The following is a 71,007-nucleotide window of genomic DNA, read 5'->3' on the forward strand; positions in this document are numbered from 1 at the left end:
ACTGTCAAAATTAGTTACTTTAAATGTCAATAAAATGAAAATATTTGACATTGAGATTAAATAAATATTTTATTTTTTTATTTGACCTTTAGATTTTCTCATTGAAATCCGAGATTTTATTTACAAGAAAGATCTGTTTATTTTAAACAAAACAATAATAATTACAAACACATCAACAAAAGTAATTAAGAAATTATGGATAAAATGTCATAAAATTGAGAATAACTTTGTTCTCTTAGTTTTAATATTTTCATTTTCAAATAATATTTAAGCATATTTTACTATTGAATAAAATACTTTGAGAATAACATCATAATATTACTAGAATAAAGTTGAAATGATATGAGATATTTAAATATTTTTATTCTTGAATAAAACATTTATTCTCAAATAAAATGTTTTGAGAATAACGTCATATTACAAGAATAAAGTCAGAATATTATGCTTTATTCTCATAATATTATAACTTTATTTTTGTAACATTATTTTTTTGTTTTCTTAATCTGGTCCTAATACTCTGTCATAAAAAAATAACAAATAAATGATAAAGTAACAGTTTTTGCCTAGTTTTGATATTCATTTGATGTTCTATTTTTAGATTTTTATTCTGATTTTCCTTTATTTGGTAGATAATCATCTAATATTGAAATCTGAAGACCTAAACGGAGTGGGTTTATTTATTTTCTCACTGCCGTTTCCCAGCTCACGCACATCGAAGGAGAGCTGCGGGAGTCTCAGCGTTTGGACGTTGCACGGCAGCAGGAAGCTCAATTCATCCGTCAGCAGGAAAACAAACTGCTGTGGCAGAACTTGTGTTTCCTGAGTCTGAGCCAGCGTGTGGCCAAGTAATTTCAGGCACAGCACAGATGAACATGCATCAAAAATGCTTTGAATTTTTATACATTTTCATAAAAGTCACTTACATGAAGTGAGTTTCTGTTATTTCCTGCAGGCCGTGGGTGAGCAGCTACTTCAGGAAGTTTCCCATGCACATCTACTGTCTCCCGGTCCAGACTCCCTGCCACAACGGCAGGAGGCGCAGGAAGAGATGATGCAAAATCAGAAGTTAAAATACCAGATGAGGAAATAAATGTGATCTTTTCAGCTCACTTGTATCTCAATCATTTGGCTCCTTTAAGTGGATGAGAGGAAACGCCAAATATGGTTTTCCACTAGGGCTGTAGTGATACAGTAAACTTACGATACGATACGGTACATGATATTCTGTCCACGATACGATATATATTGCGATATTCATCAGACGATACAATTCAATACACTTTTGTGATTTTCTGGAAGATTTTAGAGGGACAGAGTGATTTTGGTGATATTTTGTGACTGTTATAGAGTTGGATTGAATTAATTTAACGGAAAACTGATTAAAAGCACCAACTACACAATGCCTGGCTCTGGTTGGACCTGGACACAGACTTAAAGTCGACAGCTGGACAAAAAGAATCAAAGTGGAGAGAAAACATGTTTCTTTTAATTGAAACAGTACAAACTGTAGCTTACATGGATTTATAAAGTAAATAAAGTGCACCAAGTAGCCTGCTCTGAATAGTTTGATACCTTTTTAACCTTGACACTTAACATCTGAAGGAATCACTCTAAGCCTGATGACCTAATCACTCTCCCGGCGAAGCAAGCAGTGAGTGAGCAAGATGACAGTTGGATGTTACGATACTTGCGGATGAATATCGATTTTTTTAGGAAAGAAAATATTGATATATATCGCGATATCGATATTATCCTACAGCCCTATTTTCCACCATGGAGAACTGGACTCGCTTTTGGATTTTGGCAATTTATCAGAGTTGGGTAGTAACTATTTAGATTTACTTGAGTAACTTTTTCTGAGTATTTTTTTCTACACTGTCTGTGTTTATGTAATTTTTAAATATTAAATGACTGATAATTTGATCTGGTACTCAGTACTTTTTACCAAATACATTTTACTCTTACTTGAGTAATTTATTGGACGGATACCTTGAGTAAAAATATGTTGAAGTATTACTACTCTTACTTGATTACAATTTATGGGTACTCTGCAATTTATATATGCAAAAAATGTTAATTTCTCATGGTTAGATTATCCCAAAAAGAAGATAATTGGATTCAAATTAAATTACCTCAAGGCTTTACACACTTACCACTGTTATTCATCATCTCTGCCGCTTATTTGCAGTTTCCACATTCTGGAACTGCAAGATCGGTAGTCTAATCACTCTGAGAATTTAGCTAAACACACAAGTTAATGGTAAATTTTATCAGTTTTGTTTTTGAAAAAAAGACTTGTGGATCCCAGTGAGGCTAATGTGTTTCCATAATATTAAAATGTATCTTAATTTGTAGGTTAACTCTAAGTATTTAAACAGCTTTAGAGGTATGAAGATCTTGTTAAATCTCATGTAATGTCACAAAAGGTATGTTCATTCTAATTAGCTGTACGATGGATTGTTTTCCGTTATGTACCTTGAATGCACCATCACGCAGATACGTCTTTGCGTCACGGTCACGTCCAGCCCTTCCTCGGTGTGCGTGCTTTGCTTCCACCCTTGAATTACAGACATCATGGTGAGTTTCCTTTTTATTTAAACTCCTTTAAGGCCTTAAACTGAGAGATTTTACTGCAACTGACCGCTAAGCAAATTTTGAATCGGTCCCGGAGTTGTTTTCCTTAGTTTTTGAGGTTATTGAACCGTATTTTAGTAGGATGTGCTAAACCGGTGAAACGCAGGCACATGGGGCGGTGTGGTTGCGCTAGCGGCTAAAAGCTAACGGCTTTCTTTTAGGTTTTATAGTCAACTGCGGCAAAGCTGTCTGGTTTACATCTGCGAACATGTTCCTCTAAATTCATATGTTCATATTATTTTCAGTATGGTTGGTAATGTTCTTCCCCGTTAGCCTATAGCATGCTAGTTAGCTCAGCGCTGCTCTTTTGTGGCTGTCATTCAGGAACAAATGAACGAAATAAATCTGTCAGGAATAAAGAACTGGACCTTGACTAACATGAGCTGGCAGAGAGATAAAAAAAAAAAAACCCCAGCTCAATTTATTATAGTTTATTAGTGGTGTTGTGTGTTTGTGATATTTTATGCTTTTGTGTTATATTTTTTTTGATAATGTGAAAGCTTCTAGCGGTTTCCAGAGGGGCGGGGCTAAGCTCCCGCTGCGTTCACGTGTACTCAGAAAATAAAGTTGTGGCCACGCCTCGTGTCTATAATTGTAGCCCCTAAAGAATCAAAAATTTCACTGCATTTTTCCAATTTATTTGTGTTTCGTTGATTTGATTGAATAAATATGAATAGTTTATGGAACAACTACAAGAAACCATGAATGAAAAGGAGCAGAAATGCATATAAACTTATTCAGATAGAGAAAATGTTTTTGTTGTTTTTTCAGGTTTTCTATATAGTTAAAGAAAAGATTAACAGTCTTTTTGTCTTATAGATATCTGTCACACAATTAACAATATAACCAAAAAGAAAAATTGTGATTTTGTTTTTCGAAATTTATGCACCAAAGCATATGTTAATAAACTAATTGTTTCTTTTATTGACCAATATAACCTTTTTAGTATCAGTTTAACAGAAAAGTAAAACGTAGCAGTATTTGGTGAAAATGTACCAATTTGAGTTATCAATTGATGAATTGTTTATATTAAACATTATTGCTTTCACACATTATAACATTTGATCAACTGAAGTAATTTAGATGTTAAGCGAAAGAAGATCAGCAGTGAATTTAATTCAAAGCCTCCTCCTCTTCCTCAGGCGTCCTTATCCATGGCCCCGGTCAGCATCTTCAAACAAGGAGCCGATGAAGAAAAAGCAGAAACTGCACGACTGGTGGGGTTTTTGAGCAAATGTTGATTTTTGGAGCTTCATTTTACTCTCTGGCATCTCTGGATAATTTCTTGGTTGTGTTTTGATCTGCAGTCGTCTTTCGTTGGCGCCATCGCCATTGGCGATCTGGTGAAGAGCACTCTGGGGCCAAAGGGAATGGTGAGTCGCCTAAAAACCTGGAGCTATTATTTGTAAATCTCTCATCAGTTTTCTGTGGTGAATAACGTGCAGTGATTTTTTTGCAGGATAAGATTTTGCTCAGTGGAGCAAAAGGTGGCACGGTGACGGTAACCAACGACGGAGCGACCATCTTGAAGGCCATCGGCGTCGACAACCCGGCCGCCAAAGTTCTTGTTGGTGGGTGGAAACCGAACGTTGCTCCCAGTGAAACGGGTTTCTCTGAATTCCTGATGTTCAGCAGATTCTGATTGTTTACGTGTCATGAAAATTATTTTGGTTTCCGAACTTTATTCCACTTCCTGTTGTCTGAAAGTTGTTTCCGTCCCTTTAATTAGTTCGTTCGTCTTTCCAGCCAATCACAGAGCTCGGCTTCCTGATGGATGTTTTATTACGTCTGGTTCTGTTAATGTGATTATCCATTCGTCTGTCCGTTCACTCATCCACTGATTTTCTGTCCTTCATTCTTAGTTTTTTTATTTTCACTATAAAACTTGTTTGATTTAAATGAAAACGTGAAAAATTGCTTATATTTCTGACCAGTGAAGTTGTCTCATTTGAGCAGCTGGTTACATTTTAACTTTAAATGCTGCTTGTTCATATGAGGCGGCGCCTGAAACGTCGAGCCAAACCCAAAGCAGAGGAATTGATGTAATTTCTCTGTAGACATGTCGAAGGTTCAGGACGATGAAGTTGGAGACGGGACGACCTCGGTCACCGTGCTCGCCGCCGAGCTGCTGAGGGTAAGTACAGTAACTCATACCTGGGAGCCAGCTGAGATTTTCCTTCCACTTAATCTTCCTCTTCCTGGTTTAGGAGGCGGAGCTTCTAATTGCCAGGAAACTCCACCCCCAGACCATCATCTCAGGCTGGAGGAAGGCGACTCAGGTGGCCAGGGAGGCTCTGAGGGAGGCTGCTGCCGACCACAGGTCAGAAAACATCCACAGGTGCTGGAAATCCTTGAGAATGCTTGATTATCAATCAGGTGTTTTCAAGGTTTGGAAACTGATTTTTATTTTATTTTTTTCCTTGCAGCATTTCTGTCAGGAAAAAGTTTGAGTCACATTCAGATATTTTCACATTGTTCCGTCACTCAAAACTGTTGAGGCTACCGCTAACTAGATGCTAACATACATTGGTAGCTAGCTAGCTTGCTTTTTTCTTTTGCATGAATCATGGGTCAGTGCAATATTATCACTAGTTGGTTGTCTGAGTTTGTACATTTCTCTTAAACTCCATTCATAATGGCCTAACAAATCTTAACTTCAGATTTTTTTAAAAACTTAAAAGGTCTTTAAAAGTCTTAAATTCTATTCATAACAGTCTTTAAACATTTTAAATTATCAAAATCTTAAAAAGCTTGTAAAGTGGTAAATCTTTCTTAATGGTCTTAAAAGTTCTTAAAATCTTAAATTTGATGGATAATAGCGTTTTGAATTGTACGAATCCTGAACGTTTTCCTCTCTTCAAACTTAATTTAACTCCTTTAGCTCATGAAACAAATTTCCCATCATCATCCTGTTTGGTCTCCATAGCAACGACCCAGACCGCTTCCAGGAGGACCTGCTGAACATCGCCCGCACCACGCTGTCGTCCAAGCTGCTGACGCACCACAAAGACCACTTCTCCAAGCTGGCGGTGAACGCCGTCATGAGGCTGAAAGGCTCCGGCAACCTGGAGGCGATCCACGTCATCAAGAAGCTGGGAGGAAGCCTCACCGACTCTTACCTGGACGAAGGTGAGGCTCACGTCAGGTGGATGGTGGGAGCTCTGCCGTCCGAATGGCTCGTTGTGACGTTTCGGTGAACCTGTTTAGGTTTCCTGTTGGACAAGAAAATCGGAGTGAACCAACCGAAGAGGCTGGAGAACGTCAAGATCCTGATCGCCAACACCGGCATGGACACCGACAAGATCAAGGTAGAAAACGCTCCAGATCAGAAGTACTTTACTGAGCCTAAAGGCAAATTAAATGCTGTTCCAACTCATTTTAATTCAAACTTATTAGTTATTGTAGATGGTGATGGCTGATGCAGTCTGTGTTACAGCGAATTTGAAGAAGCCTCTGACTGAAGCTGACTTTTTTTAAGACAGTCTCATTAATATCCAATAGAGATGCAAATTATCGATTTTTGAGTTAATCTAAAGTTGATTGGTTTTATGTATCAACTGACGGTTAATTGATAGTCGTTAGTCGGCCATTTTCTTAAAAATCTGCAGTTTCTCTAGAAAGCTGACTGTCCTCATAACATGAAGGGCAACATTTGTCATAATATGGTGAATTTTTAGAAAGTACATTATATCTTAACAATATTTTTGTCAGCTGTTAAATACTGGTAGGCCTGTCATGATAATAAATTATTCTGGACGATAAATTGTCCCAGAAGTTATTGCGATAAACGATAATATTGTGGTTTTGAGACCATTTTCCAGTAATACAATAATGCAGGAACACATTCTCAAAAATCTATAAATTATAAATTCTATTTAACATTTTAACACTGGGACTGAAAGACATTTTAAATATCCAAAATGAACAAAATAACAAATAAAATTAATCATAAAGTCTCTTTAAACAAAATTGTCCTTCAAAAAAAGGTTTAATTGAGACCAAAACATCAGAATGAAGATTTTTGTTATCCTATTTTTGGTAGAAAGAGAAAACGGATGAGTTTGTTTTAATTTATCATTTGACTAATTGATTTATTGCTTATTATGACAGGCATAAATACTGGTAATGTTTGTTGAGAAGTTGACGCTTCGCCTCACAACCTTAAGGAGTTTGTCAAGTGTTTAAATTTCAAAACAGAACCGCATAAAGTACGTTTCACAGCGAACTCTGTCTGCGCCGTTTCTCTGTCCCGTTCTGATAATATGGCCCCCCATCTTTGTTTTTGTATCAACTGGCTCCGCTAATGGATGACCAGTGGCGTCCTCTGCTGGATGGAGGTCAAACTACAGCAGTAAAAGTCTAAGTGGGCGTTATAAGCCGCTCTATCTATCAGAACTAATTGTAATGTTGTTCCTTGTTCTGCTCTGACGTCGGGCAGATCTTTGGCTCCAGAGTTCGCGTAGACTCCACGGCAAAGGTGGCGGAGATCGAGCTAGCTGAGAAGCAGAAGATGAAGGAGAAAGTCGACCGAATCCTGAAGCACGGCATCAACTGCTTCATCAACAGGTAAATGCTCAGGGTGGCGACAGAGGTCAAAGGTGCTGCAATCACAGCATGTTGTTTAACTTTTAAGTTGTTTTGGCTGGTTGTTGATCATGTGACTCGAAGAAACATGTTTAAATCGGAGTTTTTCAAAAGACGTTGATTTCAGTCTACAGAAAAACTAAGTCATTCTAACAAAAAATGTTTCGCTTGAAAAAATCAGCTTTTGTTATTTGTTTTTTTCTAAATTAGCCTGTTTCCATGAAGCGATTTTTCTTTCATAATTCCAGTTTGCACAATTTTCGGTGAGTAAATACTCAGCTAGTAGCTTTCCATTACAAATTTGCACATAACTTTAATATTCCGCTAATGTCGACTTGCCTGATGCAAAAAAAGCAGTTTTGTGAAAGACGCTGATTTCAATAAAGTGAAAATGACCTAATCCTGGTTCGAAATCGTTATCAAAATTGGTGTTTTACCATTACATTAATTTATTTTTTTGTAAATCCAATTGCACAATTTTATGGTCCAGCAGCCAGTGTTGCACATTTCAAATCGTAATAAAATAAACTGAAGTTTGTATTTCTAAACCACTTAAATAAGTGCCAGGGATGTAAATGCATAATGTTTCTGTTCAGGCAGCTGATCTATAACTACCCAGAGCAGCTGTTCGCTCAGGCTGGCGTCATGGCCATCGAACACGCCGACTTCGCCGGCGTCGAGCGCCTCGCTCTCGTCACAGGTACGTTTCATCCTCACGTCTGATGTCCGTCATGTCAGACGGTTCGTAAATGGATTTACCGGGCGGATTTTGAGCTCCAGTTCTGATGGATCTGTGTCCGCAGGCGGCGAGATCACCTCCACCTTTGACCACCCGGAGATGGTGAAGCTCGGCCGCTGCAAGCTGATCGAGGAGGTGATGATCGGCGAGGACACGCTCATCCACTTCTCTGGGGTTGCCATGGGTACGAACGCATAAATCCACTTCCAAAAGGAAACAATTTCTCTTTCATGGGAGAAAAAATGTTTAATTGGAAAAAGTAAATGTCTTCCAACTTCACTTGGATTCGGGTTTTGAGACTTTAGTCCAAGTAAAAATATTTTTTTCTTAAAGCATTATGTTTCTAGTAGAGTAAGTATTAAATTTTTACATATTTTTATTGTATAAATCAGATTTTTGGATTGTAAATTGAATGTAATGATAAATGCATAAAAAGTAACTGTAATAAATATTTCAGATTTAAATATAATTATGAAATGCAGTTCGTCCAGGTTTGAATCTCTGCAGTAGTTTAGGCCTCAGAGTGTGAGTCTAAAAAACCATTTAAATGCATTTAAAGCTGTGCATGTAAATGCTGCAGACTGCGGAGTGATAACAGTGCCAAAAATGTGTTTTTGTACAAAATTATAAGACTAAAAAGAAAACCATAAATACACATTTTAAAGCACAAAAGTGACTGATTAATTTCAAAGATGGTCAAAAAAATTGTCAAATTTTGTTTTTTCGTTAGTTTTGTTTTATTAATTAGTAAATTCATACATTTACCATCCAGGGAAGATTTTCATTTTACTAAATAAATTTTTTTTTAAATTCTACTAATTTATGTGGATTTTTTTGGGGATTTCTGTTGTAAAACCTTAAGTTAAAATAGTTTTCATGTTTTAGGGCGCTTTTTTTGTTCCATACAGTGAAGTTATTTGACCACCTTAATGCAGATTGAGGCTGCCATTTTGTGACACTCTCCCATCAGTGAGTGTTTAACCTTTGACCTGGCCCTCCCCCCAGGTGAGGCCTGCACCATCGTCCTGCGCGGAGCAACGCAGCAGATCCTGGACGAAGCGGAGCGCTCGCTGCACGACGCCCTCTGCGTTTTGGCTCAGACTGTGAAGGAGCCGCGCACCGTCTACGGAGGAGGTACGGCGACAAAACCCCCGACACCTGTTAAAAATGAAACCTCAGATTAAAACGGATTTCCAATTTTAATTGATCTTTTTGTCAATTATTGTAATAAAAATAAACTGTATCCTGGCCCTAATATTCTGACCTGAATTCAAAGTGTAAATAAATAGAAGCTGTAAAACATGCTTGTCAAACAAGATGGCCGCTCTTGGTGAGCTGACACCGGTAGTAACCGGAAACCAAATGGCAAATAAAAAAATTATTAAACACTGAAGATGAAATTAATCCCATGTATCTGAAGCTTTTTGAAGAGTTTGTCCAAATTCCTGGATATATTCAAACTTCTGGAGGAAAATCTGGACTTTTTTTTTGATGAGATTTTACTAAACTTCAAGGGATTCAGTCCAAACTGAGGAGCTTCTGCTTATGTGGTCACTAATCACCCTCATTCTCGATGTCGCCCCCTTCAGGCTGCTCTGAGATGCTGATGGCAAAGGTGGTGAGCGATTTGGCCAATAGGACGCCAGGAAAGGAAGCGGTTGCCATGGAGTCATTCGCCAAGGCGCTCAGGATGGTGCGTTTGTTTCTCTTAAAAATTAACGTCAAAACTTGCACAAGCTGAACATTTTCTCTTTTTGTTCCCGTTTTCTTCTTTAGTTGCCAACCATCATTGCAGACAACGCCGGATACGACAGCGCCGACCTGGTGGCTCAGCTGAGAGCTGCACACCAGGAGAACAAAACCACATATGGACTGGGTGAGAACCAGCAGCTTGTTTCTATTTTTCTGTCAGAAAAACTATCAGGAATATTTTTTAGAGATTTGTTTGCCAACTTCCTTTGTATTTTGTGTTTATTTAATTTCAGCATTAAGTTCAAAAAGATTTATTTTGATTTTCAGTTTAATAAATGTTTATTATTCTTTATTAAAGGTGCAGAAAAAAATAAAGTTTATAGAGAAACAAAATTTCTAGTCCTGGAAATTTTAAATCGATTCAAAAAAATTAAATATCAACTTTAGTTTGCTTGTTTATTTTTTTGTAAAATTATATTTGGAATAATTCCTTCATTATTTTATTTTTTTTATTTAAGAAAAAGCCAGTAGGCTAAGCTAACCTGATACTTGTCGTTTTACGCACAAACATATTTTTGTTTAAATATAAACTGATGCGATTTTAAAATAGTATGACAAAATATACAACTGTTTTAAATAAATATATTTATTTACATTGTCCTTTATTTTTTTCAGTCACATAATTTAAACAGAATCTCTGGACCATTTTGAATAGAAAATGTATTTTTTGAATTAAAATTGACTTATTGATAATCTTATATTTTATATTTTAAATGCTATTAAAATAGGGGGATTTTTTTTGTTAAATTAGTTCTTTTGTTCTTGAACCAGTCAAAACATAAAATCTAATTTAGTTTACTTTTCCCTTCTGTGATATGTAAAATATTACCACAAAAAAATGAATAACAGTAATAAATGTTTATTTTTAGCTTATTTGTATTGTGCTGGAAAAGTTTGACAAAATGCTTGAAAAGTCCTTGAGTTTTTGTGTGAAACGTGAGCTTCCTGTTTTGCGGCAGACATGTCCGAAGGCTCGATAGGCGACATGGTGGCTCTGGGAATCACCGAGTCGTTCCAGGTGAAGCGTCAGATGCTGCTGAGCGCCTCCGAGGCGGCGGAGATGATCCTCAGAGTCGACAACATCATCAAAGCTGCTCCCAGGTCAGACTTTCACTAATCTGCAGACGGTTTCCTCCCATTTGTTCACCTCATCTGAATTTACTTTGACTGTTCCCGCAGGAAGAGAGTCCCCGACCATCACCCCTGCTAAGCCAGGACTCAGATGACAAACAGGAGACGGATGAGATTTATTTATCACCTCTGTGTAATCCAGACTCGGTTTCTTTTTCCCCGTTAGCATCTCAGCGCCGCAGATGTCTGGCTACAATTTGCTGTCAAACATTTAGAAAAGGAAGTTTGGATGTTGTTTTTGTTTACTGAAATAAAAACAAAAACTAAAGTTTCTGTGAGTGAAATGTTTTTGGTGCAGCTCATTGATGGTTAAAATATAAAACTTCCAAGTTTAAATATTTTTTGTCTGTAAATCATCCTTTTATTTGCCTTTCTTAAATTTTTTTAGTACTTTCTTATTTCACATACCTAAAATCTTAGTTTCCAACAATCAATTCAAGTTCTGAGTTAATTACTTTTGTGTTAGACTGTAGCAGCCATAAAACAAACATCTATTGGGTTCAATTGATAAAGTTTCCAAACAAATATTCCAACTGAACATTTAGAAATTAATTTTATCTTGCAAGCCTGCTGTTTGGTCCAATTTACATAATGAAACCTGAACATTAGACCTCAAATGATTCCTGAAATACATCTAATTACTAAAAATCCTTTCAAAATAAAGGCGCTGTTATTTTCTGTTGTGCTTAAAACAATCAAACCAAAATCTGTGCAGCATAACGGCTTCTTCTCTATCATATCTCCAGTTTCAGAGGCTTCAGGAAGTTTTCCGTTTGATGAAGCAACATTCCTCTTCAGGTCAGAGTGACCCAGACCTCAAAGTGTCAACACAATGTTACACAATCAAGCTGTCAACAGAACCACACGGTCCGTTTTTACTGACATCTTCAAAATCTAAACAAATCAAAAACACACATTTTCCCCTAATTTATTTTGCTACTTTGCAGTTATTTTTTTTAAGTGAAGACAGATTAATTTATTCTGCTAGTCCCTTAAAGATAGACTTAATATTTTTAAATTAACTGATAAAATAAAGACTTTGTAATAGCTGGCAGTTTATTATCAGGCAAAAGAAGTTCAACATTCAGCCATTTAACGTCCAATCAGAACTCGTATCCAGAGATGTTTGTTTAATAAAGGTTTAAGGCATTTTGTTGACCTCCGTTTTGTGGAAAATCAAATTTAATTTCTGGATGCGTAGCGTTTTCTGAAATTCTCCAAAGTCCATGTGGATGAACATGACTGATCATTTCTGCTAATGCGCCATTAGGATAGGTAAGTTAGCGCTTTAGCATCTTTGTTAACTTTGAAAGTGCCTGGTTAACGCACTTAACTTTGGTTAAGTTATTTTTTTTCTGGATAAGTTCTACTATTTTGTTTGGTTTTGGAAATTTTGAAGTTGAATTAAGTTCGACATATATGTGCTTAAGTTTTTGTTATTGACTCAAGAATTGTTCAGGTAGTTAGACGTTTATATTCATGCTCGTATTTTGAAGTGGACGAAGATTGTTTACGCAGTACTTCCATTTTTTCCCTCCTCACGTTCTCTTTTTTATTTTTATTTTTTTCAATAACTGCATCTCATGAAATAAAATTATTCAAACTCCTTAGTCAATACTACCCAACAGTGGTGGGGACACTTCCCCTAGTCAGCTAATACTCTTTCATTTAGCACGTTAGCTAACTGAAAACGTTTAGCGCACATTTTTCCAGCTAATTTTTTGTAAAGTTTCAGTTGTGTGTTTATGTTGAAGTTTTCTATCTTTTGTTCTTTCCCTAATATCTGTATTGCAAACAAAGAGCACACAGGAAAAAGGTATGGATATAATTTGTATTGAAGTTAGCGCTTTAGCTTCTTAAGTAGTCTTTCTTTGTAGATTTCATAATAAACGTGAAGTTGAGTTTTACGCCATTTTCGTTCGGCCCTACGGCAGAGTTGTCTTGCAGAGTGAACTGTTTGTGCATTTCTCCATGGAGATTTCTTCCTACCAGACACAACTTTCACTTTAATGGGGGCAATGTAATCAATGATATCTGAAAGTTTGCACTGAAAATCATCTACCAATTTATCTACGTCATTATAGCTTAAGGACGAGGAAGAAGAGCAGATTTGATTAAATGTTTCTGCTGTGTTTTCTGTGAAAGTAAGTTTTGTGATAATAGCTGTTTGTCCAAGTGGGTTAACGGATAAAGAACATTCAAAGATAACAGGAAGTTATCCGACAGGCGACATCAGTAACAGAGACATTGGAAATATTCACATCCTCACTGATAACCAGGTCCAGTGTGTGTCCATGAGTGTGTGTTGCTTGTTTGACATGTTGTGTTAAACCAAAACTCTCTAATATATTAAACAGCTTTTTTGCCCCTCGGTCTTCAGGTTGTCAACATGAATGTTGAAACCACCAATAATTATTAAACAATCATAATCAATGCATATGAGAGATAGAAGTTCATTGAAGTCCGTAAAGAAATTTTCCACATATGTTGGAGTTTTGTATAAAGTTAGTATCAAAGTTCGTTTGTGGCCTTTTACCTCAATTCCAAGATATTCAAAAGACGTAAATTGACCCAAAGAGATTTTACTACAGTTCATGGTATTCTTAAATATTGAAGCCACACCTCCTCCTTTTTTGTTTTCTATTCTCACTTAAAGAATTATACGTAGGAGGCGCTGATTCAATTAGTATGATTGGTTTATTATTGTCATTCAGCCATGTTTCTGTCAGGAATAAAACATCAATATTACGCTCAGTGATGAAATCATTAATTAATAGAGCTTTAGCGCAGAGAGATCTGGTGTTTAACAGAGCCAGTTTAAATGACTTGGAGGCTGAAAGTTCTTCAGTCTGAGGATTGAATTAAGACCGCTGCTTTTTGTATTTCTGTTTTTTGTAACTTTTCTTGTAGCGATCCGGACAGGTAATGTCCTGCTATGAAATGTCGGGGGGCCAGACACATTCTGGAGGAAGACGGGTGTAAAAATAACATCTGGACCCCGGTCCCAGACCTCAGAAACGCAGAGCGCTGGATCCTCAGGGAGGTCAGAGGCAGGTGGCTTAGATGAAGTGAGGTCTGCTATGTTAGCGGTGAGGAGAGTCGTGCCGAGGCGAACCTGTTGATCCATTCCATCCGCAAATTTGAGAACCTCTGGTCCGGAAGATATTTCTTCGTAGGTATCTTATGAATGCAGTGAATTAGGGGAGGAGCAGAGAAGGAGGGGGAAGGAGGAGAGGAACCAGTCGCCCCGTTGGTGTTTTATCAGTTTGTTTTGGAATGACTTGCTTCTGATAGACGGAGGGATTCATCCTATTCAGACGTCCTTCAGCCTGATCTTCTGCGGTGATCATGTTGTTGATAAAATGAAAAATGTTTGCAGTGAGCAGCTTTATCCCGTGTTTATTAAGATTACATCCGCCTCTTCCAAAGAGGTGAAACTTTAATCCAGAGGTTATCGATGAAGGTCTCTGAGCTGGCAGAGCTTTAATCAGCCATTTGTTTATCATGCTAAAAGTGCTAATCATAAACATTAGTTCTGCTAAAGCTGAAGTGCTTCACTGACATTGTGTTTTGTGGAAGCTAATGCTAGGAGACTTCACTCTGACAGCTGAAGGAGGAACCGCTTGTCCTGCTCTCTCTCATACTTACTGATAACTTTTAGAGTTATTAAACTCTGGAGTGTTTTTCATCTCCCCATTGAGGTGATGGAATTGGACCATAAGAAATGACTTAAGTTGTCATTTTTCTATTGTGTGTTCAGAAAAATATTTAAGTCTTTTATCAGAATCTCAGATTTTTGCTTTGCCAGATCCTCGGGGTCGGTGGAGCCGTTCTGGTTCCAGCTGCTTGTTTACTTTTCTTTGGCGGAGCAGGTGTTGAAGTTGAAGGTGGGTTTCGGCTCACAGCCGGCCACGTCCAGGTGAGGGGTTCTCCCCGTTAGTCGTCTCATGGGATCTGCATCGTGAGGCTTTTGTTTCGGCTTGGCGCCCTGAGTGATCCAGGGTGAGCTGCTTGGAGCTGGGCGTACAACCTCTCCATTGATTTGAGGAAGAGTTGTTTCATTTCCACAGGTAGCGTTGATCTCAAAGTTCACCTCCAGCCGTTGAATCTTCATTTCTGAAAGGTGAAGTTGTATAATACTGCTAATGTCCCTGGGGTCGAACGGAGGCATTTTGCCCTGGTTCAACTTGGAGGTAAAGAAAAGTAAGGTCAACATAAAAGTAAGAAAATCCTCCACTCCTTAGGTTTGAAGTAATCCAGTTATGATGTCGATAATATAAATATAACTATAAAAACTGTGACTTTAATAACTCTAAAAGTTACCAGTAAGTGTGAGAGAGCAGGACAAGCTGTTCCTCCTTCAGCTGTCAGAGCTTAGTCTCCTACTTTAGCATCAAAATACAATGTCAGTGTAGTGCTTTAGCATCAGCAGAACTAATGTTTATGATTAGTGCTTTGAGCTAACTTTACCAAGAAGGAGATGTTTTATCTCTGAGCGAAGTTTGTTGCTGGACTGAGTGCAGTTTGAAGGAGGGGTTTCGCTTGTTCAGTGACGTCCAATCAGAGCAGCTGGAAGCTCTGATAAACCTTTAGGACCTCTGCTGAGCAGCAGTCTGTCACTCCGACCTGGACCGACATGCTGAGGCTGCTGCTCCTGCTGCTGTCCACATGGACGGGCTCAGCGATGGTCAGGTAGGACAAACAGCAGCTTCTTATTTACATTCATTCACTTTACAGACAAACTATGGCGCAAAACGACTCAAGTTTACAAATAAGGCGAATCAGGATTAATACTTTCCCCTAAAATATCTAAAACTACTGAATGTAAAGGGGTTGGGATCTCTTTATTTTATTTTGTTTTTACAGAAAATGCAGATTTTAGTGATCTGATCCAGTGTGGTTCAAAGTGGGGGGCGCAGGACCTGCGGGGCTTCAGGAGGCGATGAGGCGGACACAAATAAAATAAAAAAAACAATTATTTTGTACATTTTTATCATAATTTTTGTTTTATCTTATTCAGGTTTTTTGTCAATATAAATTATAAGATAAAATAATTGATTAAAATTTTATTTCTGATTCATTCATCAAACTGCTTTGCTTCTCAAGCAAGGAATAAATATAAAAGTTTATGATAAAAAAGCCCAACTCTGCTACAACCATAAGAACTATGTGAATAAAATACAATTTGATATGATTAATATAAGATATATTTTCTTGTTACCAAAGAAGGAGATTTTGATTAAAAATTTTATTATTTGTAAATAAAGTCATAATATTGATAATAACATGGCAACAGACCCAACTAAAATTAGATAATACAAGGCAACAGTTATGCTAAATGAATGTAATAATTATTAAATAGTGAATAAAAAACATAAAAAATTTGATGTTTCTTTACACATTTTTTGATTGGGAACCCCTGACCTAGTCAAAGTTTTATCACCTCAGGGTTGCCTTGATGCGGGTTCCCTCCATCCGCTCTCAGCTGAGAACTCAGGGTCTGCTGGAGGACTTCCTGAAGGACCACCGGCCGGACATGTTTAACCGCCGCTACGCTCAGTGCTTCCCACCCGGAACGCCGTCCCTCCGGCTCAGACGCTCCAGTGAGAAGATCTACAACTTCATGGATGCAAGTGAAACAACTGCTTAGACCAAAACAAGGAGATATTTCTGAACCTGAAAACCAACACTGCTAAAATAAATCCAGTTCTGCAGAATTCACCTAATGAAAGCTTGTCCATGCGTTACAATGGCCTAGTCAAAGTCCAGGACGAAATGATGTTCACTCCAAAGCATTGTCTTTGTTGCAGGGTTCTTGAAATTTTTTGAAAATGCTTGAATTTCAAATAAGTGCTTGGCATTCAAACTGCACAGTTTAGTAATAAAGTATTGTTTGATTAAGAGCTTAAATTTTAAAAACTTTATTAAAACTTGAAACTAGCTAAATACCGCGTTGGTGTAGCATTTTAGCATACGGTTCTGTTGCATACGGTTGTTGGTATGGCGCTTTAACATTAGTTTTCACTAAATACCATGTAGGTGTCATGCTTTAGCATTAGCTTCAACTAAGTATCGTGTTGCTTTAGCATTAGCTTCAACTAAGTATCGTGTTGCTTTAGCATTAGCTTCAACTAAGTATCGTGTTGCTTTAGCATTCGCTTCAACTAAGTATCGTGTTGCTTTAGCATTAGCTTCAACTAAGTATCGTGTTGATGTTTTGCTTTAGTATTAACTTCCACCAAATGCCATGTTGCTTTAGCATCTTCCACTAAGTACAGTGTTGCTGTAGCAATTTAGCATTAGCTTAAATTAAATACTGTGTTGATGTAATTCTTTACCTTCCACTAAATAACATGTTGGTGTAACACTTTAGCATTAGCATATGCTAAATACTGTGTTGGTGTAGCACGTTAGCATTAGCTAAACAAAGTACTAGCATGGTAGCAGTGGCTTTAGTTAGTAAACTCTGAGGTTTTTGTGTCCTAGGCTCAGTATTACGGTGAAATCAGCGTGGGGACTCCTCCGCAGAACTTCTCTGTGATTTTTGACACCGGATCGGCCGACCTCTGGGTTCCGTCATCGTACTGCGTCAGCCAGGCCTGTGGTACGCCATCAGAAACACACCGTGGAGCTAAGCAATCCCCACAGTCTACCAAAGAACCTGTACCAGGATATCTTCTAATATTAGAGGGATGTATTCTGGTCAGGACGGCTTGACTTTGGTGGAGTTTGCTGCAAACTGATAAGAAGTTCAAGGTCTGTGTATCACTGTAGCGTACTGGGGAGTGATGAGAGCATTCCTGTCTGTTTGCAGCATTCCACCGACGTTTCAAGGCCTTTGAATCCAAAACCTTCCACCATGATGGACGTTCATTTGGGATCCACTACGGATCAGGACATCTGCTGGGAGTAATGGGTAGAGACACAGTGAAGGTCAGGTGTCCGTTTTGACCTGCGGAGATGTTTATTCAACCTGGAGAGTAACTTTCTGCATTTCTTCTGGATGTGATTTGTTCCAGATTGGGGACATGACCATCTTGAACCAACAGTTTGGCGAATCTGTGTACGAACCAGGTTCTGCGTTTGTGACGGCAAAGTTTGATGGTGTTCTGGGACTGGCCTACCAATCGTTGGCAGAGATCCTGGGAAATCCCGTCTTTGACAACATGCTGGCGCAGAAGATAGTGGACCAGCCAGTGTTCTCCTTCTACCTCAGCAGGTACATTTACACCTGCTTAGATCCTCAATAAGCTCATTGGGTGGTTGGTTGACGATGGCTTTCCTTACCTATAAGGTAGTGACAAATCTCTACTTTACATGTATGTAATTAGATTGGTTTTACTTTGAGTTCTGGTTTATGGTATGTTTGACACCAGGAACCTTTAAGACCATGACGTGAACTACTATGAACAAGTTGGGATAGGTCTATCAGCCAAACAAAACAATTATTACATTTTTTTCATAAAATCAGTTTTAGATAAAGATGCTTAGATTCTTAGTACCTCCTAACTCAATGTTTAGACTTCTACGTGAAAATATGTGCAAATTGGCGCGTAATTATACAATTATACAACGTCTTTGAAAAGCAGAAGTGGAGCCTCCTGCACACCCAACAGCAATACGGAAAGTGGTTTATGGATGGTAAGTCAACAACAAAGCACTTGTTTTTTCCAGCAGTCATTGTACAGCGGTAAAACGAGCTGATCAAATGTGCTGGATCTCCCCTTGGGTTACTAGGTAACCCCAGCAGAGCTCCGCCCAGGGGGTTGTGGAGCTCTGCTGGGGTTGCTAGGTAACGGGCGGAGCTCTGCTGGGGTTGCTAGGTAATGGTGCAATACCCATAGGTTGTGACTTAACATTCCAAAGGTTTTTGAAATGACTCATTTTCCAGACACCAAAAAATATAAACATGAACATTGATAAAACTAACTACTGGGTGTTTTGTTTTTAGAAGAGATTTATCATATTTATTAAAACTTTTCTCTGTTTCTGCAGGAGAACAAGGACCAGCAATCCACAAGGAGAACTGCTGCTGGGAGGAATAGATGAAGCGATGTACAATGGATCAATCAACTGGCTGCCTGTGAGCGCAAAAAGATACTGGCAGGTTGAGATGGATAGGTAAATTAAGCTGCATTACGCTCTGCTACCACTAGGTGTCAGTAAAGAATGTAAATGTTGCAGAAAATAAACATGGCCTTCTTGTTTCAGCGTGGTGGTGCAAGGCGGGAGCTCCTTCTGTCCCATTGGATGTCATGCCATCATTGATACTGGAACCTCCCTAATTGGTGGACCGACCCGTGACGTCCTGAGACTGCAGCAACTGATTGGAGCCACGCCCACAAATAACGGAGAGGTGGAGCTCTTTGAAACCCAGTGTGGGGGCGTAATACAACACCTTATTAGAGACAAAAAAAACTCAGAAATTTAAAGATTGACCTCAAAATGTTTTCCAGAACCAATTGTGAAATTTGAGTTTCAAAAGTCAAAAATTTACATGAAAAAAATCTGACATTTTCAGATTAATCTCAGAAATTTTCTAGAAGACACTTGGAAATTTCTGAGTTTCAAAAATCAAACATTTGTGAGAAAAAAAGTGAAATTTTCAGATTAATTTGAAATTTTCTAGAAAAAGAAACACCAACAAAGAAATATCTGAATTTCAAAAGTTGAAAATTTTTTAACTTTTGAAACTCAGAAAATTCCAAGTTTTTTATTCCATTTTTTTTTTGTTGGGATCTTAGGTTATTTTTACAAATAAAAATCTGGAAAGTGTGGCATGCCTTTGAATTCAACCCCCTGGGTCAAAACAGTTTCAGATCTTTTGAGGATTTTCTTTTCCAACTTTTCTCATCTACACGATGAAATTTTCACACATTTTACAATTTTTTTTTTTAACAGTTTAAAATTTTTGACAGATTACACACTGGATTTAGATACATTCTTCTAGGCCATTCTACAACATAGATAAGCTGTTAATTAAGCAGCTCATGATATGTTTGGCTTCATGTTTCAGGTTGTCATCGTGCAGGAAGGTGAATCTCCACTCTAATCTAAAGTGTGTCGTCCCACAGCATGATGCTGTCATTACCACTTCTCAGTATATTTAGTTGTCATGATGCTGATTATTCTCTAACAAACCTCTGAGGAACATTGAAGAAAATCTGCTTTTGTTGATCAAACGTAGCTAAATGTAATGATATTAGCTTGTTTTCTAATTTGTAGAAATGTTTTGTTTCAGTTTGTTATCGACTGCACCCGATTGTCCAGTTTGCCTCGCATCACCTTCATCCTGGGTGGGAAGGAATACACGCTGACATCAGAGCAGTACGTCAGGAAGGTGAGGGAAACTTCAGCTTGTTGTTGATTCTCATGTTCTTTCTTGATGACGTTTGCTTGTTTAAATGGTTTTATTGGGTATTTAAACCCTTAATGATTTCTCCTGCTTGCTTTTTTATCAAATTTTGACATTAATATGAAGCAGAGATAAGAAGAGTAGACATAAAATACAATTTTCAAATTAAATGAAAAGAACAAAGCAATTTTTACCAAGTTTCTCTTTGTTGACAAAAATTGAACAGATTTTCCCTTAAGATTATAATTTGAAAATAGTTTCCTGTTTTTATTTAAATTCTTAAAATATGTCTTATGATCAGAAACATTTAAGAGTGACAAAAACACAGAGACAGTATGATTTAGAAGAGAAAAGCTTGAATTATGAGAAAAAGTTTAAAATTAAAAAAAGCAAGTAATGCTACATAAACATTTGATTACGGGGAAAATGTCAAAATTATGAGAGGAAAGTTAGAGTTCAAAAAATTTAAATGAGAAAAAAGTTAAAATTATTAATAAAAAGAAAAAATTATGAGAAAAGATAAAATTAAAACAAAAATATGTGGAAAAAAGTTAAAATTATGAGACAATTTTAAAATGAGACAAAAGTTAAAATTATAAGTGAAAAAATTAAATAAAAAACATTTAACTTGAGAACTTGAGATAAAAAGTCAAAAGTATGAGAAAGTAGTTGTAACAATGAGAAAAAAAATCTTGAAATCATAAGTAAAATTAAAATTACAAGAAAATGTTCAAAAAGAGCTGATGTGAAAAAGTTGAATTTACAAGAAAATATAAAAAGTCTGTGAAAGTTTAAGAGAATAAAGTTAAAATTACAAGAGATGGTTGAAATAACAAGAAAAATTTTAAATTACAAAAGATTTCACAAAGAAAATCAAAAATTATGAGAAAGATGAAATTACAAGAGAATAATTAAAATAAAAAACATTGAAATTCTGAGAAACTACAAGAAAAAATTTACTTCAAGAAAATGTTGAAACTTTGAGGAAATATTGAAATTAAGAAAAAGTTTAAATCATGAGGAAAAAATATTGAAAAAGCTCAACATTATGAGAAAAGTAAAAAATTTGAGAAAAAGCGTTTAATTTAAAAACTAAAACTACTACGTGCAAATGAACTGAGAAATTAGATTTTTAGAAGATAAACATCTTGTTTAGAAAGAACTGCAGTTTAAACTTTCTGCCTTTTATTGAAGATATTATTTCCATTTTATTCTCAACATTTCAACTTTATTCTGTTATGGAAAATAAAAATCCACTTAGTACTCCTTCACAGAAGCAGAAGAAATTTGTAAAGCTGCGTCACTCCAAGAGATTAGTAAAATTAGATAGTTAAGCCTCAACATCACATGTTTAATGTTTAACAAAGCGATGATTTCTCATTAAAATCCGTTTTTATCCTCTTCCCTGTGGGTCTGCGGCCGACAGGAGCCGTTTGGCATCAGTGATCTGTGTTTCAGCGGCTTCCAGGCCTTTGACATCATTTCCCCTGAAGGCCCGATGTGGATTCTGGGAGATGTATTTCTGACTGAGTACTACAGCATCTTCGACAGAGGACTGGACCGAATCGGGCTTGCCCAGGCCAGACACCCCATCGAATGATGAGTATTTCCTCTGGCACAAGAAGATAATAACTTTTTCTGTGCCTCTTCACGAAACAGGCTGAAGTTTTATTTTTAAGATAAATCTGGACATTTATCTTTTATGTTAAAGTTTCCTAAACAACCAATATTCACACTAAAGCTGAGAGGTTTGCTCCCCTTTCCACTGAGTCACTATAATGAGGACTGCAGTCTCGTCTTTGACCACTAGATGGCGACCAAGAACATGTCATTTTGGGCTGTTAGCGGCTAATTTAGCTTCTGTCTTGTCATCTAATGTGTATTTAAATTAAAAACCATAAACCTGCTTGTTTTTTCTTGTATTGTTTCCTTTTTATGGTTTGTTCATTTTATGTTGATCACCAATTTCTGAGACATTTGGCTTGTTTACTTTTGTACTTTTGTTTAATTTTAGTGCAACTTCAATATGACCCATCAGAGGGCCATTTTAGATCGAAAAAGGGAGTACATTTACAGTAAAAAAAAAAAAAAAAAAAAACTTTGAAATTTATGCAAAAACATGGAAATTTATGAGATTGAAAAGTTGAAAATTTGCAAGAAAAAAATAAAATTCTAAGTTTGTGATTAATCTCAGAATCTTTCTAAAAAAATCTTGAAAAGTTTAAAGTTTGAGAAAAAATTTTTTTTAGATTAATCTCAGAAACTTTCTAGAAAAATCAGGATTTTCTGAGTTTGAAATTAAATTTTTCTAAAAAAAAATTTTTTTTGGTGGAAATGTACTCCTTTCTTTTCTACCTAAATTGGCCCCAGTGCCCCGTTGTACCCATCAAGACCCAATTCGGAAAACTGGTAGATCCAGTAGATCCACCTCGAACAGAAAACTGTGGCTAACCAAACCCAAACTCCTGACTGAAATAAATCGTTGGAAGTTGCCAGGTCCGTGATTTTAGCTCAGGATTTGGACCAAAACCACGTTTAGTGCCTCAAACAACCAGAATCCAGCTGCCTCCGTTTTCTTCTTCTTCTTCAGTTTTTGACGGCAGTTTGCATCCATCAGTGTTGCACTTCTGCCATCTCTTGTATTTTATTACTCTTCCTTTCCTCAAATTCTCCTAATGAGATCAGAATTAAGAAAAAAAATTCTCCATTTTCTCTGTTCTAATCCAAACTTTACGGCTGGGATTTTGCGTCTTTGAGCTCGTCGTTCAGGTCCGTTTCCTCCTCATTGTCCTCGTTTCCAGCTGTTCCCTGGAACTCGCCGTCGTAATCCGGTTCCGGCAGTTGGAGCGTGTTGGCGGTCGGACTGGGCGATCTGCGGGACTGATGCCGACCCAGGCCTCTTCTCCGGCGCCCCAGCCCTTTGGGACTCGGCAGGCTGCGGATCGACGCCTTGGAGCTCTGCCGGGAGAACTGCAGGGAGAACTGCCGGCCCCGCGGCCTGGTTGGCGGCCGGTTCTTCATGGTGACCGTCGTCCAGCGGAACTCCTTCGGTCCAAGTTGAGTTGGGGAACAACAAATGGAATCGGTCCTAGAAATACTGAAAATAGAACGAGTTGGAGCAATAATATATTGAAAAACTGATTTAAAAAATGTTTCTTTTGCCTGATTTAGTTATTTTGTGTTACTTATATTAATTAGTCATTTTTGTCCTTAATATACCAAAATATCCACTTAATTTATATTTTTGGTCCATTTGATTATGTAATTTTTAAATATTAAATGATCTGGGTCATCAGTTTCTTGGATGGCTACTTATTACTTTTACTTGAGTAAAAATATGTTGAAGTAAAGCTATTTTTACTTGATTACAGTTTCTGAAAAAAGTTGTTCCAATTGCAGTTTTGTGAAATAAACCAGTTATAATACAGCCAAAAAACATTCTTAAAACTTGTTATGGAAAAACTAGTTTTTTTCAAATTTGTAGTGTTTCCATTAAGCAAATGTATTTTCAAAAAATCAAATTGTGCAATTATGTTGTCAATGAAAACTCGGTTACTGTGGTTCTCTAAAGTCTGAAGGATTTCGTAAAGGCTTCCACTTCAGACAGATGTCAACCATCTGACCTGTTTTAGGATTTCTTTGGAGGAGGGCGTGATGCGGTTATTTTTAAAATCTTTTCGCCTACTTCATGTTGTATTCATGTGATTTTCTTGTTTAGCCAGACTTTGGTGAAATTAGATGCAATCAATTCTTGATTTAACGAGGTGAGCAATTGCTTCTCCTCATTGGGCCAAGTTGGTTTGGGTAACCTCTTTAGATTCTTGTGGATCTGAAACGCTAAAATGTGAAACCAGAAAGCTTCTACAGCAGCCGAATCAACGGTCACCTTGTAGTTTCTACGTTTGGTTGTTCCTCAGTTGGGGAGTGATCCAGACCGTTCTGATGTTTCCCAAAAGACTCCCCATTGTGACAGGCATCAGAGAACAACGGTGGGCTGACAACCAGCCGCGGGAAAACAACGGAGGATGAACTCTCAGGTGACGGCGGGTTGCTGTTGACCTCCCTTAAGGTGGACAGGGTGTCCAGAGACGATGGAGGGATGGCTAAGGAACAGGGTGGGACCATGTCCGCCGAACCTGCGTTCCCCCTGACAGAGTTTTACCAGAAAAATTAAAACCATGAAAAACATCAGAATATTTCTGAAAAGGCGCTGATACCTGAAGTCCAGGAAGAAGCTGCTGGTTGCGTCACTGCTGTGCCGCTTGAAGACGGGTCGAGGATGTCGGAGGTCAGGAGGTTCCTGAACACTGAGCAAGCGTCGGACTCGACCCAGAACCTGAAAACACCAAACAGCAATCACATGAAATTATTCAGTTCCCACAAGTCTGAACAGGAAGTGATCCCCACCACTGAACTGGCATCTTGGTAGGCAAGGGCAGCACAAGCATAGATCAGGAGTATTAAAACTTTTTGGACCAAAATTGTTGAGTCAAAAGGACTTTAGAACCAAAAAAGAAGTAATTTTACCTGCTTAACAATAAAGCATTGGTGCTTTAAGTAAACAACAACAAAAAAAGTAGTTAGATTGTTGTGTAAATTATTCCAGGTCCATCAAAATCTTGTTTTGAGTAAAAGTTATCGGTGCTTGAAAGCTGATACAGAAAACCTGGTTATTTAAAGACAAATACTTTGTGTTGAAGCCAGTATTTGCTGTTGTAAGAAGATTTTTACTTTGTGTGTGATAATGTTGTCCTAATTAAGAATAAGCCGCCTAGATAACTTTCGACAGCGAATTAGGGCTCAGAGTAAATTTCCACCAAAATAACTGAAAAAAACCCTGAAATTTTGAGATTAACCTCAGAATTTTTTTTTATAGATCATGGGAAATCGAATTTTTGAACATTTCAGTTTCAAACATTTTTGACTTTGAAACTCAGAAATTTCCATCTTTTTTCTTGAAAACTTCTGAATTTAGGTGTACATTTTTATGGTGTTTTCTAGAAATTTTTTACTTTTTGGAGCTCAACTTTTTTTTTTTTTAATTTGGAATATTTTTCTTTTTTGCCATAAATTTACACATTTCTTCTCTACCTACAAAGGTCTGCTATCATAAACAGATATTGAGACTCTTGACTATTTTCTGGCTGCTTTAAAATTATTTGAAGGCCTTTTTAAATCCGTAAAGAATCATAAAATAAACCTTAATGGTGGTTTATTTATGCTTTCTAGATGTTATCCACCTATTTTTCATTTTATTTATCATATTTAATTAGGTATAAATGTGAGGCTGTCCTAATTTATTCCTCAGCGGAAATTAAATTTGAAAAGATTGTATTTTCTTTTGTCTTTTTTCTTTTTGTAGTTTGTTTTTTTTTCCCATTAAAGCTTAAAATACACATTTTGTGACATTCCTGTTCTTATATATGCTCTACACTCCTAATATTAGGGTAAAATAATTAAAAAGATGCAAAATATTATAAAATATAAGGTGTAGCTTTACCGACTCTTGCCGTCGAGTCAGCAGAGGCTCCTGCTGCTGTGGTCGACTGTCTGAAATCTCACATTCGTCAAGCTGCAGGATGTCAGAAAGTCTGCAAAAATCATGCACATAAACTTTACTAAAAATGATGGAAATAATCTCACTTATTCTCCAAATCAATGTATAACCATAATGAATGAAGGATTATGTTGGTAAGTTTGACCCCATGTCGGTGGTGGATCCTAGGAACGAGGGGATGCAGTAGTCTGCAGCAGCCAGAGTGTACGGCGGACGAGCGTCGCTGTCGTTCCAGTAAACGTCTTTGGTCATGTGAGGAAGGTTCATGTGCATCTCGTCCACCGCCAGCAGAGACACCTGCAGGAACAGGTGAGCCACAACCAACGCTGAACCAGAAGCTTTCCTCCTTTTCAGGAAGTTTAGATTATTCACAAATGCACATATTTTTTCATGTTTCAGATTAAATAAAACTCTGTTTAGTTTCTAAAATTAATTTCAGAAAAAATGTTTCTGTTAAAAAAAAACATCCAGAGACAATGCCAAGTAATCTAATTTATTTTGATAACTTTGTAAACACGGGTTATATGTAGCTATTATTGTGTATTTTTAGTTTAGAGTTCATTTAAATATTGTGTCCAAAAAAACTGATTAGTTCTGGTATATTTTCAAACCTTAAGCTGGGATAGTTGGAAAGTAACTCCTATTTAAGTCTTGTAGACAATGTTGAGACGTTAAGTTATTTGTCTAAGTAGGTTTCTATGGAGCTAAATTGGGGCCATAAAGACAAAAATTTAAACTGAAATAAAACTTGAGTCTGAAAATTAGTTTTGAACATTTTTTTAAATGTCATATCCTTTTTTTCCAGATTCAGATCTTTATTTTCAGTATTATTTTGTTCAGTTACAAAACTTTTATGTTTTAGTTTCAAACTTTTTTTTGCAGTTTCAAAATAATTTTTCAGTTTTCCTTTTTGTTCTGTTTAACAAACTTTATAACACTTTAGCTCCTTAGTTAGCAATCAAAAGCTACCATTTGTCCTAAGGCCTATATTACTGCATTAACATTTAATAAATACAGTTTAATATTTCTTGAAAATTTTTGTTTTCCTGTTTTAATAACTTATTTACCTAAAAAAACTGCTAAAGGTTAATTTACTTTAGAAAACTGGTCAGATTTGAGATTCACCCATAAAAATGTGCATTTATGCTGAATAATAAAAAAAATGGTTAATTAATTTTGAATTTCGGTATTTTGGTTAAATCCAGATTTAAAACGTGTGTTCTCAGTTCTAAATAGCCAAATCTTCAAATTTAAGGTACAAATTACAACATAATGAACGAGACACATTTTTCAAGATCGTAAATGAATCTGAATGAACTGAACTGGAAGTGCTTTTATTTTGATATTCTTAGCAGGAAGTGTCCTTGTAACGTAGCCGCTAGCTTAGCAGCGAGAAATCGTCGGAGGTAAGTCAGGCTTATTTTGTTTTTAAATGAGCCAAAGTAATTTATTACAGGGATAAATTGGGGAAACATTAATGTGGTCATCATTATAAAGCTACAGCTAACATAAACGTATTGTTCTGAGCCGTTAACATCCCATAATAATCCACCGACATCACTAGCTTATCAAGCCTGCTTGTAGTCGAGTTTCCGATAGACATTATTAGTAAAATAAAGACAAATGCCGCCACCTACTGGGCAGGAAATAAGAGATTATTAATATTTTTTTAAATTGCTGACCTGAAGGTTTCTGTCAATGATCCAGTTGGCCTCGAAGTCATCATCATCTTCTCCAAATGGGTTAATCAGTTGCTCTGCTACCTGAGAAAATACAAATATCACTTGATTTCAGAATTATAACAAACTTTTTCTTGTTGTTTTCTGGCTTCTCTGGTGCTGAAAACCAACAGATCAAGGCTAGTTCCATCTCTTTTTTAATCTATTTACTTTAAAATAGGTATGAAAGCCTAGAACCAGGCTGTAGCATCTGGTCATTTAAACTTCTTTGTGACATTTGCAAAAAATCTGAACACCACAGCTTTACATTATTGTGCAGATTAATGTACAGTAGTAGTGGGCACAATTACACTAATACGCTGTAAGCTAAGCTAACTTTATGTAGCGAAAACAACTTGGGTAGGTGTGTAATGAAAAATTTGAGCCTGTTGAGGACATGTGTCATTTAATTGTGCGCTTTAGCATTAGCTTTCTTAAATATGATTTTAGAATAAATGTTTACAATTAGTGTTTTAGGTTTAGCGCACTAATTTTTGCGCTAACCCTAACTAGCTTCTTAGCATGATTAGCAAATCTAGCATATTTTAATTATCTTTTCTTAGTTTTAAAACTTTTCACTTACTTTACATTCACAGATTCAAGGTTATTTTTACCACCTGTTGTTAAGGAATTGTTATCAAACCTTAAGCCAACCACAGTAGAAAAAAAACTGCAGCAGGGTGAAGATGGGGATGTAAAGGTCGAGGTCGTGGCCGGGGTGACCCTGAGTAGGGTCGAGGAACTGCCGACCAATTAGACAAGCAAAGAAGAAGGTGTAGACAGCAAGAGTGACGACCTGAAGACAGAAAGACGGATTTCACAAACAGTGCATCCCACCCAGAGCTCTGATTTGGTTACAGTGATTACCCCTGATGAGATTACACGAGCTGCATCCGTTTTTCAGGACTGACCTGCGTATAAACCAGCGGAACGCCAACCCAGTCATAGCCAAAAAGAGTCGCACACCACGTCCTGAACAGATTCATCTCCTGAGCACAGACAGGAAGCAGCTGTTTGTCACCAGCTACAGACCTCAGATTTCTGTAAGCTGATACACTAAATGGAAAAACGGCGTCATCCGTCCCTCTGGAGCAAACCCAGTGTCATATTATACCCACATTTCTGGTTTCTGTGGTCACTAAGTGGGATATAAATGGGTTTGTGATTGCAGTAGAGCTTTTTATCTCAAAAATAATGTTTTCAAATTACATTTTGGAAACAGTTTTTAAAATCCAGGTAAATCATTAATATCTGGTTTAAAACGAAGAACTTATGAACATTTAATTCTACATGTTGGTGCTTTTTGTAGAATAAATTTGCGCAAATTGGAAAATTATTATTTATAAGCACTTTATTTCTTATGATTTCAGACATTAGTGAAAAGAAGCTTTTTGGTAACATGTTCGAGCCACTTATTTATAGCTTTAGCTGAATTATAAAGGAATTTAGCAAGTTTATGAGATTATAAGGTTTACAATTAAATACTTTATACCAATTATTTCTTTATGGATCTGTATTTGTTCTGGGCTCAGTGGTTTCTTGCAGATTTAGCAAGAATGATTCTCTTACACAGATGTAAATTAATTTCTGTTTTCTAGTTTTACTTTTGCAAATCACACGAATAATTGGATCAAAAGACATGAAGTAATTATTTAAATAACTATTGATTATATTTAGCATTATTATTATTATGTAGAACATGCAGCAAAAACCTATTTTAATACAAATGTTTCTTAATATTATTCTTGACAGAAAAGAAGTTACATTCTAGAAGTTTAAAAGTATAAAGTATAAACTCATAAAGTTTTGTCCAAATTTGTCCCGAGTGAAATTTTAATAACTTAGTAGAATTAAAAATGGACATAGCTAAAAGGCTCTACAGCGCCCCTAACGTGAGATAGAGAGCTGATATTTGGTACATTGGCAGAATCCTCTGAAAAGATAGGCCCTAAACCCAACAGGAAGTCGGCCATTTTGGACCAAATGGTCATTTTTGGATGTTTCTCACTTTTTATATATGTCAAACTTTAACAAACTTTTGGAGATTTTGAGCTATTGGCTTTATATATAAATATTTATGTGAATATGCCTGTAAAGTGTTGGGGATTAAAAGTTATCAAAAGCTCAACCGACACTCTGACAGAGAGTTCATCTCACGTTCAGAATATTCTGCAGGTCGATGCTGTCTTGGATGCGTCCTTCCTGCCGGGCTTTAGATGCCAGATTGGAGAACCAGACAACAGGTATCCAGTACTTCAGGTGAGGAGAACGGACGTTCTCAAACACCTTCCTCTCCTCAGGAGTCATGAAACCTGCCAATGAAAGGACGCATTAATAAGACTTTCTCCTTTGGAGATTGATGTTTTGGTTAAACTTGAAAAGAGAATCAACCTCTGATTCGAAACTTAATTATTATAAAATCAACAGACTTATTTGAATTTTCTTTATCTTGTGGAACCTCTGAGATTTTAACTCATAATTCAGTCTGTTGCTCACAGTCCTGCTCTAACTAGCCATTAAATAGCCGATCTCAAATGCCCCTTCAGGGACAGACAGAACCAGGAAAGATGCAACCCTGCATCTGTCATTCACCACCTTGAGTTTGGACTCAGACATTAATAATCCAAACAAATCGCCTCTCACCTGCCTCAACCACATGATCGATGGTTGGGAATCGCTTGCAGACGGCCGTACTGACGGAGCGGAAGATGAGCAGCGATGTCAGGTTGACATAGCGTACCAACGTCCGGCGGAGAAGGCGTCCGTATTCATCTTTACCCTGAACACAACTAAAGGAAGCAGAGAAAACAAACACAATGAAGTGAGATAACTGCCATGTGGGGGCGCAGCGCTAAGAACCACTGAAGAAAACAATTCAAAAACCTCTGAAGACACTGAGCACAACGTCCTTCTACACAAAATGTATACAAAAAAACGAGTGGCGTCAGATTTTAGCAGTAGGAGGATTTCTCTTCTGTTTTTGGTAAAAAAACCAGGAGCCATTTCTCCCACTAGTGCTGGTTTCTCGTGTTTGTTTTGGTTGTATTTGTCCAGACAAATTTGCAATGCATGCATTTGAACCAAATTTTAAGTCTTACTGACGTAAAATTTACTCAAGATGTTGCTAACCAGAGTTCACTTCAACTGAACCAGACCGAGGCTTGTAAACAGACCAGAATTAGCTTTTTTGGTTAAATTTTTAATTCACACCTCCCCAAATGAACCAGATTCATAGACAAACTAACTGGACTTTTATTAAAGTGGACTGAACATGGTTGGTGTGAGCGCAGCCTTACTTACCTGGAGATGAGGAACATCAGTCTGTCTGTCCAAGGAAGATTAACGAACTGATTCCACCAACGATTTACCACCAAAGTGACATAAAAACCTAAAAAAATACAAAGAATACTCAGATTCTTCATCCTGTCTCAAAATTAGAACACATTTTCAATTTTTTTTAGAGTAGGAAGAATACTAATCATGTTTTTATTAATTTGTAGCAACCACCTAAGTACTTATTTTGACTAAAGCATCCATGTTGTATCCACAGTGCCAGAGTGAATGAGTTTGGATAAAAACGAGGAAAACTCATCCTGCTTTTAGTTTTCTGTGTTCTTTAATGATCTGTTTCCATTAGTACTCTGCTAATGAGGCAACCAAAAACCCATCAGTCTCTGCTTGGCTCTGCCATCTCTGGAAGCACAAAACATGCTGATTAATTTCAGATTTTGTCCCCATTTTTTCATTCTTGTGGAACAAGATGTCCGTATTTGAGCAGAAATATTTCTAATAGTCTTACCGGTTTAAAATTTACTCAAGATGTTGCTAACTTCCTCATTTAATCCACATATACAAAAATAATAATGACCAAATTAATAAAGAAGGACATAAAAACCCATAGAAAGCCAAAAATATAGCTCGTAATTGCCAATATTTAGAAAGAAAGAAGAAATAATTTATTTTAAAAGTGCTATCTGGATGGAAAATGCAAACATTATGAACATATATAGTATATTATATTAATAAAACTCCCTATAAAATTGATTTTGGGAAGCAAAAATATACCCAGGACGAAGGTGACGGGGATCTGCTCGGCGTATCTGTCGCAGTAAATGGAAAGTTTCTCAAATAATCTCTTCTGCTTCTCTGAGAGGACGAGTCTGCAGGACGGAGAAGACGCCATCAGGATAAAAACAGAAACATTTGTTGAATTAACAACAATAACTGAGACAAAGGAAGACGGTTTTGTTGCAGGGTCTTTGTGCTGCCAGTTTTCCTTCGGTAATTTAGCAAACTATATGATTTATTGTAGAGAAACTCTTTTTAAATACAAAATAATCTGAAGATTTTGAAGTTCTCACTTCCTAATAAAATGAGCTGTGGTCAAGATGAAATACATGTCATATGTTTAATCTGTTATTGTTAGCCATCAGATTGGTGCGAAGTGTTTTATGAACCTCTGAACTTTCATGGAACGTCTTTAGAAATGTGGATGCTAATATTAGCATTGGGGACGTCAGTGCTGCTGCTACATGTTTAGCATTGAGATGCTATTTTAGGCCTGAATAGCTTCACTAATAGGCTAACTTCTGTCAGCACAACTTGAACACAACAATAGTTCTTTTGAGCATCCAATCAGATCGATTTTAGAAGCAAAAATGAGCCCAAAGTGCAGCGGCTGTTTGCGGATATCACTTGTGCGACAGATTTACTGACGTACCAGAAACGTATGAATACAAAAGTTTCTGAACTTTTTGTATATTCCAAAAACATCAACTAATTGCATTAATTATGATTTTTAATGTGTTAAAATCTTTGTAATAATTCATCAATACAAATGCATGCCACACTTTTCAGAAAATTGTTTAAAATCTTTGAAAACTCAAATTGTGACATGAAGAAATTTAAACCAGTTTCATGAATACGAGTACTTTTTTGATAATTTGTTTAGGTCTTTCGTAAAATATTTGAATGCGGAATGGGCGGGGCTTATGAGATACTGCAGCCAATCAGCAGAGGATGATCTAGATATTTCTCGGGATCAAGAAATTTTCATACTTTTCTAGATTTCCTTACATTTCAGCATCTGACCGACAAAATAAACCTGACAGAGACTTTGGACCCTAACTAAAGCTTATTAAACAAGGACACAGCTGCAATGCAAACACAATATTACTTTTATGCTTTTATGACAGTTTATTTCGTCTTTTTAAAATGTGTAATTAGTTTTTGGTGTGTGTGACCTGTAAACGAGGCTGAGGACGGTGTAGAGCAGAGCAAACAGGATGAACTCCCGGTACAGCAGCTTGTAGATGCTCCCCTTCCAGCGCAGCAGCAGCCGGTGGAAACTCAGGAAGGTGGCGTTGGCTACTTTACTGGAATAAGTGACGGTCATCCTGGGACGGCAACCTGAATCCACAGGGCTTTGATGCTCCCACTAGCTTCTCATGACTTTTATCTTCTGTTTACTTGAGACTGCTGCAGCAAAATTAATCCAAACAATCATCTGCAGTTCCGTTTCAGAGCTGCTTTCCATCAGGCTGCTGTGCAGATTTGTTTTAGCTCCAACCCAACCCCTTCTCTCTCGCTCCTGTTTCTCTTCATCATGATGTTGTCCAGTTGCCCAGTAATGCAAGGCAGCACACACACACAAACACACACACTGTGGGTTATATTGATGAGCCGCTGGGCTAAATGTGGTCATGTTTCAGCAGTGTGTGTTGGCATAGACAGCTGTGGAGGTAAACGTGCTAAAACAGAAACACAGTCAGTGGCAGAAAATAGATGAAAGCAGCTGGTTAGAGGCAGTGGCTTTACTTAAGCTGCGAAAGGGAAATATTTAATCACAAGCTTAAGCTAACCTGATGTTTTAAATGTAATTTCTTTTTACCATCATCTAGTGGTTATTTGAAGAACAGCAGCTGTCTGCGTTTTATCTTCTGGCACTTGTTACAGCTCTGTATGGAAGAAGCTTAGGCTCCAGAAAAACAAGAATTCTGAATTTTTTCTTAAAATTCTGACTTTAATCTTCTGAGATCAAAGCTAAGAATTCTGAGGAAAAAAGTTCAAATTTTTGGGAAATTAAATTTTTGGGAAAAAAGGACCAAATTTTTGGGAAAAAAATTCGGATTTTTGGGATTAAAAGAATACTGCAAGGAAGTCAATTCTGAGAAAAAATAATTCTGAGAGGGAAAAAAGGTCAGAATTCAGAGACAAAAAGTTTAAATTCTGAGGAAAAAAAGTCAGAATTCTATTATTTTTTCCAGTGGGCCTCGTTCTCTGGTTTGGTTTTAGAAGTAAAGAAATTAAACTGACAGGGAAATTGTTGAACAAAGGTGAAAGGTCGCAAAGATGTCTGATGACGCATTAGCCCAGCGAATGTTAGAAAGGCTTCACAGATCATGTTACTATGAGGAGCAAAACAACAAAAAACACCTCTGGTCCCAAAGAGCAGAGACTGGGACAGTTTGAAACAGAATAATGTTTCTGTAAATACACCTCAGAAATTCAAAATTCAATTTCTCCAAAAAAACAAAAAAAAAAACAACAAAAAAACAAAAAACCCAACATGTAAATATTACATAAGGATAACTGTTGACTTTGGACTTGACCACACTTTTTCCCTTTCACTCAACTTTATATGAATAGACTATAGCAAAATAATATTCAAATTATAGTTAATTATAAGATAGTTCATTGTGTCCCATAAGTTTGCAGTATTTAATAGATGAGTTTCACTTTCTAGAATGAGGGATGAAAAATATAAAGTTTTTCCATTATATCTATGATTTTTGAGTATTTGTTGTTACAGTGCCTAAAAAAATGTGTCCATTCACATATATTGCCACAACATCATGTTCCAGATCATCAAACTAAATTTAATATTAGACAATGAGTAGCTACATAAATTCAAAGAGCAGTTTTCAAAATATTATTTTACAAAGACGACAAAAAGACCTACTATAATATGGAATAAAGAGGATTAGTTAATTGTGATGGAGACAAATATGATTAAAATCTGTATCAACAACTCTGTAACATCAAATAAAATCAAAATAATTAACTTTATACACCAAACTAATAAGTCTAATTTGATCACTTTATTTTTGAAGGAGTTGCAAATATTTGCGTAGTGAGACATCTTATTATGTTTTATCTTTACTCGATCCGTTGCAGGAAGTGACGCAGATAGACGCATTTGGAGTCATTGCTCAGCGCTGTTCTCCGGTCAGTTTGGTCTCGTCTCTGAAGCCTCGTCTCTGCCTTCCGTTTCTCAGGGAGCTGATCTCAGGTCTGCGCCGCCGCTCCAAGCCGGAGGAGGCAGCATCCCGCGGTAAAAATCAACCATTGATTAGACGCTGAAAAGCAGCTGCGGAAGCACATGCAGGTAGGAACGCTAAACGTGAATAAAACCTTTAAACAAACTATCTTTTTCATTAAGTCATCGTTTATTTAACCTTTTTGTGCTCTCTGTCCTTTTATAACTTCGTCAAACTAACCGTTAGGTCGCCATCTTTGTTTTAAATTCGACGTTTAGCTGTATTTTAGTGAGAAAATCTGGCGTTCTCATTTCATCTGCTACCTGTGCGATAGATGAATAAATCTATTGTTAGGTTAGTTACTTAAAATTATAAATGTATAATTATTGACTTTAGCTTTAACATTTTATTTTTTAGGTTAAAACTATATGAAACAAATTACAGACTTGTAATTAGAAGCTCAGTTAAAGGAGAAATAAACTTGGAAAAAGACCAAATTTACATGCACTTACAGTGGAAAAAAATATGTTGAGTTACGAAGTAATTCTGGTCAGAATTAAATAAAACACAAACTAGATGTGGTAGAACAATAGTGGGATTTACAGTTGTTTGAGTGACGTCACAAAAGGCAAGGGCAGTTTGATATTTACTTAAAATGGTCTCCAAATGTATGTAAATAAATTTGACATTACTTCTGCATCTTATTTTTGCTTAGTTATTGCTTCAGAATCAATAGGTTAAAATGATAGAGAATGAACCAATCAATAGACAAGAAAAATGGTCAATTTTTCTTTGATCCACAATTAGCTGACCAATGCTATAATTATTTTTTTCTTTTTTGTTAATGCATCAAAACTGAAACACTCCTTGATTCTTTGATCTGTATTTTACTACCTTGGGCAATTTTTTTCTTATGTGTTGAAAGACAAAACCGAACATTTTGCTGTATCAGAATCAGAAAATCAGATGTCAAAGAAAACTGTAAATAAGTGCCAACCTAATCTCATTCAAGACCAGCAGATGGTAGCATTTACACTTCTTCCTTTTCTATTACAACTAAATTTTACTTACATTAGCTACTTTTAAAAATATTCTTTATTTTTTTGGAATACTATTGAGAGAGGGGAAAAAAATCATTAACAAACAGTTTAAGATGTTTCGGTCTCAGAAAATGTGTTTAAAACCAAGAAAATCTACATTTTAAAACAAACCCATAAAGGAAAGACAGAAATGCCTGGAGTTGTTACCCTTCCTGACCTGATTTTGGTTGATATTTGTTTAGACACAATACAGTTGTTTTGTAATTACTGCGGACTCAAATATTAGTTGTTTTTTGTTTTGTATAAATTTCTGAAATGTCAATAATAGCTTGGTTTTCTCCACTAAATGAATTATTAATGAATATTTGCTCAACAGGTTGTAAGATAAAATAATTGCTTCTTATCCTTCCATGTGAGAAATATGGAATAATTGTTTTTAAGTTACAAACTCCTGAACGAAGATAAAATTAACTGATGCGTTTCTGAATCAGGTTAGCAATAAGCATCAGTCTGAGGTTTCATTTTCTGTCTGTTCTGCTCATGCTCAGTAGAGCCATGCCGTCCAATGTGGAGATCAAGGCCAAAGTGAGCGACCCCGAGGAGTTCGCCAAGATGGCCGTCCAGCTCAGCCAATCAGAGGGCACGATAATACGCCAGCACGATACTTTCTTCAACTGCAGCCGAGGAAGACTGAAGCTGCGGGACTTCATGGTACGAGCAGAACAAGAATAGCTCAGTAAAATTCTGTCTATCTGTGCAGTGCACCCAGACTGGTTTCAGACTGATTTTGAACCAGTTTAGAAGAAAAATGAGAGGAAATTACAGACCAATACTGAAATGCAGCTCTGTACACTGCAAAACCACAAAATCTGACTGTGTTTGGTTTGGTTTCTAGTGCAAATATCTTGGTCAACGTGAAATAAGACAAAAGTAACTTACAATTAACTTTCCAGCAAGATAAGAGCTTGTTTTAAGTCAGTAATTTCTTAATGATATTAAAGAGTTATAATATTTCAAGTATTTTTGGTCTATAAATTAGGCAAGATTTATAGACCAGTGTTGACTGGACCTCTCTGTGACTTCAAAGTAGTGAATGTTTAAGCAATTACTAATTTAACATTTTAATATTTTTTGTCAGTATTTTGTAGAAATCATTTTTAACTGAGATTTTTTTGTCAAAAGCCTAATTTTGTGGATCTTGACTGTATTTTAAAAGCAATAAAATGGTAAGAAAATACATTTCACTTATAACATGGCAAAAATATCAGAAGTGATATATCAATGGAACTAGTACATTTTCATGAATATTAAGGAATTATTTAGTTAAAACAAGCTAAAAAGCTACTTGCAAGTTAGTTCTGCAAGACCAAAAATACTTGGCCAGATTTTGTTTTTGCAGTGCAAAGAGAAAAACGTTGAGTTTCTGTTTGTTTCAGAACGGATCGGGTCAGCTGATCTTCTACGAGCGTCCAGACACCGATGGACCCAAACTGTCTCGCTACTCCATCAGCCCAACCAGCGACCCGCCGGGCCTGAAGGTGAAGCTCCGCCCACTTACAGGGTAAACATGGAGTTGATGATGGCGGTAGTAACGATGTGCGACTGCAGGTTGTGCTGTCGGACGCGCTCGGGGTTAAAGGTGAAGTCCGGAAGGAGCGGCGGCTATTCCTGATTGGCCAGACAAGAGTCCACCTGGACACAGTGGAGGGACTGGGACACTTCATGGAGCTGGAGGTCAGCGCGCGCNCACACACACACACACACACACACACACACACACACACACACACTGCTGATTTGAAACACACTGACTCAGTTAAACCGTCCAATCAGTTTTCAAGCTGCAAGAATCAAACTACTGAACAGAGTTTGGTAGTAACTAGTTACATTTACTTGTAATTTTTTTATTTATTTTATTTTAGGATTATTTTTACTACGCTGTACTTTCACTTTTACTTGAGTAATTTTATTATGATGATACTTATACTTGAGTAAAATTACTGGTTTTTCTACCCACTGAATGAAAAACATGTTTTAACATGAAATTCACCAGACACAGACACACACCTGCAGTTTTTTAGTTTTATAAGTTTTTTCCTGAAACAAAGTGATTTGTAAAAAAATTATTTTTTTTACAAAAAAATTATTTTTTTGATTTTATTTTTTGTTGCTTAAATGAATTATCACTGTTCTCCTTAAAATACTAAAATTTCCACTTAATTTTGTATTTTGGTCCATCTGATGATGTAATTTTTAAATATTAAATGATTGATAATTTGATCAGTTATTCAATACTTTTTACCAAATACTTTTTTTTACTCTTCCTTGAGTCTTTTTTTGTTTACTTGAGTAAAAATATGCTGAAGTTGCGCTTCTCTTACTTGAGTACAATTTTTGCGTACTCCACTCATTTTGCTACTGGATCAGAAAAACCTTTTGTCATCGAAGCGTTGCGAGCGTTTCCACGGTAACTATAGCAGCGACAGGGAAAGGAGGTGCTGAGTGACTACGCTGTGCGTCAGAGATGAACAGGTGCGGCTCAGACAGGTGTGCAGATCGACCAAAGCCACTGGACTGTGAACCTGCTGATGGAGGAATGTGTCTGTTCATCAGGTGGTGATGCGGCCGCAGCAGAGCGTCGATGAAGGACAGCAGGTAAATGGAGCAAAACATCTGGGTTTTTACATTTGGAGCTATTTTTAGATGTTTTTACATTCTTGTTTAAAAAGAAATTAGAAAACATGTCAGTAAATGAATTCATATTTAATAAAGTAAAATGTAGCAGGATGAGTATTGAGCTCATGATGAGAAGCAGGGAGAAGCAGAGATTATTTCTCTTTTATTAAAGTAACCCCACATTTATAAAAGCAAAGAGGTTTCCAGAACTTTGAAAAACACAAAATCTTACCAAGTATTTTTGGTCTAGTTTTAGTGCAAATATCTTAGATCACTTTAAATAATTAAAACCTAACTTAAAAGCAACTTTTCACCAAAAAATATGAGCTTGTTTTCAGTAAATAATTACCTAAACATTTTCAGATTATTTTACTTATAACAAGACATTTTTTCCCATGTTTTAAGTGAAATAATCTGACAATGAAACTAGAGCTTTTTCATCAATATTAAGGAATAATTCACTCAAAACAAGCTTCTGTATCTTGCTAAAAAGTTACTTGTTACTTGGTTCAAATTCTGAAAAAAATCTTATAATCACCTTTTGCTATCCAATTATTAATCAATTAATTAATCGATCAGCTCTACACTGTATAGATGTTAAGTCAAACAGAAAAGGTCGAGCTTTTCATGCATCTTTTTCTACAAATGAGCAACCATTCACATATTTCATTGCATTTTATGCTGTAAAATGTAATTTTTTAATGCATATTTTAATATATTTCTAATGTATAAAAGATTTAAGTGGGTTTGGATATCTAAAATATTTAATTATTCCTACTTTTGTAGGAATGTGTTCAGATATTTGTCTTGCTTTTATTTCTCTTTCCTGCTGTTCATGCAGAATCATCTTCAGCATAAGATTTAGATTTTTTTAAATAAATATTAGATGCATCTCAGCACATTTTTGCTGCAACACTTCCTGTTTCCAGAGGATGAAAACCTGCTTTGCTTCCTGTTTCACAGGTGGCCGTGGAGCTGATGGAGCAGCTGAGCGTCTCAGAGGACCATCTGGTGACCGGAGCGTACATGGACCTGATTCTGCAGGGACAAAAAGAGGCTTAAAGCATTACAGTTACATTGTAACCAGACTACAGTGAACAAAATAGCTAAGTTTCAGTAAAATGTTAGTTTTGTGTGTGATGATCTGTAAAAATTAGGAGGAAACATTCAGATAATGTCGGGGTTTTATTTTTCTAAATAAACGTTTCTGGATTCATTCTGGATTTTTTTCCAGTTTGTGTCATGTTTATAAATATTCAGTTTGATTTCTACTGAATAGAAATTTAAAATGATCTCCTTCCTGCTGGGGATTTGTTGTTGTGCCATACAATTATGAACAAGTGATGCAGAGTCAAACTAGAACTGCAATAAATGAATTAGATTGAAAAACTATCTGGTTAAATATAATTAAAAGTGAAGCTTTTAATGGGCTTTTTTTGTATGAAAGTGAACGCAAACTAAAATCTGTGTAGGTTTTTGGATTAATCTCGATCTAAATTGACTAAATGTTATTGTTTGATAACCTTCAATCCAACAGGGGGCGCTGTAATTCCACAATCGTCAAAGCTTTCCATCCTACACAGTGGAAAAAGTTTCAACTGGAAAAAACTGAATGTTCGTGTATAAAAAGCCAGAAGGTTTCACACCCCGTCAGCCTTTCTACATTACAACATTTTATTTTATTTTATTTTGAGATTTCTTGTTATTCACCAACACAAAGTAGTGGATAACTGTGAAATAAAACTTATAGTACACAGTTGTCAATTTTTATTTAGAAATGAAAATCTCAGAAGTGCGGCTTGCATTTGTACCCAGTCTCCTTTACTGTAAATCCACCTTGCATTCCCTACAGTCTGTTGCAGAGAAGAAATGAAACTTTCTGACTCTAGATGTTCAAAGATAACTGAGTTATAAACTTATAACATGAGGTGGTTATAAAATGCACACCACACTTTTCAGATCTTCATAAGTATTAAAAATTACACATAATTTCCCACCTCTTCATTTCTGCACTACTTTGTGTTGATCTGCATTAGGGCTGAAACGATTAATTGGATTAAACACAATAAATTGATTATTGAAATAGTTAACTAATTTACTAATCAATTAATTGACTGGAGTATAGACTCAAAAAACTAAAATATTCAGAGCAGTAATTGAAAACTGTATAAAATATATATACATTTCACATTTAAGATAAAAACACCTCTCTGTAAATATGACTTAGTTTTAGCTTCATCTGGTTCAATTTATGTACATTTAAACAAAATGAAATTTTAAAAATGTTCTGATTTAAAAAAAAATGAACTATAATAATTTAATATATTTCAAATATTGTGTGAAAAAGTTTAAGTGGTTAAAGGAAAATCAGTAGAATGTGATATTTCTTTAGAATATTAATTGATCAATTGACTAGTAAACAGGCTCCTCCTCCTCCTTGATGACACCATCAGTTGTACTCCACGCTACGCTGTGATTGGACCATGGGCTCGTTGTGTTTTTGGCCGGCTCGCTGCATTAATAAAGTCTTTAATCTGACACATTGGGAATGTTATCCCACAGAAATATGCTGCAGTCTGAAGCAGCAGAAGCTGCGGAGCGTCCTTATGTAACCGGATGACGAACCCATTCAGAACATTTAAACTCCATCTGCTCCCGCTGTTTATTCACCAAAAGCAGATTTTAAGTCCGTTCTCATCTACAAACGGTATCGGCAGAAGTAGAGGAGGGAAGCTGAAGATTACAGTTTAACTGATGAGTCACGTCTGATCCCTCAGCAGCAGAGCGATCATCTGAGTGGATGTTTGTTTCCCTCACTTTGTGCTGAAACTGTCATTTCAGACAGGCATCACAGCAGCCAGCAAAGAAAGTAAAGGCTCATTTACCAACATGGAGTTTAAGAGAAGTTATGATTGAACCTCTTTCAGTCTGAACATCTGATCAGATATCAGACATTATCTATCACTGATATCTGATCACAGACAAACTGATTTAAACTCGGTTCTTTCTGTCCAGTTTTCTGTCTCTTTTTCTGTTTGTCTTTCCATCTGTTTTTATTTCTCTGGTTTTTTTCTCTGTTCTTTCTTTCCATTTCTCTCTCTTTCTCTTTGTCTGGTTTCCTTTCTTTCTGTCTTTACATTTGTCGGCTAGTTTTTCTGTCTGTTTTTCTTAGTCTTTTTTTTATTCTTTTTACCTGTTCTTTCTGTTTTTTCTTTTTCCTGCCTTCCTTTCTTTCTCTCTGCTTTTACACCTGTTATTTCTGTCTTTTTGTTGGTCATTCTTTCGATGTTTGACTGTTTTTTGTCTGTTTTTCTTTCTGTCTTTTTCTGCTTTTGACGTTTTCTTTTTCTGTTTCTTTCTGTGATTTTCTTTTTTTCTGATTTTCCATCTGTTTTCTCTGTCTTTGTTTCTGTTTTTGTTTCTCTTTTTCTTTGTCATTCTTTCAGTTTGTTTTTCTTTTGCCTGTCTGGTTTTCCTTCTTTCCTTCTCTCTGTCAGTTGTAGTCAGATTCTGTCCAGCGTTTTGCTTTTCAGCCTCTAAACCTCATTAACTTTTACTCAGGTTATATTTTGCGTTTCTTAGCTACTGCACCAAAACATTTGTATTATTATTAAACTGATTTCAGTTCAGCTCTAAAAGTCCAAATAGATTTCTGTGAAGCAGTAATAAAGATTCCTTTGGTAAAAATACGTGAATGTTTTTGGTATTTAAACCAGCATTAAAGATGGATTTCCTGCTTTACTGCATTATGAATTAGTTGAAGTGGTTATAAAGAACTGCAGTGAGAAACAACATTTTTAGAAATTCTTTTTGTAACTTTCTTTGTATATTTTGTGTTTTAACATTTAAGCAGGAAGGTTATTTACTTCACATGATTTGTTTGGATTATTAATATTTATTGTCCCTAGTGGCTCAGTGACTTCTAGATCGTTTTATATTTTATATATTAAACAAGATTATTGAAATTGGGGAATTTTTTTGGTAAATTAGTGTTTTGATCTCAGGCCAGTCAGATGTTTAGGGTTTATGAGAAACATCTCAAAACATAAAACTTTGTAGAATACTCTCACAAGACATTTTTAATAGTTAATAACCGATAATTATCATTACATATATATATCATATAATGGCAAATTGAAACAGCCTTTTTTCAGTTCTTTTGTGTTGTTTTTGTTTCTAATCTGTGGAGCGTTTGAAAACTTACCTTGAAAATAGATCTGAATCTCTGTGTCCTCTGTGTCCTCTTATCCGTTTTCTACCATATTTTTTCCTTCCACTTAACTTTTTCAGGCAACATTTCAGCCTTAAAAATCTTTTTTTATTGGTTTTAAATGATATTCTGATTTTCTGAGATTTTGTGTTATATTAGGTGTAATAAATATACGTACCAGCTTGATTTTTGAGCCGAGTTTCTGGAATAGATGAACTTTTGATGAATTTCTGCTCCTTCAGTCTGAACACTGTAGTTGCTGCAGGCAGCGGCATGAATGGAGGCGTTGTACAGTACGGCGCCTCATCACTGCAGCGCAGAAAGGATGGGGCTGTGGGGGGGTTGACATGTGGAAAACACCTCTGAGTCACGTGACTCCGGCCACGTGCGATCCGATTGGTGGAAGCTGAAAGAATCTTTGAATCTGAAACGTTTCGTTTTGTGTTTCGGACGAATAAATCTTTAGATCAGGTTCGTGATGGTGATGCCGCCGCCACCAGTGTTTGTGGTGCTGGTGCTGATGCTGGCTGGAACCTGAATCCCGGTTGCACCGTTGCCATGGTGACGGGGCCGCTCCTCCGCTCCTCTCCCCCTTCCTCTGTCTTTTTCTCTCTCTCTCTCCAGCTTACAGCAAAAAAAAAAGAGGGAGAGAAAGAGAGAGGTGTGTTTTCTAACCCACGCATTGGAGTGGGAGACGACGTGCACATGCACACACACACACACACACACACACTCGCAGAGCCACAGAGAGTGTGTGTCATGCTGGCAGTGTGTGGGCTGAACCTAGCAGCCCTCCACTCGTCCTGCCTCTCCCACTTCTTCTTCTTCTCCTCTCTCCCTCCACGTCTCCGGATACTCCACCTCCTCTTCCTCTTCTTTTCTCCATCCTCCATCACCTCTTCCTCTCCTCCTCCTCCTCGGTTCTTCTCTCCATCTCTCGTTTTGTTTTTTTTTATGTTCAGTTTTTACATCATGGAGAGCTGGTCGCTGATCTTCAGGGTGAGTCTCTGCAGCTTTCTGCATGTTTTCCCCTCATACTGTGTGTGTGTGTGTGTGTGTGCGTGTGTGTGCGCGCGCGTGTGTGGGCGTGTTGGTGTGTGTGCGCCACTCACCTGCTGTCGCTCTCTAACTTTAAAACTACATTTTCTGAACGTTTTTCTGTTTTCATTCTTCTTTTCTGAGTTTTCTTTCTCCATCTCTTCATTTTTGTTTTGTTTATTTCTGTTTTTATTTCTTTTCACCTCTTTCTGTTCTGTCGTTCTCCATCCAAACTCTCCGGGTTTCATTTTCCTTTTCCCTCCATCCTCATTCATTTTTCCAGTTTTCCTCCTCAATCATTTATTTCATCTCCTTCTCTTTTTGATTTTTCTCCCTCTTATTTCCTCTTCCTGTTTCCTCCAGCATCACTTCGCTGTCCCGTGCGTGTGTGTGTGTGCGTGTGTGTGTTATATAACCTCAGCAGTGAGTGTGTAGGCTGTAATCTCAGACTGACATCTACAGGAGCAATCTGCCCCCCTTCAGATAAAACAGAAGCAAACAGGAACAGGAAGTTGTCCCCGTTGTTGCCCTGGAGGGCAAATTGCTCTTGTCGAGTTTGGAAACTTGCTGCCAAAGATCGAGGTTTTGTCTGGAATCAGAATTGTTGCCGAAGTTGAAGTTTTGTTTGGTGGGATGAATTTTTCAGCTGCAGTGGTTCCGGGTCCAGATTGACTCTGGTTCTGTTCTGTTCTGGGCTCTAAACTGGTGATGGGTCAGAACCGGGTCGCTCCATTTTCACATGCAAGATCCAATTCCAGCGTTGAGAAACTCAAATGTTTCACCCAAAAAATCAGACCTCCATCCATCCATCCATCCATCCATCCATCCATCCATCCATCCATCCATCCATCCATCCATCCATCCATCCATTTTTTTCCATCCAAACAATAATCCATCCGTCCATCCATCGCTTTACCCATCTTTCCATCTATCCATCTTTGCCGTTTTTGTTTTTTCCAGGTTCCATATTTTTATACTTTTAATCTTTCAGTTGATTTAAATTTAACTCCAACTTGAGTCTGAAATGAAGAAAGACAAACACTGAATAAAAATGGCCGTTTCATTCCTTTGGACAACCGGAGATTCACTCATCAGTTGGCCAGAGTTTGGCGCTTCCATCTCTGATCTGTGAAAAATGGGTCAGTTACTAAAAAAATAACATTTTAGCAATTAATTAAAGCTTAAAATGGAGAACTAACAATACAAACATTTCAACCAACATGAATCAATCAAAGCTGAGGTAAAGATCAGGATTAAATGCTGGATGCATAAATGTAGAAGTTCATCGACCCCCTAACATATTTAATCATTTTATTGCTTTTATAAATCAGTCAGGATCAACAAAATTTGGCTTTTTTGACAAAAATATTTACCAAAAAAAAAAAACTGTCAAAGTGGAAACTCACAAATAAAGATATCTAACATGAAACAAGTGATTGCTTAAATATTCAGCTCCTAATTCAACAGCCCTCCAGCCTGCTGGTGCTGGTGGAGATCACCTGATTGCAGTTTTAAAGATGCCTGGTTCTGGAAGGTCCATGACCTGGCTAATCAGTATTCCTGGACACTATTAAACCATGAAGAACTGTCCAACCAATCAGAGAAAAGGTTATTGAGACGTGTAAGTCAGGGGCTTCACTGCAGCAGGCCAGGTAATTAGAGCAGCAACGACTCAAAGCGTCCAGCTAAAGCTACTGGAACGGTCACTTATTTCATGTGAATATTTTTATTTACTTGTGGAAATCAGTTTTCACTTTGACATTAAAAGTTGTTTTTTGGCAAAATAGACCATTTTTGTTGATCATGATTGATTTGTAAAGCCAATAAAAGGCTAAATATCCAAGCAGTGTATTTAAGTTAGTTTAACTCCAGTGACTCCTAAAATGATCACCAAGAGACTTTATTAATGAAATGTGATTATTCCAGCTCATCTTTATCCTTTAATGTTTATTGTCACCAGTTTTCCTGGAATCATTTTCTGCAAGTCTACAAAATAAAAGTTATCAGGACTGAAAACAAAATTTGATTAAAAATAAGCATATAAACAGGAAAAAAGTTACACCCTAAGTGATGTCACCAGTATGACGAAGTATTAGAGAAGTATTACAAAGAAACATTTCAAATAAGAATAAAGTTGCGAGAATGAGAATAAAGTCAGTGTTTTGAGATTAGTCAATGACAAGAATAGAGGTCAGTATTATGCTTCTAGTTTTATGACTTTATTCTTGTATGACAATATTATTGTAATTTTATAGCTTTATTTTAATTGTATTTTTTATGATCTTAGATTGGATTTACAGCAAAATACCAAAGCAAACAGAAAAACTGTTTTCATACAGCAGACCAAATGTATAAAAACTAACAGCTTTAATTTCTTAATCTTTCCACTATTTATTTTAATCCTCACATAGTTTGATAGCAACACACACAAACTGCCTGGTCTTTAATATTTCTAGATAATGTTAATATTTTGCTCTGAAAACTGTGTAACCCCAATTTGATGCCATCAGACATCTGGTCAGGATTTCATTCACTTCGCAAAACAACTTGATTAAAACCGTGTAAATAAATTCAGCTGGTGATTTTATCCTCAGCAAATCTTTGGGAAAACTTGCTGGAAGAGGAATTTCAATGATGTAACGATGTGGCATCAAATCTGCCGGGTTTTTTTTTTTTTTCCTGAACTTGAATCTCTAATAGGGTTGAGATTCACACTGTTTCAGATCAGGGAGGAACTGGTGGCAGTTCAGGATATTTCCGACCCATGAGTAATGTTTTGACTCATGCTTATTTGAAACGTTACTTGGATGTTAAGTGGAGGAATGTAAATTTAGATTCTGTAGGAAGACGATGAGCTGTGGGAGTTTCTGAAGGCTCGGAAACTAGTTCATGCTGTCTGCGTCGTCTTTCACCGCTGATACAAATGGCAAACATTAAAACTAAATTAAGTAAACAAACATCTCAGAAGCTAAAACATAGCTTCACAACCGATTGGTTAAATGTCTGATAGCTTCAAAATAACATTTTTGAACACATTATACATCTCAAAAACTGATTTTTTTTAGGCATTGAGCTTACCACTTATACAAAAAATACATCAAAAACAGTCAAATTGAGTGTTTATTGTGATTTAAAGCAACTCCAGCCTTGGATGAATAATTTCACTTTATTTATTGAACAGAAACTGAAGCAAAACGCAGAAGCATTGATTTAACTGAATGATCCTAGATGAACTTCAGGTTATTTAGTAATGGTTTTATAACTATTCCTTATGGTTTGACAGCAACAAAGTTGGATAGTAACTACCTATATTTATTCATTTACAACTACTTGAGTAACTTTTTTGAAAAAAATTACTTTTAGGAGTATTTTTACTCAAGTAACTTTATTTTGAAGTATTTCTGCTCTTGAGTAAAGTTTCTTGATTTTCTAACCACTGAATGAAAAACATGTTTTAACCAGAAACTCACCAGACACAGACACACACCTGCAGCTGCTGTTAAAGTTTCATAAGTTTTCCATTGAAAGAAATGGATACGGAAAATTTATTTATGTGTGATTTTGTTATTTTTTTTATTATTGTCATTTTTATCCTTAAAATACCAACATTTCCAATCAACTTTATATTTTGGACCATCTGATGATGTAATTTTTAAATATTAAATGATTTATAATTTGGACAGTTACTCTGTACTTTAGTAGAACTTTTTTTGTTTTTTTTAACCAAATACTTTTCTACTCTTATTTGATTAATTTCTTGGACAGCTACTTTTTACTTCTTTTTTTTTTAAGTTTAAGTATCGCTACTTTTACTTGTTTACAATATCAACCTCCCTCTGGACAGCAACAATTTATTCTCAAGTCATTGCTGAAGACGCTTCACTTTGGCAAACTGGTTGTTTTGAGTGTTTTGTGTATCCAAAAATGCACAACATGATTTAACAGGTCTATAAAAAGTATTCACACCCTTGGATGTCTTACAAATCGATCAGGATTAACAAAATTAAACTTTTTTGACAAAAAAATTGTACAAAAAAAAACTTTAATATGAAAATGAAATCTGACAGTCCAATAACATTCCACCTGAAGTAAGTGGTTGCATAAATATTTGTGAAGTGAATGTAAAGTCAGTATTTAGTATTCAGCTGTGAGCAGGTCTGGGCTTTGAATAGGCCACACCAGAGCCAAACCATTTCTCCATTTCTGTGTAGTTTCATGTTTCCGGTCGTCGTCTTGCTGGAAAATTAATTTTCTCCAAAAACCAAATCACTGGAGACACAGGTCACTTTAAAGAGAATGATTTTCTATGTAGCCACTTATTTTATGTTTCATATTTTTATTTAACTGTCATTATATTGTAGAAATCAATTTTCACTTTGTAATTAAAGAGATTTTTTATTTTAATTGTCAAGTTTAGTTGATCATGACTGATTTGTAAAAGCAACTAAAGGCAAAACATCCAAAAGGGTGAATACTTTTTCCAGGCATTTAGTTATGAGAAATTGTTTTTCTGACACATTGCAGAAAAAAATCCTCTTTGTTTTGAGATTTTATGCTCAGAGTGTTTCGCAATTTTGGCTTTTAGCGTGTCAAAATTAGCATGTTTTATATAAATATTATTCTTTCCTCAGAAGGATTTCTGTCAGCATGTTTTATTCTCACTTTAGCCAGTTAGTTAGTTGGTTAATTAGTTCCTTGTTTAAGGCGTTTCAATCTGTTCTGATGTAATTCAGTGAATTTCTGAGTCATGGAGTGAATCTGGTCCTTGAGCGTAACCACCAGGAAACCCTTTTATGTAAAAGTCAAGGTGAAGTTAGCAGATGCTTTGAAGATTCTTGTATTCATCTGGATGAAAATGTTAGTGCGATTGAATGTATCTGTCTGTAGGAATCAGCTGTTTCTGAACTCCTCGTTCCTGTAAACTCGGGTTTGTCGGTTTGTTCTCGATTGTTGTGAAGTCGCACTGTTTGGGTCGGCGTTCACCACCGCCATGATTGTTGAGGAAATCGAGCAGATTTTCCGTAGTTTGTCTTCTCAGCAGTGTGTGAGAAACTTGACGAGACAGAGAGTGTGTATAATGGGGAGAATACAGCGAATATTATCAGCTCCTGCCATTGGTTGCCATGGTGATGGACAAGGCAGCACAGAGGCATCCTGTTCACACGTAACAATGAAATGCATGTTTGGTGTTCTGACGGCAGCTGCACAGGTTTGTTCCTGCTGCGAATGAGACACTCAGGAATCCATGTTTCATTTTCATGCATGAATACAACCAGTGAAATGAAATGAAACATTTAATCAATATTTCATCTGTTTTATTGTCTTATATATGGCATTTGTAGATTTTATAAAAGCTAAAAACTACCCCCCGTTTTAAGTTAATTTCCCTACAACTTGTTTTGAAAAAAATTAACTGAAAGGACATTTTGTAGCTAGATTGTGAAGTTAAAGCAGCTGCAGTCATTTGGCTCAGACATGGAGAAAGAATTTAGCCACAACAGAAGCTAACTGTTTCCATAGACAGACTGTTGGTTTAACAAAACCTAAAATGACTTTTCTTTTTGGACGCCATTGTTACACAGCTTCTTGTTAACATGTAAAGATATTGAAATGTACTATCATGATTATTGTGTGCCACTTATCATCAATATTACCATGATTTTGTATTATTGTTATTGGTGTTAAATTGTATATTAATAAATTATGTAAGACTAATCTTTGCACAAACCAAGTTTATAAGACAGTTGTTTTCACAACAAAAGAATAAATGGTAGGCTGCTTTAATTGGCCTTAAAATACGTTTTAATCATTGCAGGAATTTCTGTCTTAGTTCATCTGCTACACTAAATAAGTAAACAGACTTAGAATTGGTTTAGGAAGAAACCTTATATTAACTCATTTAAAATTTTAATTAAGCCACTAGATTTGAAAGTAAACTTCATTGTCAGTTAACAGTTTAACTTTGGTGTTAATTTTGTTTAATAATCTGAAACATTTAATTTAAACAAAATGTTAAAAAAAGAAAAGGAAAACAGATTGGTGTGTTAGAAAAGTTTTTTGAATCAAGAAAATGGTCTGTATCATATGGACAACAATACTCTGTCAAAAGCTTCCTGTTTTTCAGAGTTGTCATTAAAATGTGCTTTTATTAAAATCTGCTCTGGAAATGTGTGATAATGCAGCTTTTGACTTGTTTCTTACTCCTGATTATGACTTTATAATCTGATCATATAGGCTCTTTAGAGACAGACAGAAAAGTTTCCATTGCAGTTGAAACAATCCGATGAAACTACATTTTTGCTCATTCATTTAGGTGATGCTATGACCTTATTTCTCATGTACTGAAACCCTATTTATTAAGTTAATTGTTGTTTTTGGACCTCTAGATTTATGGCCTTAGGAATGTGGAGTTGCTCAGCTAGGATTTTCTTTGCCAACTGATATACTCGGCTTGCTTGTTTGTGATTATTTAAGACGTTGCACACGTAGAGGCTTCCTTGGCGTCTTTCAGAAACGGCCGTCAGCCTTTGTTACAATAAAGACGAAAGCATTGGCTTGGATCACTCCAGTGATTACTGTATCAACATCTTTGAGTGAAGTTTGTTCTTTTGGTTTACGAGTGTATAAGAACTGCCTGTGCAGGCTTGGCAGCGGATAGAGGGAGGGGGTTTCCAGTGAAGAGGTTGGGAAGCAGAACAAACACTGCCTAAAATAATCTGAAGGAAACTCTGAACGCTAATGTTGCTAGCCACATCTGGGACCCTGTTGCTCATGTTCATTGTATATCATGTATTATTTGTATTATATTTGACATCAAATTTAGATATTAAAACTAAAAACTTTAGAAACATCAACAGTGTGTATATGTGTGTGTGTGTGTGTGTGTGCGCGTGTGTGTGTGTGTGTGTGTGTTCTTGTATAACCCTCTTGTGGGGACCTTGTAATTTCATATACAATAGTCCTCATCTCATCACCGGGCTTTTTATTGATTCAAACTCAGGTTTTAGACAGTGAGGGCCCTCACAAAGTGCATCTGTTATCAGTGCTGAACAGCTTCCCAGATTTTCCTGCCAAACATCCGTTTTCTTGGCAACCGAGACAGGAAATAGGAAGTGTGAGTCACAGGAACTACTTCTAATCATTGTCAAGTCGTTTTTTTTTCTTCAGTTGTTTTCTTGTCTCCAGTATGTCCTCCTGCTGTCTGCGCTGCTGTGGAAACATTTTACTTTCATAGCCAGTCCCACACAGACCAGCTGGTTAGCATGCTGTTAGCAATTAGCGACTAACCAGCTGCCTGCCAGTATGCTAACATAAGCTAAGAAGCTATCCCAGAGGCAGTTATTTCCTTTCTCTAAACTGTGTTCCCAGGAAAGTTCTGAAAGTATCAAAAGTTAAATATTTGCATGAAATGTAACAAGTAAATATTTACAATGTTGCATTTCTTCTTGGTCTTAAAGGAGATAAAGATGAGATTAATATAATTTACTCTTCATCATGAGTGGACATGAATATCTGTAGCTGTTGTTGGGTCAAAATAACAGCCTTATAGAAGTTTGTCACTAATTAGCAGATTCCAAGCAACAAGTTTTTCAATTTCACCAACTGAAAAAACAATCCTCACAGTACAGATTGAAAGCCCCAATTTGTGAAAGTTATTGTGACTGAAAATTTCCCATGAAGCCGTTAAAACCAGAAAATATGACTACTTAGTAATTATTCTATTTTTCTGGGATTTCTTTTCAAAGAAAACTTTTATAAAAACTCTAGAGCAGGGGTCCCAAACTTTTTCCTGTGAGGGCCACATAACCTTTCCCTTCTCTGCTGGGGGGCCGGAGTCAGTTTGTAACAGAAAAAGTGTGACAATTGCAGGAGTGCCTAAATATAAAAATGTGTTGTTTTCCAGAAAGCACAATCAAATAACCCTCTCTGGGTTCTTCACAGAATAAATCCAGGAAGGATTATAGTCCGTATTTTCCAAACTATGAGCCGCACCGGCCTATAAGCCACAACCCCAAAGTTTTTTTTTTTTTAAAACTTATATGTGTAAACAGAAATCTCTGCTGCTCCAGGTTTTCCACATCGATGCAGCAGCAGCAGAGAGAGTCGGACACCTAAAATTTGAGTAATAACAGGTCAATTGAATATCACATTTATTACGGTTGAAAAAGAAAAAGTTGCCAAGTTTATATTTAACTGAACTGATTACCGTAGTTTCCAAACGGTAACTGTACCAGTAAAAGTGCTGATCCTTCCTGTCTGATACTAGCATGTGCTAAATGAAAATGGGCGCTTTCTTCTTCTTCTTCTTTAGATTTCAACAGCAGCTTGCATCCATGATTGTTGCACTACTGCCACCTACTGGATCCTAATATCTATACCTCAAATTCTCATAATGATCCCAGTATTTAAAAAAAAAAAAAAAAAACTAAAAATCTTTTTCCCCTCAATGCTTTTTAACTGATCAACAACATTCTCAAATTTTAATTCCCTATTAAAACCTAATTCCGTTTTAATGGGTGCTTTCTTCTTTTATTTCCAATTTTGACTTCCAATGATTCACTTCCTGCTAAAGAGCCCCCTAGTGGTTGAAGAAAAATCCACATATAAGCGGCTTATAGTCCGGAAAATACGGTATATGAACAAAAACCTGAACGCTCTCTGGTATTGTTCAGGGGGCTGGACCAAATGTTTAGGTGGGCCAGATCCGGCCCGCGGGCCGTAGTTTGGGGACCACTGCTCTAGAGTTTCCAGTATACTCTAAAATGTTCACAAATGTTTTATTTAGTTCCTGAAGTAACTAGAAGCACAATACATTCATTTGTCCATAGCTTAAAATATACTTTCAAACATCCTTACTTACAATCATGGTAAAAAGAAAGTATTATGGTTTTACATACTATTTAGAGTTTTGGGGTTGTTTTAGCTTATATATCATCATTGCAAAATCAACTTGTTCAAAATTTTAATAACATAGGACTTTTTTCAGTGCAGTAATTGACAACTAATATATTCTAGATCAGGGGTGCCCAATACGTCGATCGCGATCGACCGGTCGATCAAGGAAAAGTTTTGAGTCGATCTTGGCAGGTGACAAACTGAAGACCACCAGGACGCTGAGACCAGCACTTCCTCTTCTGACAGGCTTATCAAAAAATATTCACTAAGATCCTAAACGTAGCTTCATTAAAAAATAATAATTATAAAAAATCAACGAAACGTGTTAAAATGAATAATCTCAGTAATTATTGTTTCAACAAAGTATTACGCTATTCTGTGCGTTTCGGTTCCATTAACAAAAAAACAAAAGGCGACTCAAAGATCGACTGACGAGCAGAGCAGGAGTTTAAGTTACCTACTCAACACCGCTGTGTTCATGAGAAGCTTATTAATAATCGAGAAATAATACCGAGTCTGGAAACCTGATATCGTAACGAACTGAATGTTGTGTTTTTAAAATAATCTCAGCTCGCCTTGCGGGGCGCAGGCGGCTGCCATGGCAACGGGTGGCTTAAACAACAAAGAGACAGAGTAAAAAGGAGGAGTAGTTTAGAGTTGATCGTCTGTTCGGGTTGTTGTACCTTTGTTTACCTTTGCTGTGGCTCATTACACCTGCTGTAGTTTCTGAACATTCAATAAACGACAAAATTGGACTAATTACCTTGTTTGTTTGTGAGTAAACGTCACAACAAACATCAAATGGGACAAATATATTTCATTAAGTTTTAACTAATTCTACAGCGATAATTATGTGAAATTTAATTAATTATATCCCGACTTCAGAAGATTTGCCTTTACCTTTTCTGGGCTCTTTGGTTCCTCCTATCAGTCTGTAGTTTCTCATATTGAGGTCATCAAACCAAATTTCAGATCTACCATGACTGACTGACACCTGCTGGCGTCAGGTCTGCAACCAGCTTCTGACTGAGAAACCAGTAAGCTGCTCCCAGTGTCAGAATCTCACTGAGGAAGAAACTACGTTAGGCTTTCTGTCACTTTATTATTTCTGCTATAACTGATGAATATTCGCATATAAAATTAGTCAATAGAGTTTAATTTGCAATTTTTATGTCTTTGTGTCGTGAGGTAGATCTCAGGTGGCTGGTGAGAGAAAAAGTAGATCTTGCTCTCAAAACGTTTGGGCACCCCTGTTCTAGATGTTATAAATAAGCATTTTTCATGCTAGTATAATATTTAGTCAGTTACAGACATCAGACACAAATGACATTACCCAAAATGCTGAAGGTCATGGAGTGATGTAAGCACAGATTAGGGAGAGGAAAGAAGAAAATAGGCAGATATTTCAATGGAACTCATCACAATGTTTTAAAATTTTGTGCAGCCAGAGTTTCAATGTTTAGCAGCTTTTTAATTAATAATGACATTGTGAAATATGTTGCATGTATTTGTACTACTTGGATGTATTTTCTTTTTACCATTCATCCAAGCAAGTTCAAGTTTTCTTTTAAAAATGGGGCAATATATATTGAAGAACAGTTACAAGTAAATACATAAGATTATAGCCAGCTACTTAATTTCAATCTCTAGTCTCATTAGCAGGTAAATGTTTAAGCACAATAATGAATAAATTCATGCATTTTATCTACATCCAAACATGAATAATCTATCTAACTTGAAAGCCACAAATTATTTCAAATATTCATCCACCTATACAACCTTCCATCTATAAAACTAAAAGTAAATGAAAAAAATGTTTTAATCTGTTCAAGCGTCCATATGTTTTAATGGCAAAGCCAAACCTGTTGTGTATGGATATAATCTTGATCCCTTTAGCAGGTTTTGGTGTAGTTCTGTGGTTATTTGTCTCTTTGAAGCAACCATCCATCTATGTTAATTTGTCTGAATCTCTTGATTGGATTGCCATTGTGTCTCTTTTGTTCTGGATCTTTTCATGTTTTGTATTGTTTATCTTTTGGCAGTTTTGAGTCTTTAGAGACAAATTGTTCCATTTTTAAATCTTCATTCTTTTGTTTCTGTCATACCTCTTTGTTGTGTTTCTTACTGTTCATCTGTCACTGTATGGCCATGTCATCTCTTTATGGGAATTTATAACCTCCCTTTGGTGCTTTAATAATTAAAATTATGTGTATATATGTGCTAACATTTCAGTTAAACCCATTGTAAACCTGCACCACTGTAAGATTCCGTAAAGTAGTTCTGCTCAGCTTGAAAACTTGACATTTTAAGTCAGATTTTTAGTAGTTTAACTGACCCTTCATATTCTAACCCTTCAATTCTTCTTCCTCTCCTCCCTTCCTCTATATCCTCTCTTTCCTCTCCATTACTTCCCACCCACATCCTCCTGCTCTTCCTCCCACTCTTCCTCCCTTTCTACAGGATGGGCAGGGCAGCTCTCTGAAAACAATCTGAAACCCTGAGACCTGTTACTTCTCAACTATTATACAGAAGAAAACACTTGAAGGTTACCGAAGCCTTATTCTCCAAGAGGAACAACAACATCCACAGGAACTCCTTCATCTAGTATTAAAGAAGTACTCATGAAATTTTAACTCCATCAACTCAAGATCTCCGACGCCCACACTTAAAACAAAAAGAAGAGGCAATAGAGGCTGGAAAACTGGATCATCAGACTGGACCAGAACCAAACGAAACGCTTGGCAGAATCTGAGACCCACAACAAGCCAGAAGAGATTAGTGAAAATTGGTAAAGTCCTGTGGAAAAGTTTGATGGGACTGCTGACAATAGGTGAGTGGATCTTACATGCTCTGAAGAATCTGTTTATTATTTCTCCTAAAAGACCTAAAAGGATTTTTTTTATTTTAAAAGCTGGTATTAAGTTGGTACAGAAGAAACTTTAAACTGTTGGGTTGAATTTCGTACTTTTATCACACTGTTGCATATCTTGCTTCAGTAGAGCAGGAAGACTTGCAGCTTTAAGTAAATTATGCATCAGCAGCATCTCTTTGTTCTTGTGACATCGTAGCACTAAGAGTTGGATCAGAAGCTTTGTCAAGCATTCACCGCTACTGAAAAATTACCACAAGAGCTTCTCAAATGTCACTGCAATGACTGAATAATAAGATTACATAATGTCATGCTACGCAATGCAGACATTCTGTCTGTACTAATGAAGATTAAGCTCACCTCAGCATGCTTTAAATGCCTCAAACCAGCTGCAGTCTAAACTATTTCCACAACAATCCAGCAAATATATAATTGAACTTCCAACTTCAAGTCATTGAGGATGTTTTCACACCTGATAGTCCTGTAGATTTGGTTTGATTGAGGACCAAAATTTCAAAATTTGTTCCATTTTCAGCTGTTGCAGTTCTCTTTCACACTGCATTATATCTAAGCTACCAAACTAATTGAACAACCAGTTCCCCTCCTTGCCTGTGGGGGCACTGCAACAACAACCACTGAAGGAAACGACACAAAAACCTCTGAGTGCAACTTCCTTCTTTATGAAATGTAAACAAAAATGGAGTGGCATCACATTTTATTTCTCTTTTGTCTTCAGTAAAAGACCAGGACCCGTTTCTTCTGCTAGCGCTAGGCTAGCAAGTTTGTTTTGGTTGTGTTTACCCAGAATGCCCTGCGCTGTAGTCCACTTCCTGCTTTTGGTGCGGTCGCCAGTCTGCTTGGCGTTCACATATGAATTTGACTTCAACCGAACTGAAACCGAGGTCTTTAGGTGGACATTAAAAATATGCTTAATATCTTCAGATTTACATCCACAGAAAACACAGACATGGTAGCTACTTACTGTACCACAAATATTTGTTCAGTTGTTTCAACATGTGTAAAAAAACAAAGTTTGAAATGGAGAAAATCTTGCTATATTTTAATTGTGTCTTATATGCTAGAAGTCCAAGAGTCAACATTAAAAGCACAGAGGCTTTAGAACTGGATTCAGTCTGATTTACCTCCTTTGCAAATAATATGGACCAAGAATTTCCTCCACAGGACCAAATTCAGGGTATCTAGAGGCTCTAAAATGGAAGCTCATCAATTACTGTTTGTTTGTTTGGTTTTTAATTAAGGTTAAATGTGCCCTTCTCGCAAATTGGTAATTAATTGTTTCTGTAGACTCTTCTCTTTGAGCTAGAGCTTCTGTTTTGTTTGTTTTTTGTTTGAATTTAGTTTCTTTTGTTTTATTTAACTTTTTATTGGTAAATTTAGACACCTTCAAGTGTATTGTGTAGTTGTTTGTCCTTGTAAATAAATGTGGTAGCCTTCAAACATTCCGGCTTATTAAAGCCATAAAATTGCAGCATTAGTCATCTCATCGTAGTTTGGTACGGTGTTACTGACCTTGAAACACCTGAATAGATAAACCTTTTCAGTGGCATAAAAACAGCAACTATGCCAGAGCTGTATGACTGCATCCTGGGATCGTTTAGGTCATAAATGGCATTGAAATGAACCTATCAGAGTAAAACATGCCTCATAGCTCAAACTACAACAAAACTTTCATCTTCACCAACTTAAAGCAGCTAACTCGCAGTGTTTCTGTGGTAAACTGATTAAATGTTATAGCTACTACCTAATACTCCTGGTAAAGATCAGTAAAATAACTATAAAATTATATTTTATATCTGAAAAACTCACATTGAACATTTAAAAGTAAAAGAAAATCCTCCAAACTGAACTTTTACATTTATTTAGAGCAGAAAAATGAGCAGTGCTACAAGTATTGGTGTCCTGCTGACAGTAATGGGAGAAAGCTCTTAGACGTTTCTCAGCATTGGAGCGTACAGAGAGAGATTCCTGTATGCTCCAGATCAGTGGTGTCCGATCTCATTCCTCTGCGGTGTTTGTCATGTTTTTGATGTTCACCTGCTTCAGCCCCCCTTATCAAATAATTGATGCATTAGCAGGCCTCCAGAGAGCTTAATGAGATGCTGAGGAGATAATTCACCCGTTTGAAAGCTCTGTTACAGCAGGCATGCAGATGGAATATGTTTGGGTTCTGGTTTTGTTTGTCATGTTCCTGTTTTAAATTATTGCTGCTGTACCTGTAATTATGGTGAGCTTTAGTGCCAGTAACTATGATCTTCTAGCCATTTATTGTCTGAGGAATATTGATCAAGATTGGCAAGTTCTGTTATGTTTTCCATATTTTAAGAAGCAAATAAAAATGTATTTCATCTATTTATGTCTTAGTGAAATAGGAGGTTCTGGAGTACAAATGTTAAAGGTTAGTCTTTGAAATATGTTTCTGGAGTAAAATATTTTTTTTGTTTGTTTTTCCACATCTTTGCTACAGCTACCAAAAGTTAAATGTATAAACTTTTATCAGTGACGCTTAGTTCACATACCAGTTTTCCCCCTTCAACAATCTTAACGACACCCCGATTATTATGATGCTCTAAAACAATGTTGAAGGGGACGTATTAGACAGAATTTACATTTTGTATGTTGTACTTCTGTTATTGCAGATTTTTGACAATAAATTGATGTTTTTTAGTGTCGTGAGAATTGAGCCATTTCAAAAACCTTTTGAATTTAATGTTTCAAATCGGCAGGCGCTTCCCTGTTCCCTGGCAACCCCAGCAAAGCCCAGTCCGTTACTTAGCAACCCCAGCAGAGTTCCGCCCATTACCTAGCAACCCCAGCTGATCTCCAGTACGTTTAGTCAGCTGGTTTTATCACTGTGTGTACTGTACAATGGCTGCTGGAAAAGACGAAGTGTTTTGTTGTCGACTTACCATCCAGAAACTACTTGCTACATTCTTGTTGTTTGTTCAGAAGGCTCCACTTCTGCTTTTCAAAGATGTATGGTTGTATAATTACACATCAGTTTGCAACTATTTTCAAGTCTGAGTGTAAATGTTGAGTTGGTGGGCGTGGGCAGCAGCAAATTATTGGATTTAAAGTGACAGGAGGCCCTAAAACAACTCATTCTACAGTGAGCAGAATAAAATCTCATTATTTAAGAACTGTCTTATGGAGAAAATGTGATGGACATGTTTTGTACAGACCATAGACTTTTCCTAACCTTTTCAAGGAAGCATATTAGGTCAAAAATTGGGAATATTCCACATGTTGAATTGTCTTCACCCGATAAGGTTTCTTTAATGCCAGGCAGACTCTCCTGGAAAATGTAGCTGCAGCTCACAGACTGAAGGGGTTTGTCTCGTTCACTCGGAGCCTGTAAAACCCATCATTTGCATTTGAGGATGTGAAGCCGTTTCTTTTTTATTTTTTTATTCTGATTGCTTGACGTGTGAAACTGCCAGACTGTGATGATTGTCAGCTGGAAACACAGACTCTCTTCACACTGAAGAGGAACATTTTGTCTCTCTGAATTATACAAGAGCAACGTGGAGGGACATTTCTTCTCACATTTATTCTTGGCAGAAATCCTTACACTTCTTAGAGGAAATGTCTTTACAAGGGTTCGCTTACTGTATAGAAACAGTCAGCCCTTCCAGTCATGTTTTATGACCTTGTGAAAGCAGATGGTGGTGGATTTCTCTTTTATCAAACACCAACGTCTTGTTGAATTGTGTGCAAAGAATGATCAAAGACAAGTGACGCTTATTTAGTTCTGGGTTTGGAAAGCTTGAACTTACTGGAACTTATTTATAACACGTTTTATTAGGTTGCTTATGAATTAAGGGTTTTTCCACGCCTGAAATCTCTGAAGAAGATATGAGCAGCCATTTTTAAAAAATGGTTGTAATGGAGAATATCTGTTTGCATTAAAATAAGCAGTAGATATTATTAGTGATGGACACAGATAACTAAAATGTTACCTTACCTAACCAATAAAATGCTAAAGAAATTGCAGAAGCTAATGCTAACCATTAAGACCACTGCTTATCCTGTAAGATGATACATAATATTAAAGTTGTATGGATATGATGACCAAAAACAAAAATACATGATGTGACATTAAGTTAATCAAATTTGTTAAAATGGGTAAAATTTTATGCTAATTTCTTTTAAGGGCTCAAAAACGGCAGCCATTTGGAAAAAATGCTAACTTTTAAGCTTGTTTCTCCATTTGAAAGATTAACCGATTTTGTTCTCGTTTTCTCTGGTGGTCATTTATAAAACTGGTCGCTATGGTTGTAATGGAGAATATCTGTTTGCACTAAAATAAACAGTAGATATGACTAGTGGTTGGCACAGCTAACCAAATAGTTATGTTCACTCACCAATAATCTGTTAAACAAGAATCTGAACGCTTAGCTAAACACATAAAAAGAATATTAGCTAATGCTAACTGTTGAGATGATTATTGCTCAGTCTGTAAAATGCTTGTTACTTTAAAGATGTCTGAATATGATGATCAAAGTTAAAAAGATATGATGACATAACATGAAAAGTTGTGAAAGTAGCCTTGTATGTCCATAGTTGCTTTAAAAGGCAGCCATTTTGAAAACTAGTAACTTTTATGCTTGTTTCCACATTTGGAGGATTCCTCTGGCTGATATGCACAATTTTAAGACAAATTTGTTATTTTGGCAGCAGGATGGACAGGAACTTGAGGTTTGAATTATTATAAAACAAAAGGAAGTGATCTGCTATCATATTTTTGACTTTTATTCCTCCAAACTGTGTGACAGACAGTTGAAACATCCCCCCAGCTCCGCGGAGCCACATCCAGCTGTAGAGCGTAGCTGCTGCATTGTTCAGGCTGTGTGGGAGGACAGCGGCTCTGCCCAGGACAAAAGCTGGAAATGATCAATGGCGACCCCGAGTTATTTAAGGACCAAGCCTCCCGCTGATCTAATCCACAAAGAATTTCACCTTTCATTCCCAGAACAACCATCTGAAGCTCTGAAAATTCCTGGATCCGCTCGCTCCCGAAGGAGCGGTGAAGGTCTGAGGAGATGTTATGTAACGAAGCGCTCTGCAGAGATGAGTGCAGGGAAAGAACCACTGTGCTTCTGCTCCCACTGAGCGGTACCTGGAGGACCCATTCACAGTTACAGCAGCAGGAGTAAGGATGAAAGAAGCTGCAGCTTCTGCATAAAACGCTGAAACCATCGACTGGGTCTGAAGCCTGCAGGAAAGGGCTTGAATAGAAGAGCTAATGAGAGCAGAAAATAAAAGAAACAGGAGCAGAAAAGCTGCGCTTCTTCCTCTTTCAGCTGCTGTTGGATAAAATTCAGCGGCTCTGAAGATTTACGTCATTCAGTCCTGAAAACAAAAAGCTACAAATACAATTTCCACAAAAATCTATAAAAATGTAACAAAACATACTAGAATTTCTCTCATTAATTTCGATTTTACCGTTGCAGTAAAAAAGTTTTTCCGTGATGGCATTAAATATTTGCATCACGTTTTTAAAATTATTTGCGTCAAGTTTATTTGTAGGGCACATTTCAACAACAAGGCAGTTCAAGAAACAAGCATTAAACGTTACATTTTGTCAAGACATCACAAAAATCATCAGCAAATATGTTGATAAATGTTCTAGTTACCTCTAATCAAAGGCAGCTCTAACCAGGGTTTTAGTCTAGATTTAAACTGTTTTGGCAGTTTTGTAGTTTTCTGGAAGTTTGTTCCAGATTTGTGGTGCATAGAAGCTGAATGCTGCTTCTCCATGTTTGGTTCTGGTTCTCGGAACCAGAAGACCTGAGAGGTCTGGAAGGTTGATGCAGCAACAGAAAATCTTTAATGTGATAGAAGGCCTACTTTGTAACCGTCTTTATGTGGCTGTGAAGGTTCAGGTCTGAGTCCTAATCGCAAGGTTCCAGCTGTAATAACTGGACTTGTGTGCTGACTCTAGATCATTTTAAAATATTTTTAAAAATTGAAAAATCAAAGATGGCGGCCATATTTGAATATGATCTTGATCTTATTTCCTTTATCTGGCGGCCATTATGGTCGTAATGGAGAATTTCTGTTTGCACGAACATAAGCAATTAGATGAATGTGTTTGTTGTAAAATTATACATATTATACATATTTTCTTGATCTTCTTTTCATGGTGGCCATTTTTCAAAATGGCTGCCAAAGTTGTAATGGAGAATATCTGTTTGTACTAAAACAAGCAGTAGATATTACAGCTAACCAAATAGTTAGGTTCATTAACCACTGATTGGCTAAACAAGGTATTAATTGCCAAACCGCTAACCATATAAAATATTAGCTGAAGCTAATGCTAACCATTAACCTTGTGAAATGCTACATGATGACCAATAGTCAAACAGATGTGATACAAACCTTATACAAGTAGTGAAAATGAACATTTTATGCCAATAATGGCTTTAAATGGCTCAGAGATGGCAGCCATTTTGAAAAATGGCAGTCACATAAGATCTGAATGGTGAGCAAGCAAACTTTTATGCTTGTTTCCACATTTGAAAGATTTCTACAGTAATATGCTGCGCCATTATGAAGGCAGTTGCTATTCTAAGATAACTACTGATGTTTTCCTAGAGGCTATTGATGATTAGCTAATCACAGATTCTGGCTGTTATTTCCCATCTTAAATCTAATTTCCTTTTTATTTTCAGCTCTCCGTCCGGAGGCTTTAAGGTTTTTCTGGGTGCTCCTGATAGACAGGGATACATAAAGTTGAGGGAAATGCTACCAGATGAAGCATAATCTGAATTAACGGTTGGCTCACCTTTCTGGGCTAACAGGAGTCTGACTCAGATCTCTGTTTGAACAGCCGTCACAAAGCTCCTTTCAGGTGAAGCTGCCAGTGAAAAGCTGGATTTCATTGGATGCTTTTGTTTTTATTCACCTGTTTGTGTTGATTTGTTTTGAGTCAGCAGTGACTCAGTTCAACACGGTGAAAACAGGTGAAGATAAACAGAAAGAGGAAACAACAGATGCTTTCTGTTGGACAGTGGGCAGTCAGGGGGCTGCTGCCTAAACAAAAGGAAGATCCTGAACCATCATCTGTCTGAGCTGCAGTGATGCCTGACTGGACCGCTGCAGGTCCGGTCAAGCATCCGAGGAGGAGGAGGAGGAAGGGTTTTATAAATGCCAGTAGATGATTCACAGCCTCTGATTGGAGGATGTGAAGCGCTTTGAGAAGTGGAGGCTGAAAATCAAACCCTTCAGCTCTGAAATGATTAAAGAGGGAACTGTCGAGGCTGGAGGTGGACAGAATGGACATAAACACGGGTTCTGTGATACTTCAGAACAAAAGCAGCAGAACAATGGCTTCCTCTTCCAGTGTTTATCGTAGGGAAACTGAAATGAACACCAGGACCGACAGATGGAATATCTGAAAGGACAAACTTTCTGCTGAAACGATTAATCGTGATTAATCGTTAACTGGAGTATAAACTTAAAAAAGGCCAATTGCTGAAAAATGTCAACATATGCTAAATCTGTACAACAATATATACATTTTGAATTTAAGATAATTAAAAAACACACTTCTGTCTGTAAATACGTTTAACCAAAACTTCTCCAGTGTTTTAGCTTCACTTTGTTTATTTTTACTAAAGGAATGCTGTCATTGCATTTTAGGCAACAAAATGTTTCTCTTATTTTAAAAAGGATTTTAATTATTTACTTGCATCTTTTAATGCATTTCTAACATTGTATAAAAATGTTTAAGTGGTTAGATGAACATCTTTTGAATGTAAGAAAAATTTTATATACGATTAATCGATTAATCATTAGAATAAGCAATATTCTAATGATTAATTGTTTTTGTTAATTTATACAATTGTTAACCAGCCAATCAGATGGCAGAAACTCTAAAGGATATTTTCATTGCAAAATCAAAACATTTTGCAAAACAAGAAGCTTTTATCTCCATTTTTTCCCAATAGTTGATGGTCACCTCAAATTTGCATCATGAGGATCAAAATTAAAAATTCCTTCTATTGAATATCTGAAACTGCAGACTTTTATATTTGAGGAAAACATAATTTATGTCATATTCTATTTTAAAGAGAGGCTAAAATTGGAGGATTTGGTTGTAAACTTTTGTAAACTTAATATCCAAGAATTGCTATAAAGTTGTGGACATAAATTACATTATTTTTGGTAATTTAACAACTTATTTCAGCTGATTTTCTCCCCACAGTGTAATAACAACATGTACAACATCATGCATATAGACAGAGCTGCAGCTAGGGATTATTTTAGTAATCAATTATTTTGATGATTAATCGATTAATCACATAAAAAAGTTTGCTACATTCTGCTTAACCACTTACATCTTGTGAACACTTGATCATTTGTTGCATCTGCAGCTGAAAATACTTTAAACATCAACATGTGAAAATCTCGGGCCTTTCTGCTGGTCTGTTGGTTATTTCTGGATTAATTGAACAATAATTGGATGGCAAAATGTGATATTTTGTTTTGCAGAATTTGATCCAGGTGAAACTAAAACTATCACTCCAAGAGCTCTGGGTTACAAAGATGTTCTTTTTTTTTTTAATTTTAATTTTTTTGCCCGGTTTTGCTTTTTTTCTTGTTTTGATTTTTTCTTTTTTTCGGAAATTTGGTTTTTTTTTTGAGTCTGTATACTTCAATTCACGATTAATCGGTTACTAAATTAACTCATGGTGGTTTTTATAATTGATTAATCCCAAGTAATCTGATTGTAGTTCCTCCCTGCTTGTTTTGTTGTCCTTTCATTCTTCCAGTTTATCTGTTCTGATATCTGAAATGCGTTTCTTGAAGTTTAGCATTAGTTTTTATCAAATTTAATCAGAAACTGACATTTGGAGAAACAATTTTACAAGTGGTTGCAAGTACTTGTCAATTAGTTTTACAAAAAATATTTTTTAGGTAAAACCAGTGTAGTATTGACATCTTTGGGATGAAGGAAATTATGTTGAGGTCGTTAGTGACTCCAGTTAGCTGCTCGTTTCCCCTCGCCTCATTTCTGCAGGCTTTGAAAATCATCTTGAAATGTGTTTGGGGATTTGGCTTTTATTGCAAATTTCAATCATCGTTATGAGTTAAAGAGCTGCTGGGGTCTCGGAGCCGGCTGATATTTTATCACAGGAAAATGAAAACTCTGCCTTCTGATCCCTAAACTGCATGACTCGGTTTCCTGAGGATGTTGGGAAGAAGTTCACGAAATGGGGCATGGAAATAAACGACCCAGAAGAGACCGCTTCGTTTCGGGTGAAGGTCAATCTCACGGAGTTTAAAGAAAACTGGATGCAGGGATTTCTCTTCATTTGATATTAAGAGTTAAGAAAAGAGGAAGATTATTTAATCAACTTTCATCACTTATTTTAATCTTAAAATGAAAAGTTACTGAAGGAGAATGTGGAAAAACAAAATGCAGTGTCCACAAGAGCAAAGACTCGAAAAAAGTGAACTAGTGAGCCTCAGTTCGGTTGAATGCATGTGAACGCCAAGCGGTCAGCAGCAGGAAGTGAACTACACCGTGGGGCATTCTGGGTAAAAACAACCAAAACAAACATACTAGTCCAGTGCTAGAGGGAGAAATGGATTGTAGTCTTTTACCAAAGACAAAAGAGAAATCGTAAAACTGCTCAAATCTGATGTTTACATTTTGTGAAGGAGGTTGCGCTCAGTGTCGTCTTCAGTGGTTTTGTGTTGCTTCCTTCAATAGTTCTTGATGCAGCGCCCCCACAGGCGAGGATGGGAACAGGTTTCGTAAAGGGTTTGGTTTGTTTGACACTGTTTGATGCCATATTTTGATATAATTGGATGAAAAAGCCCTGACTGGTGGTGATACGCAGTTAGTTGCAAGCACAGACACAGAGCTACAGGACACATATTGTTCTTTGTTCACAAAGATATATGCGCTCACATCAGTCTCAGGTAGGTGGCTCTAATATAACAGAAGGTGTGACATCTGTGCTAGCTGGCACTCTGTCACAACGTAAATGACACAAAACGTTTCCAGCGGTTTTTGGTTGTTTTTTCCTAACTTGTCCCTTTATTTGATGAAGTTATTCGTGTGCTGAAAGGTAAAATACCTGAAGTGAAGTTTTACTGTTGTATCAGGAATGGATTATTTGACAAAGTAATAAAAATAGTGCTGAGGGTGGTAATATTTTACTGTAAATGTGGCAAGGTCAATACAAATATTTTTCAGATGTGAGGGGGACACGTCCCCCTTCACTCATAATTATTGCTACGTCCCTGGATACGAAACATTAACGGCCTTCATCTGCAAACATGGCTGCCTCACTGGGACGAGTCGTTGCGCTGAAAGTTTTTACTCCGACTTAAAGCAGGAAGTAGACTACATCACAGGGCATTCTGGGTAAATGCAACCAAAACAAACGACTTAAAAACTTTCTTCACATCGTTAAGAACCTTTGATATTGATCTAATATTGGAAATCGATAACTGCTAATGAATTTGTTCACATCTGGCTGATCCTGCTGTGACAAGAAGGCAGTTTAGTGGGTCGACAGAGAGAGAAAGAGAGAGAGTCAGCAGGTACTGAGAAATTGTTCAACCGCGTTGCCATGGCAACAGTGAGCATGTAGATGAGTTTTTCTTTTTTTCTTAACACACACACACACACACACACGGTGACAGAGAGGTTAGCACAGGATTCCCTGCTAATCCAGTTTCTATGACAACTCGCGCCTCGCCTCCCCGTCTGCCTCGCTTTCATCCCCGGCTGTGATGGAGCCCGACACAAACTTCTGACTCCGTCGGCATCGGCGCCGCGCAAGCTAGCAATTACCAGCAGTGGAGATTAATAGAAAACGATAATTAAAAGACGGGACGATGTTTTCGTTGGAGCATCATCGACTGCAGCGGCTCCAGACTCTGCCGTCAACAGAAACCTGCAGCAAATTAGCTTTTATTAGCAAATTACAAAGTAGCTGAAGGGTAACTCCAACTTCTGCATCAGTCTGAGTTCCTTACTCAGCATTTATTTCATCAGGATCATCTGAAAGCTATGGAGTGCTGTATGCACTGTAAAAAATGAACAGCAATAATTTTGAAGTTATTCAGGCTGTTAGATGATTTTAAAACAATGGGAGCTCATTTATGAACATCAGCAATAACATAAATCATGTTATTGATTCACTTATAAATGTCACAGTTTCAAACTAAATTTTAATTAACAAGCAAAATATTTAGCTAATAAGTTAAATATTTTGTGTAGAGGCTAATGACTTAGCTAGTGAAAATTTAGTTTTCAAACTAAATATTTAGCTAGTTTGGAAGCTAATTATGTAGCTGGAAGGCTAAATGTGTATTTTTGAAGCTAAATATTTAGTTAGCAAGTTGAATATTTAGCTTGCAAGCTAATGATGCAGCTACATATTTAGTTTGAAGTTAAATATTTCATTGAGAGATAAATATTTAATTAGCAAGTTGAATATTTAGCACTAAATATTTAGTTTAGGGATAGATTTAGTTAGGAAGCTAAATAGTTTTCAAACTAAATATATTTGCTAGAAATCTAAGTATATAGTTTTGAGTAAAAATTTAACTATCAGCTGAACATTTGGAAGCAAATTATTTAGTTTTTAAAACATTTCATTTTCAAGCTAAATATTTAGTTTGGAAGAAAATGATTTAGCTAGCAGACTAAATATTTAGTTCCCAAACTAAATATTTAAATAAAAAGTCATATTTTTAGTTTTGAAGCAAATTTTTGATGGCAAACTATCAAAAACTGTTTAGTAGATCTTTTTTTTTTTTTTGTTACAGAAATTGAAACAGGCGAAGCTAAAACTGACACTTTAATATTTTCTGGGTATTAACAAAGATTTGTTTTCATCTTATATGTAAAATTTTAATATTTTAGGTTACTTTTACTGCTCTCAGTGTGTTCTGTCAGGAAATTGGATTTTTTAGTCAGTATCTTCCAGTTATCAGTTAATCATTTCATCCGATCAGTTGTTTCTGCCCTAGTCATGTTATTTAAACTCGTATAAACGGAAACGTTTCTGGTTGGTTTAAGCAACGCCGCTCGTCTGTGTTGAGTGTGAAAAACAGGAAGTGATGCGACGTCCGGAGGTCAGACTGGAGGTTTCCTGCCGCCTTGGACCAGATGAGGTGTAAATTATCTGTGGGAGGATTTCAGACTCATGTCTGTCTCCACAGACTGAATATAAAACTATTTTATCATGACTCATCATTAATTTATGTTGGAATCAGAACGGCTTCACAGCAGGGATTCTTTTAACCTTCTTGATGAAATAAATAAAACATTTTAATATTAGGCCAGTTATTTTTAAATTAATGAAATTTCACAATTTGGTAGACTACTAAAAATATTTTGTATTTATAATTTGAGATGATTGGATTTTTTTTTTAAATCTCAAAGTCAGAAGTAAACAAATGGAAAGTTGTATTTCTGTTTCATGGAACAAAGTAAATCAGCTGTCACTTTTTAAAAAACTAAATATATATTGAGTCAGATCACTTTATCATTTCTAATAGATATATTTGTATTTATTATTGTATTTACATTTACAAACTGCCTGATTTGTGTTTAAACATGTAGAAGGATGTCTGATTGTTTAGTTATGGTTTAGTCAGAGTTGGGCAGTAATTAGTTACATTTACTTGAGTAACTTTTTGGAGAAATTGTATTTTTAGGATATTTGTGCTACACGACTTTCTCCTTGAGTAAAATGTCTAGATTTTCTACCCACTGAATGAAAAACGAACATATTTTAACCAGAAATTCAGCAAACACAGACACACATTTGCAGTTTTTGTTGTTTTATATTGAAATAAAAACTTATTTGGGAAAATTTTTATTTCACCTGATTTTGTTATTTTGTATTTATGGTATTTATTCATTTTTTATTCAGTTTGGTCTTTAAAATACCTTTTCATTAAATTTTTTTGTCAACATGTGACATGTTCATTTCAAACTGTAAATAAAGTTTTTCCTCCGACCTCCAGCCACATGCCTCTGAGTCCGACCGCTGACACCAAACATGATCGCCCGCGGCAACAGGCGGTTACTAACGGCAACCCAACAGGCTCTGCTGTCGCCAGGGACGACGACGGGGAGGACCCGCCCTCTGGAAACAGCGTCGTGGTCCGAATCGGGATCCCGGACCTGCAGCAGACGGTAACGCGCGCACAGGGCGCCAGCGCGGACCGAAGCGTGGATCATGAAACACAACACAAACCTGTCTGTGTGTCCGTCCTGTCTCTTTCTCTGTCCGTCCCCCCCTGTCTGTCTGTTTCTCTGGCTCCGGCTCTCTCAGAAGTGTTTGCGGTTGGACCCAGAGTTACCAGTTTGGACCAGTAAGCAGAGGGTTCTGGTGACGTTGACACAGTCTCTGTCGGATGTTTTGAACTATGGTCTCTTCCAGCCGGCGTTCAACGGCCGAGCCGGAAAGTTTCTGGACGAGGAGCGCCTGCTGAAGGAGTATCCTCTGCCCAACATCACTCCCATCCCGTATCTGGAGGTAAACCAGACTCACCATCACCAGCTTTTCCCTTAAATATAAAATTAAAGTCACGTGAAGAAACTTGTTCATGCAATAAGTCACTGAAATAAAGGCAGCGACAGATGCAAATATAATTCAGCTAATCAGAATTTAAATGAAGACTTAAACCATCAGTTGCTGATAACGAGCAGATAAACTGATTAAATAAATCCAGGTTTATTGTATTTTGACCAAATGAGTGAAAGTTTAAGGAGTGTAAGAAATTTCTGGGGTCAAACGTCTGCTTGAAAGCAGCGTTGCGATTGTTCTCAGATTTAAAATGTCAGAAATTTTTCATCAGACAGTTCAGTGAATCTCTGGGGAAAGAACTCAGTTCAGTTCCCTGGTTCTGCTGCTTAACGAGGATCCGTTAATTAACTCTGGTTTCATGATCCGCTCTCTTTCTGCTTCAGTTTCGCTATAAGAGACGAGTTTACACTCAGAGCTACGTTGATGACAAACAGCTGGCAAAGCTTCACACTAAGGTAGCAACCGGCTCGGACAGTGACTTCTGGCTGCGTTTGTTGCCATGGTGACTGTTCAAACCGAATGTTTTTGTGTTTCAGGCCAATCTGAAGCGATTCATGGAACATGTTCACCAGAAGAATGCAGAGAAAGTGGCCAAATGGTTGGAGAAAGGCCTGGACCCGAACTTCCACGACTCGGACAGCGGAGGTGAGCCGGACTGTCTGTCCACCGCCTCGTTATAAATAAAGCTTTAAATAGAACGGAAATCTTTCCACTTGGTTTTAGTTGATTAACATTTTAATTGAATGTTTCTTAATTTTTCATTCTGATTCATATGTATATGCAAATATGAAAAAAGTAGTTTCCATACAGTTTTTGTTTTTGATTTTATGATTTTATTTTGATTATTCAACAGAAACAAAATCTAGAAATTTGTTAGAAAACATAAATTCTCTGGATTCTCAGCTTTTTTCTGTCCAATCTATGTCGGTGTTGGGTCGACCCGGTTCTGATTGCTAACAGACTCTCTCCCTGCTCCCCCAGAGTGCCCTTTGACCCTGGCTGTCCAGCTGGAGGACAGCTGTGAGCTCATCAAGGTTCTGCGCAGCGGCGGGGCCCACCTGGACTTCAGAACCAGAGATGGCATCACGGCTCTGCACCGGGCCGTTCTGTGCAGGAACAGCGCCGCCCTGACGGTGAGTCCACCTGCCCGGTCCCGACCCGACCCGGTCCCGACCCGACCCGACCTCTGACCCCATGCTTTGATTCCACAGACGCTGCTGGACCTCGGCGCGTCGCCGGACTACAAGGACAGCAGAGGCCTAACGCCGCTCTACCACTCTGCCATGGTGGGCGGCGCCCCCTACTGCTGTGAGCTGCTGCTGCAGGACCACGCCACCATTGGTGAGTGACTGTGTGTGTGTGTGTGTGTGTGTGTGTGTGTGTATGTGTATGTATGAGGGAATGACCTCTGTGCTGCTTAAACACCATCAGTGATGATTTATCTGTGAAAAAACAAAAAGCACTTTGTCGCTGAAAGAGTTCTCGTTGCCATGGTTACAGGGATCACTGATGAGAACGGGTGGCAGGAAATCCACCAGGTGACACACACACACACTCACTCTCTCTCTCATTGCTCCACTGATGACTGGTTCTGTTCAGTTCTGATTCCCTGTGTGTGGGCGTGTTTTTTTTTTTGGTGTTCAGGCGTGTCGCTATGGCAACGTGCAGCACTTGGAGCACCTGCTGTTCTACGGCGCCGACATGAGTTCCCAGAATGCCTCAGGAAACACGGCGCTGCACCTGTGTGCCTTGTACAACCAGGTAGCGCACACACACACACACACACACACGCGCGTGCACACACAGGTGTGTGTGTGAGCCGGTCACATGGCCGTGTTGACATGTCTGGTGTCGGTTCTGCAGGACAGCTGCGCCCGGGTTCTGCTGTTCAGAGGAGCCAACAAGGACATAAAGAACTACAACAACCAGACAGCCTTTCAGGTGAAAACAAGACAGAAAATACACAT

General features: G+C 36.9%; 4 protein-coding genes and 1 long non-coding RNA gene across 13 annotated transcripts in view; 3 read left to right on the forward strand and 2 right to left on the reverse strand.

Moving 5' to 3' along the window:
* Positions 1–2,471: 2,471 nt before the first annotated feature.
* cct2 (chaperonin containing TCP1, subunit 2 (beta)) lies at positions 2,472–11,111 on the forward strand. The gene is made up of 16 exons (XM_007575491.2): positions 2,472–2,577; positions 3,777–3,851; positions 3,942–4,007; positions 4,094–4,205; positions 4,692–4,768; positions 4,842–4,954; positions 5,561–5,763; positions 5,842–5,942; positions 7,073–7,200; positions 7,815–7,918; positions 8,022–8,141; positions 8,963–9,091; positions 9,547–9,650; positions 9,734–9,833; positions 10,669–10,810; positions 10,889–11,111. The coding sequence occupies exons 1-16, from the start codon at positions 2,575–2,577 to the stop codon at positions 10,917–10,919; spliced, it is 1,608 nt and encodes a 535-aa protein (XP_007575553.1). The 5' UTR covers positions 2,472–2,574; the 3' UTR covers positions 10,920–11,111.
* A 4,314-nt stretch (positions 11,112–15,425) lies between these two features.
* nots (nothepsin) lies at positions 15,426–22,101 on the forward strand. Its single transcript, XM_007575492.2, has 9 exons — positions 15,426–15,532; positions 16,289–16,469; positions 17,327–17,444; positions 17,655–17,773; positions 17,860–18,059; positions 18,836–18,961; positions 19,052–19,196; positions 20,082–20,180; positions 21,622–22,101. Exons 1-9 carry the CDS (start codon positions 15,477–15,479, stop codon positions 21,793–21,795), a joined length of 1,218 nt encoding a protein of 405 aa, XP_007575554.1. The 5' UTR covers positions 15,426–15,476; the 3' UTR covers positions 21,796–22,101.
* Positions 22,102–22,514: 413 nt separating this feature from the next.
* LOC103154280 (bestrophin-3) lies at positions 22,515–33,508 on the reverse strand. Its single transcript, XM_007575498.2, has 13 exons — positions 32,714–33,508; positions 31,536–31,630; positions 30,771–30,858; positions 30,114–30,259; positions 29,628–29,782; positions 28,382–28,459; positions 28,114–28,266; positions 27,435–27,515; positions 25,898–26,049; positions 25,696–25,786; positions 24,413–24,531; positions 24,082–24,342; positions 22,515–23,292 (listed from the first exon to the last, which is right to left on the reverse strand). The coding sequence occupies exons 1-13, from the start codon at positions 32,863–32,865 to the stop codon at positions 22,926–22,928; spliced, it is 1,938 nt and encodes a 645-aa protein (XP_007575560.1). The 5' UTR covers positions 32,866–33,508; the 3' UTR covers positions 22,515–22,925.
* Positions 33,509–39,397: 5,889 nt separating this feature from the next.
* On the reverse strand, positions 39,398–43,858 carry LOC107833407 (uncharacterized). Its single transcript, XR_001659155.1, has 3 exons — positions 43,768–43,858; positions 42,834–43,279; positions 39,398–39,483 (listed from the first exon to the last, which is right to left on the reverse strand). It is a non-coding gene; the product is annotated as an uncharacterized LOC107833407 (long non-coding RNA).
* shank3b (SH3 and multiple ankyrin repeat domains 3b) overlaps positions 43,547–71,007 on the forward strand; it is a 45,187-nt gene continuing 17,726 nt past the window's right edge. For 5 of the 9 annotated variants that reach the window (XM_007575496.2, XM_016662577.1, XM_016662574.1 and 2 more), the window contains exons 1-11: positions 43,547–43,654; positions 55,049–55,418; positions 68,475–68,646; positions 68,786–68,989; positions 69,424–69,495; positions 69,577–69,685; positions 70,022–70,173; positions 70,252–70,381; positions 70,541–70,578; positions 70,685–70,801; positions 70,904–70,981. In XM_007575496.2, the coding sequence (XP_007575558.1) occupies positions 68,479–68,646; positions 68,786–68,989; positions 69,424–69,495; positions 69,577–69,685; positions 70,022–70,173; positions 70,252–70,381; positions 70,541–70,578; positions 70,685–70,801; positions 70,904–70,981 (1,068 nt within the window). In that variant the 5' untranslated portion in view covers positions 43,547–43,654; positions 55,049–55,418; positions 68,475–68,478. Of the gene's footprint in view, positions 43,655–55,048; positions 55,419–65,710; positions 66,074–68,474; positions 68,647–68,785; positions 68,990–69,423; positions 69,496–69,576; positions 69,686–70,021; positions 70,174–70,251; positions 70,382–70,540; positions 70,579–70,684; positions 70,802–70,903; positions 70,982–71,007 lie in introns of those variants that run through there. The other 4 variants (XM_016662578.1, XM_016662580.1, XM_016662579.1 and 1 more) reach the window with 4 other exon arrangements.

The sequence above is a fragment of the Poecilia formosa genome, unplaced genomic scaffold (assembly GCF_000485575.1).
Source record: "Poecilia formosa unplaced genomic scaffold, Poecilia_formosa-5.1.2 Scaffold379, whole genome shotgun sequence".
NCBI lineage: Eukaryota > Metazoa > Chordata > Actinopteri > Cyprinodontiformes > Poeciliidae > Poecilia > Poecilia formosa.

Bases quoted from the DNA above. Each gene is read 5' to 3' on its own strand.
- cct2 (XM_007575491.2), top strand. The intron at 9,651-9,733 runs GTGCGTTTGTTT...TTTCTTCTTTAG, and splicing joins TCGCCAAGGCGCTCAGGATG to TTGCCAACCATCATTGCAGA. The intron at 9,834-10,668 runs GTGAGAACCAGC...GTTTTGCGGCAG, and splicing joins CAAAACCACATATGGACTGG to ACATGTCCGAAGGCTCGATA.
- nots (XM_007575492.2), top strand. From the start codon at position 15,477: ATGCTGAGGCTGCTGCTCCTGCTGCTGTCCACATGGACGGGCTCAGCG. The intron at 19,197-20,081 runs GTGGAGCTCTTT...GTTTTGTTTCAG, and splicing joins CGCCCACAAATAACGGAGAG to TTTGTTATCGACTGCACCCG. The intron at 20,181-21,621 runs GTGAGGGAAACT...TGCGGCCGACAG, and splicing joins CAGAGCAGTACGTCAGGAAG to GAGCCGTTTGGCATCAGTGA.
- LOC103154280 (XM_007575498.2), bottom strand. From the start codon at position 32,865: ATGACCGTCACTTATTCCAGTAAAGTAGCCAACGCCACCTTCCTGAGT. The intron at 30,260-30,770 runs GTAAGTAAGGCT...TGCTTCCTTTAG, and splicing joins CTGATGTTCCTCATCTCCAG to TTGTGTTCAGGGTAAAGATG. The intron at 27,516-28,113 runs GTTTGATAACAA...GTATTTTCTCAG, and splicing joins TCTACTGTGGTTGGCTTAAG to GTAGCAGAGCAACTGATTAA.